General features: G+C 41.3%; 1 protein-coding gene across 1 annotated transcript; it reads left to right on the top strand.

Annotated features, from left to right (window-relative positions):
• Window positions 1-3884: 3884 nt before the first annotated feature.
• Window positions 3885-39834, top strand: kcnk3a (potassium channel, subfamily K, member 3a; the record flags this gene model as incomplete). Its single annotated transcript, XM_084560092.1, has 2 exons — window positions 3885-4167; window positions 38285-39834. 2 exons carry the CDS (start codon window positions 3885-3887, stop codon window positions 39202-39204), a joined length of 1203 nt encoding a protein of 400 aa, XP_084416218.1. The 3' UTR covers window positions 39205-39834.
• Window positions 39835-52865: the final 13031 nt, after the last annotated feature.

The raw sequence follows: 52865 nt of genomic DNA, 5'->3' as shown, positions 1-52865 counted from the left end.
AAATGATAAGTCACTTCTTGAGTTGACGTGTTGAAAGATCTGAGCACCTTAACAAGGGCCACGCTGTGAAGGCTACATGACTCGTTCAGGTCATCTCCAAAAATAGTTAGTTTTGTGGCCTACCAAAAGGAATAGCAGCAGGTGAGCTGGTGACTGTGTCATTGCAGACCAATCTCACTGATGCATGCCTCAGTGAAGAGCTTCTGCTGTCAATGATAGATTAGCATTGATAATCCCTGTCCACTGGCAAAACGTTCCTGCAATGGAAGGCTTGCGCATCAGAAGTGGATCACGGAGCAGGGTAAGAGGTGGCTGTTTTGTATAGTTGGGTAAAATATGGCAGCATGGGAAGAAGGCGAATGATATGGTATGATACTCTGGGTAATACTGTGCTGATAAACTCTGAACCTGTCCATGTATCACCTATGTATAAACCATAGACAGTATAAAGATGGACGACAGAGCAGCTCCTCAAAAGTGAAGTCAAAGCACATAGAGCTCCCCCTGGTGACTGGCTGAAGTATAGGTCATAAGCTTACCTCCTCCATGTTAGTGGATGGGGGTTGGGCCAAGCTAAAACACTGAAATACAGGTACAGTGTATAATCCAACATTTCTTTGTAACTGCTGGAGGTGGATTCTGGCTCCAAACTCGCTAGATGGCACCGCCTGTACCCCCTGGAAAATAGCATTGGTTTGGGTAATGCAAGAAAGTGAGGACGCATTGTCTATATTTATATACAGTCTATGGTATACACTGCTATTCCTTGCATCTTTCAGTAGGGCAATGCAACCTAGCACACTCCAGAAACTGTTTGGAAGAGTCTGAGGAACATGACTAAGAGTTAAAAATGTTGATTTGGTCTCACCTTCTTGTATAGTCCAAGCCTCGAAGGGTCACAATATTACCCAGCTGGTGTTAAAGGAAAAAAAAAAAAACGTTACCTTTCAAAGAGCATTTTTTGAAAGCCCAACGATTTGATCTGTGTCATTGATTAATTGACGTATTGATCGCCCGAGGCTTGCAGCTCGGGAAATTTGTGAAGGAGAGGATTTATGCAGGCTCAGTCACGGTTGACTTGACTGACCTGTTTATTGAAGCCAGAGCTATTTTTGTCCTGGGCTCACAGCGTGGAACTTAAGATTGGCCACGATCTATCGGTCAATGATAGAGCCAGCGAGGTGTGGCGCACATGTCACTGTCTGTCGCGGGTTAAGTTCTAGATATATTCTAGATAGCGAGGATTGTTTCAGAGGCTGATCTGTGTGTAATCTCTCAGTTATGCCTGATTAGGGAAGTGAGCAATGTTTTATCAGTCAAAATAAAAGCAAGCACATTTTATTCTCCATGAACAAAAACTGTATTTTTACTTAATTCATTGACTGGAATTGCCTTAACTGTTTCAGAGTATCCTACCCAAAAAAGTGTCTCCATGTCCCAATGACGTACAACATATCAGGGAACCACTTACTGGAAACCAGTGACTCTGAAGGTCATCAAAATTGGCCTCGGTTAGATTTTCACTTGACATTTTGTCTGTTTGCATCATCGTCATTCCTGCTTCAGCTTAAACACACATTAAATTAACTTCTGACACACCTCTTGCTAAATTGCCCATCATTGTAAACACACAATGTTTTAACAAGGCTGGAAACTTTCATATGAGGTTTATTTACCCTCAAGTTTGAAAAGAATCTTCTGGTGCCTTGCCGGACGGGGGGAGAGCTGAGGTCAAAGAGCAAACATTAGAGTTTCCCTTGGAGCCAAAGTACCAGCTGGGTAATGTAGAAGTTTCGTCGTGAGTCATGTTGAAAGCAAGATGGAGATGGATTCTTTTTAGATGCAGTAAAACCTTCTCACAGCTCGCAGCAGTGAATGAAATTTTTTTTTTTCTGCTTCCAAGCCGCTCTGATGAAGTAGGTCAGCGGTCACCAAAACAAAACTGCCGTAGTCCGTTTAATCTCACAGGAATTGACATGATTTCTTCCAAAAAATGAAATATTTTTATGGCATATTCCGTTAAAAAAAAAAGACTATGAGCATTTCTAAATATGTGCTCTTGTCTGTACTTCTTGTGGACAAGTATATCGTCATCAGTCGTTGCACAACTACTGCCCTAATTCAAAGTATGCATCTGACAACATGCGGCCCAAATGCCCAGATGTGTTCTTGGCCTGCCTTTTTTATCGAGGATGCATTGGGAGGTAGCTTGTGTGGACTTGGTACAGCCAGATATCCCAGATTGCATTTCACAGGCATCATCTAGTACTCCGCTATTCAGATTACAGAATGACCACACTGTGTCCTCCCATGTGTACTTCAGAGTTGAACTTGTCAATTCCAGTATTGATGAAAGTTTCAAGTCTTGTGAAGTAAAGTTAAAGTTTGAGCCGGAAGTTTCTTTGTAGGGCTTAAACTAATGATTATTTTCTATTATCAATTTATTTATTATGAGAAACTGGAATTGGAGAATGTCTGGGGTATTTTTTGATTAATACGACACACCCCATTTCTGCCTACTTTATGTTACATCTAACAAATTCTCTAATTCTAACTCCAGATTAAAATCCAAACTTGTGTATATGAGATAATGACATCCGATTAAAAAAAAACAACAACAACCCATAGATGGCTTGTGTATGCAGTTTGTTGCTATCCATATTAGTCATAGTGTGCTTGTGACAGCGCCCTCTAGTGGCCGTAGCCGTTAGAAAAAAGAGGAAGTGAGATCAGGGCTGATGGACGGGTTGACAATACATTAGACCTTAACACAGGAAACCACTGCTCAGTTTTGTCTTTCAGCTGAAAGTTAACGTTGCTTAGAACCACAACTGTCTAAGGTTTTTTTTTCCTTTTTATCAAAATCTGCTGCTTTTGTGACTAGGCTTTATAAAACAGAGTTTAAAAAAAAGATTGCGTGATATTGGTTGTGATATTTGTGGTTTAGACTAATAACACTGGTTAAGGTTAAGAAAAGGGTGGGTTAAATGTGAATTAATAAACACCACAGGCTCTGAAACAGTCTTCTTTTCAAATTATAATTCAGTGATAAATGATTTAAAAAAATAGTTTTCTATTATATGTATGCATGATATGTATTTTAAATGATTGACTATTCAAATTTGATAAATAAAAGTTATAACTGGTATTTTACAGTTTTACCAGGGTAAATAATAGTCCTCTACTTATTCCTTTACACCACAGGTGTCAAACATGTGGTGGGCCAAAAGCAGGCCTCCAGAAGGTCTAATCTGGCCTGCAATGTGAATTTGCAAGGTAATAAAATAAAGAAAATAGCTGCTATTCCTAATTTGTCCACTGTTTCTAGAAAGAGAAGTGGACAGAACACAACCCTGAGACCCAGGACTAAACAGCAGACATGTGCCCAGATTGTACTTATTTGTCTTAAGAAATTTCAAGCTAATCCTAATCTTGTCCTCCCTCTGTTTTTCCGCAGTAATCCTATAGAAAAACGTTTCAGATCTGTCAGCACATTCAGGTATATCAGGTAAATGTTCCCAGGGGAAGAACTGAGGGGAATAAATTATCTTTGTATAGTAGATCAGTAATAATCAAACATATATTTGATTAATTAAAGGCCTGTCATCCTGTATGCATGCAGGGGGAGAGCGAGAGAGAGAGAGAGGGAAATGGGGGATGGCTGTATCGAGGGGGAGGGTTCCCGTAGGGGGGAGGTGGGGGAGAGAGGGAGGGGTGGTGCTGAATGAACAGCTCCTCAGCTCATAAAGTAATCAGAGAGCCTCTCTGCTCCGTCAGAGCCGCACAGCCATGAGCCAGCCGAGTTCGCCCTCCTCCAGACCCGCGCTGACACTCCGCCTGTCCCCCTGACACACACACACCGCACCACACCACACCACACCACCATGAAGAGGCAAAACGTGCGGACCCTCGCCCTCATCATTTGCACCTTCACCTACCTGATCGTCGGCGCCGCGATCTTCGACGCGCTGGAATCCAAGGAGGAGACGAGCGAGAGGAAGAACCTGGACCAGAAGAAGACGGAGCTCCTCAACACCTTCAACTTGTCCAAGGAGGACTTTGACGAGCTGGAGAAGGTGGTGCTGCAGCTGAAGCCGCACAAAGCCGGGGTGCAGTGGAAATTCGCCGGCTCCTTTTACTTCGCCATCACTGTGATCACAACCATCGGTAAGAGAGCAGCGCTGAGGTCCTCTGTGGGAACTCAGGCTTTTATTTTCACACCGGCAGAAAAAGTTGATATGATGAGAATTTAAATACGTCTGAAATTAATTTTTAGTGAATTATTTTGTGAGCTCGGGCTATGGTACAGTTTGTGCGTAAAATGTGGACTTACGAGCGTAAAATGGACAAAAATCACGTTAGGAAGAGGCATTTAATAAAATAATAAAGCAAAGTAGGCCTGATATTTACACTTTAATGTAGCACTCGTATAAATGTTAAACGTGCATGTGCTTCTATGACTAATGATAGTAAATATAGATGAAAAACGCCATATAATGAGAGAGACTTAAAGTGCAACAGGTGAATCATAAATCCCCTGTAAGTCTTAAGAAAACGCACTTGTGGAAAAACTAATTTTAAAATTATGTTTTTTTTTTTTGTTTTTTTTTTAATAACCATTTATATCCATTAAGTCATATATAATTATATGAATTATATAATTGTTGTCTGTAAAGAGTGAGACTTTACTGTAAAGGTCATAAGCTTACATAAGGTCAGCCCTAAACACCACATCCTGTCCCTGGTTATTCATGTCAGCGTGACCCGTCGGTGGCGGCTCACGAAGGCAGAAACACAGAGATTGTCATTAGAGCCTCGGATGCTGAAGCGTTTTCACAGAAATTGCACCACTGAGAAAGGGTCGCAGCTTCAAAGTCACATGTGCAGCAGCATCTGAGCGAGGGACTCTTGCGGGCAAGCTTCTCTCCAAATACGAATTTCCGCTGCTCATAACTGAAGGTTGCTGGTGGAGATGATGCTCCAGGAAATATAAGTTATGAGACATTCTTTTGCCTCTTCTGTTGTGCTCTAAGTCATTACTCGTGCTCCAAAAAAGGGGGCCCTGACACGCAGCACAAGGCCGGCAGCTCTTTATTGCACAATCTTAAAAATGAGCCTGTTTGCTTTGGTGATTTGATTGCAGCTCGGCTTCACTCAGTTCTTTGCTGCAACACCCAGCTTTACATCTAACGTATCATCAGAAAGACATAATCTAAAATCTAAGGAATTCATTAAATATTGCCTCTTTCCTTTTTCAAAGAAAATTAATCAAATGTTCTTCTTATCTGGGGCCAGATAACATGCATCCCCTCTTTAAGCTGTACTTTCGAGATAAATCATAAAACGGCAAAAGGCTCAGCTTGTTGAGGGAGTTTCAGCTCACTGTTTACCCCCGCTTTTATCACTAATTCCCAAATTTAAAGCAAGACATAGCAGATTGACACAGTTAGCAACCAGCTGATGAGCATATCAGGTCATTTAGCAGCTGAAGAGCCAGACATTTCCCTCGGGGGTTGGAGGGAAAGGCTTCAGCTTGATGAGGGAGTTTCATCAGAAAGACAGAAAAAGAGAATGACTCTCAAAGTTACATGTGTCAGATGGTTAAATACATTTTACATCACATTGATAAAAAACATTTACGGTAAGAGCTGAATGGATCGTAAACTATTTTAAAAGATTAAATAGGTTCAGGTTTAAAGCCACACTATGAACGTTATGTAGCTAGAGTGATTTAGGAGTCCCTTAAATCCGCTGCTTCCCAGACATCACGTTTATCTTTAATGAGCCAAAAGCACAGAGTCAGAGTGATAGTCATAAAGTCAGCAAATGCCAGTTATGCAGCATTTAGCGAAAGTTTGCTCACATTAACAAACATCATTACAACCAAATGCACCATTTAAATGCCATTTAAAAACACAACATAACAGTTTCACTCGTTTAAATCCTCGTGTTTTTTTTTTTTAGTGTATTCATTTAAAGTCATTAACCAGGGCGCTGACATGGTTGTTAAGCATGAGAAAATAGGGGTTAAGTGCTATAAGTCAGCTGCTATAAGCTGAAGTGGCAAATTGGGGAAGAGAAAGAGATATTGTGTTGTTTCTTCTTACCAAAAAATGTCACACAGCTTCACAATATCATGCTCTTTTAATCTGTTTAGAAGCCGTCCTTATCTCCCTCTCCTATCTGAGTCTCCCTACCTGTATTTAGTGACCGGGGCAGTTGTCAGTAGTGACCTGTGACTTGTAACCCTATCAGATGCAGGCGGCTAATTGTACACTAACCCAACCCCGGGTGTCTGTAGCCGCATTCTGTAATTGTGAGCCTCGCGGCTGCTACAAACACAGTGATTGGCATTTCAGCCGGCCATTAAGTATTAATGACAACACCAGAGCCTCGCTGTTCCACTGTCCTCCTGGCACACGACAATAACACTGTACATACTGTACGGTAAACACAACACCGCGCGGCCATGACTTGGAGTAAAATCCAAACACAGGAGCACAATATGAGGGCGAAACATCCCATTTGTGACGTTTAAGCATAAAAATAGACACGGACGTCTTATTTCCTGACACATTCTTTGATATTATAATTAAAGTCCTTTTAGAAATGAGGCTTCATGACGTTCAGCTCCAACGCAGGACACCCCCAAGGACCAGAGAGCTCCAGCTCGTGTGGAAAAGAGGAAATGAGTCCATCTTAACGAGGCTATTTTGAAATTTGTATGAAAACAAATATATCCAGGAAAGCTATGAATACACGACAAGCTCAGGCCCTGACTTGCTCTACTAATAATTTAACATAAGTGAGGAAGTGAGGAGAAGCTGCAATCAGTAATCAGCCATCACTTTCCACAGAGGAAAGGGGAAGCAGAGGGCAGGGTGTCCATTTACTCAACAACTGTGGGGAAAAGATTGAGGCGACGTGAGACACATGGGGGAACACAAATGAGCTTTGAGCTCTTAAAACGGCAGGCCACTGTGGAGCTCCTGTTCAGGGTGGGGGTCTGATGAAAGTCCGGAGCCGTCCTGTCTCAATCCTCACCTGGAGGTTGCGGGGATGGACGCCTCAAAGTCATCCAGACCACGTAGAGGAAAACATGAAATCACTGCCCGAGACTTAAGACGTGTGTCATTTCCTTTGCGTGGGTCATCTGATAAGGACAGGAACATGTGATTTCAGGAGGTGAATCGCTCATGTTGTTCCTCATGAACAGATGGTGTTTGGTGTTTTTTTTTTTTATATAATACATGTTGACATAGAGTACAGTAGGCTTTGTGCATCACGCAGTGTCACATCATGTAATGTTTGCACAAGCTATATTAAAGGGTTGGTTCTCTCGAATTACACACTTACTCACATTTTCCATTCGGTAGAATCCACGCAGGAAGGTATAAATATGGAATACAGGTTTGATTAATGCTGCCCAAAAACATAAACACTTAATACTCTGTTGGTATTTCTAAAGGTCTGACACAAATCAAGTTCAGACAGGAGCCTCCAAGAAACAGCCACACTCTAAAGTCCCACATGACAGAAGTTCTCACCTTCTTTTCCCAAGACTTATCCTTTATATGAAACTGAACTGACAACGGCATGACCAGAGGCATTCACGAACAAAAAACCTTCACTGATACGAGCAAAATATGTAACGTAAACTACAGGCTGAGATACACTTGACATGACTCAACTGATGCCGACACAAGCGCTTGCACAAACTTGCTGCCCCAGACGCTTCCCGTACATAATGAATAGTCGGTAGACTGATGTGCCATGGCGCTTTAAGCAGGAAGTCGACTAGTCACCGATCACGTGACAATAAAACCCCGTGTTCAAGCTTCAATTACTTTGCAGAAAAGCCTCAGTAGCTTCTTTTGTGTGAGACGCTACAACATGTATTCAGGTCAAGAATATAGATTTTATTGTTGCAAACCATGACTTTCAATGTGTGACGTCATTGACCGTCATTTCACCACATATTAATCGACTTTAAACAATCCAAAGTTGTTCAATCCCTAGTTCAGAGCTCACCAGATATGTTCAGAGACAGACAGTAGCATCTGAGCCAGTTAGCTTGTTAGTCTGTCTGCAGACAGTGGTAAAGTTACACAGCTTTTAGCACCTGTTTAGTATCCGCCACGGAGGTGATAGGTTAAAATGACGTAAAAGTACACACGTTGAATCAAGATATATAAAACGAAAGGCCTTCTTGTTTTATAATTCTTCACTTTTATGTAACGTATTCATTTAAATGAAGCCACGGTCAAATCTGCTCCAGGTTAATCTCTCTGCGTTTATCTGACAGCAGAGTTTCAAATCATGGCGTCTGTGGTGACATTCCTGCACTGGCGGCGATTTAAGTTATCCAGCATTGATTGTTTGTCAGAGCTGAAGACGGAAGCCACCACAGAAACCGAGACGGAGTAGCCTACAGCGACTAGGAGGACGGCTGAGAGACAGAAGTTATGAATGTAACGAGGGATCTATGAACTCATCGTGTCTGGTCCTTTGTAAGTTTAAAACTGAACCTAGGTAGTGTCAAGAAAGAAAAATAAGAAGAGAAGTGAGTGAGGGACCGTAGACTGAAGGCATTATTTATCATTTGTGTCTTCCTTCTTCCAGAAGGGGGAGACAAAAGTTCCCAACTTTACCTTTGATGTTTCAGTACATTTCAAGGTTTGGATTCAGTTTAAACCAATGGGGAAAGCATTCATTGTGAGAATTTATTGTGAACTACTTTCTACAGAAGTCAAAACGCTTTTGTTCTGTAGTCAGATATCTCAAATAAAAACACAATCTTCATGAAAGGGATAAATGAGAAAATATGAATTTATCATAACTTGTTTTGGACCAAGCCTCTAATAACTTTATTTTGCCTTTTTCATGCCTTTGCCATATCTAGCTATTGAAAGCTGAAGACAATTAATCTTGCATTTTGTCCTCTGACCATTTGTCTAATATCTAATCTCTGAAGTTCGTAACCATCCCTTTAAAAACGCTGTGTTTGTTTTTTTAATAGGACCCTTTAAAGTCACCATATGGTTGTAGTTAGAAGCATTCCTTGATGATTTTTCCTGTGTTTTTATGATTGTGAATCACCTCTTGTTAAATAGTTTTTGCACAAAGATCATTTGGCAGTTTGCCTCTTGTTGATTCATTAAACGTGAGCTCATCTCGTAGATGGAGGAGCTCCTCGTCTGTCCCAGTCTGTGAATCTGTAATCTGTCGAGGCGAGAAACTGAACCCACATGCGCCCGGGACATCCAATCTGTACGAGTCACTATAATCCCAAGATAACATCCAGGCAGGGTTAAAGCCGTGGAGAGGCTGCAGAGGAGAAGCAACGCTCCTTCATCACATTAAAAGAGAGAGCTGAAGCCCTCCCAGCTCTGTCACCACCAGCGCTTCAGTTGTTGCTGCACTGTGCAGCTACCAAGCGTGCGAGTGCATTAGTGTATGAATGTGATGATGGCTGTTGCTGAAAAAGGGAGGAATGCTCAGCAAATCCTCTCTGGGTCAGTGACTCTAATGTTTCTATATGTGGACTGACGACGGATAAAATATCTGATTATTTTTCTATTTTCATATCTGGCACCGTCTCTGATCTGGCAGCAGGCGTAGATCCATTTTCAGCTGCTACGTACTGTATGAGGGCACGTCCTGAATTATTAACGGTAATTACTTACATTAGTATCGTCATCATTATTCAGTCAGCTTAAGAGGTTAGTGCAGTAAGTGGTTGAGTGCACAGAGAAGATAACTCTCGTCAGATAGTCCACGTGGGCATCTATCGTCACCAGACAGACGTAGACAGATGCTTCTCTCAGAGGAGAGAGTCGGCGCTGAACAGATACAAAAAAAAGGTGACAACACCAGTAGAAATACAACTTCAATAAACCTTGTGACAATAGGAAGTCTCCTAGCTCATGTAGTGATGTACCGACCTCAGCAGCGACGGGATTAAGAAGCTTTATTGACGTGTTCTGTTTGGTGAAAGTGCCTTTTTTGTTAAAAGATGTTTTTAGTCGTGTCTGTCAGATTATTTACAGGCAACACCTTCTACTATGCTAGTGTAGGTGTAATCTAGTTTGAGCTGCACTTTTCTGGTGACATTACCTCCAAACCTCCCTGTGTTAAAGGTTCATAATAGGATGTTTAAAAACCAACCGTTTGCCTTTGGAGGTGTCGTTGCAACAGTTTACTGTCTGCTTCATTATTGTATTCTACGAGAATAAAGCTTTACTGAGGGCTTATATTTGGTGAAAGTGTTTTTTCGGAAGATAAAAAGTAGTTTTTTAAATAATGTTTGCCAGGTTCATGTGTAGGCAAATGTACAGTACAGAGAAATCGCAGTTCCATTCATATTGTGTACATTTCAATAGAAGATCCAGAATATCAACACAAAAAAATATTAATGAATGCATTGCTTGCCCGATGCAGTTAGTTAATTAGTAATTTAGTTCCATGAGAAAATTCTTTATTGGGGGTTTCTGCTTCACAAAATGTTCTATAATATGAGGTAGTCATTTAAAGTTGACATTTTTTTACAATTTCTTGGGTAGATTTTGTGCTTAATATCCAGTAATTATAATCTAGTGCAAATTTGAACAGACTTTCCAAACCATCGGCAAGAGAAAATACAAATTTTCATATTCACTACTATGAAATTGCAAGTGACGCCAAAGATAACAAAGATGGCAGGCTATCCGCTCGCATGAGGGAAAATTGCTTGCCTGGTGCACAATTAATTTATTCATCTACAGTTTTTGTAAGGGGTTCTTCATGAGAAAGACACTTTATTGGGAATATCTGGAAAATTAGCAAAAGAAAATACTAATGAATGCCCATTATTAGCCACCACTGTTAATGCAAACATGAAAGGTTGAGCTCAGTTTGATAAACAACTTGTGGTGCTAATCATGTTGTCTGGTTCGACTGATGGTTGTATTAAACGGACCAGGATATCAAAGATGACATTTAAATGAGTGCTCGAGCCTAAACAATTCATTTCGTCATTTTTACGGGAAGATTATAAAGTTCATAATAAAAAGAGTGAATGCAGTTGTAGGTGTCCTGTGTTTCAGTTTTTAGTAACATTGCAAGTGACTTGTCTGTGGTAGAGTAGAAGAAGACACGGTGACATAATTAACAGAGCAACAGTTAAAGCTAAATCAAGCGAAGCTCAGACCTGAACTCAGCCGCTTAACGAGAATAGAATATGTCGCGCAGATATAATGACCACGTGCAAGAAGTGCGATATTTACATCATGCAGACACACCGCATGATGTAAGATATGGAAAACATGAATCGGCCTTTAAGTCAATGGAAATCCCATGCATCGCAATTTTTTTTTTTCGGTTTCAGCACTGTGCTGACAGTTTGTTTTTTATCAGTGCACCAGTTCTTCCACCTCAAATGTCAACCATTTGTCAGAGATTCATTTCAGATTTTTTTTTAATGCACAAACTCAAAGTATGTCACAAACATTGCATTTAACCTCAGTCTCTATGAAACACTAGAGACTGAGGTTTGTAGTCACGCTGCTGATGTTTGGGAAAATATCAGCTTTGAGAATATTTAACCGAGGCCACGATTTTCTCAAACTTTAAACACAGTGAGGCTAAACAACCAGGAAGACATTCGAAGCATGCATATTTGATGGAAGAAATGGCTCCTTTTTATCTGACTTTTTAATTTTTTTCTTCATATATCTCAAAACTGCTGAAAAATAGAGCTCATCCACTGTGAATCATCGGAGCAAGAATAATCAACAGGAGTAGTTTCAGTTTACAGTTTAATTGAATTGGGGGGTGAACTGATACCGGCCCTGCTGTGGAGCAACTGCTGCTGGGCTTTATGTGATCCGGGTATAAGGTGACTGTAAATCTTTGCATAGAGGGGCGCCCTCAAAACAGAGCAAATTACTTTACATAACCCAGTGATGTGCTCGGCGGAGAGGCTCTGCCCTCCCAACCCGTCATGGAGACACGCTCAGATGTAATGTGACAGCTAAAAAGAGAAAGCCGTGTATTTCACGTTTCCTTTTTTTCATCAAGGAAGAGACACAGTGCTTTTTGTTGCGACTGATACCGGCGTGTTTTTCTATAAATGACACACGTTTCAAGAAGACAGTGTCACAAGACTAACTGTGTGACATTTATGAGCATGTTAACCACATTTTAATTAGGAGAGAGCGTTGGTCTTGGGATCTTTGAGTCAGTGCCGCTACAAGGCTGAAAATGCCGAATGACGAAGCTCTTCTTGTATGACGAGCCCAGCTCTGTGTCACTAAGGTTACAAGAAGATCACAAACTGCAAGACAACCGTAAGCGCACAGCTGAATAAGGGCAAATGAAGAGGTCAAAAGTAGAGACATGCCTTCATATAAAAGCATTTCAGTGGGTAATTTAAAATTTGGCTTGTAAACATTTAAAGCACAGGTGTCAAACATACAGAGGTTCCAATCTGGGCCGTGGGATGAATTTGCAAAGTGCAAAAATTACATTGAAGACTCCAGTTTTTCCAATAAAAGTAACTGCTATTCCTACGATTCACGCAGTTTTGTTTGACACCCCTGGTTTAAAGTGATATTCTCGGGATAGTCCTCTCACAAGCTACAGAATGTGTTTGAGACATGAGCACAAGCAAGGCAAAAAGAGTTTTACTTCCTCGGATTGACTACATGTTTATTAAACTTATAAATCATCCTCAGACGTCTCGGCGCAGTCTGAACTCGGGTTGTGGCTCAGTTTGCATTTTACTCTCGCTGTTATGATTTTCGGTCCTTTGGTTACGTTGATTAATTAGATATAAAGTTGTATGAAAGAAGCTGAACTGCAGTGAGTCAAGACAAGACAATTGCACGTGTAAAGCAGATTTAAAATCCAATCAATGAGTTGTACAGACACGGAAAATACACGCAATAAGAGGAAGAAGATTAAAAACAGTAGTGTAAAACACACAATAAAAATGTATCCTTTAAACTGAATTACAGGATAAGACTTAAAAAGTTTAGGGAAGGATAATGTGCAGAATCTCCCTTGTTCTTTGGACAATCAGATTCAAGTGGTCATTGCTCATGAGTGACTCTAATGGAATATGTGGTTGTAGAAGATCAGATAGATGTTGTAGGAGCATTTAAACGGAAGCTGTTCAAGACTGGATGATCTTCATTACAGTGAAATACAGAAGAAAGAGGTTGTGACGCCAAATGCTGCACAATCCATTTATAGTGCCGAGCTCTGTCTTCACACTGTTAACAGTCTGTGATTACGTATAATTCTGTATATGGTGGACTATGTCGGTTACTATTCTCAGTCATCCAGGTCATTTCGAGGAATTTGATGTCTCATGACTCACCCGAGCTTCTTCACATCTATATTTTGTATTTGGAACATCCTGAGTATGTTTTTGTTTGAGCATGTGTGGGTGGTGTCATCATGAAATTAGCATGAGTCATTGGACGTTAATGGAACCACTAACTGTATGAGAGAAGACACCACCCAGGTTAAATGGTCTTGTTTTTATACAGCACTATTGGTACTCAAAGTGCTTTACAGTCACATCTACCCATTAACTCACTGCAACTGGGTCTTTGCTGAAGGACACTCTGGCATGTGGGATGCTGCAGGGATAGAACCGCTCACCCTCCGATTTGTGGATCATATTAAAAATTAAAAACCAACTCCCCACCAGTCATTTAAAACCGAAGCAGCCATTTGAATGAGTGGTGAAACATCTCAAGGTCTAGTTTTAGCTTTATTTTTAGATATGTGATACACTATATTGTCAGGTGTTAGCTCACTAAGCAGGCAACATTTACAAAGCAGAGAAATAAATGTGAGCTCCTCTCATTGTGTACTGGTAGAAGTGTCCCACTGGCCAAAATCCCAGACATGGGCCTTCTTTTTGTTTACATCTGGTGCCGCACATTATTAGAAAGCTTTTAAAAAGCTTTCAAATAATCACTCCGTTCCAGCTGGCATTCGAAGAACTCCTCACACCCACGGTTTGGTGTTTTTATTCAGTTTTCTCTTTCTTCCAGCATTTAAACCATTGCTTGAAATTCTAGTTGAAGCACCCTAGCTTTTCCAAGGCTTCGCTACGAATTCACCTCTTTACTAAATGGAGACGAACAATGAGGCGTGAGCGTGGCGAGAAGCTCTTATCTGTTGTTCCATAGACCACATGTATAAAGGGAATTCTTGGCTAACGTAGCTTTAGCGTGAAATACTGTGAAGATAATCTTGAGCTGCATCAAAGGAAACTTTTGTTTAAACGTTCCTGAAAGTTTGCCAAAGTTTCTGGATTGAATAAGCAACCTGCACGAACAACAAACTTTACACAGACAGCGGTGAAATAATTTGACAAAATCAAATAAATCTTTTTATATGGAGTTTCCATTTAGTCTCGGTAATACTCACATTTTGGCACCAGTGACCTACATCAAGACCTTTACACTGATCTGTAGGGACGGACTGAGTCTACAGAGAGAAATGTTCAAACATCCACAGCTATTATTGGCTGAGAAAGCTTGTTCGCTTGGTCTGGATCCGCACGAGTAAAGTCTGAGAAAGTTGATGGAAGCGACTCTCATTGCTGCGGCCGCTTCGTTCACATGACCAGCCAGTGTTTACCTATTGTGCGTTTGCTTTATGGTCCGCTGGCTCAATGGAAAGTTGAGTGCTTGCTCACTAAACAAAACATGACGCTGTATTTATTAGACTTCATAATCCAGCGGGGGCTGACTGGAGTTGAACCAAATAAAATAGTACACAGTAGTGAGATCTGAACTCGTTTTGCTTGAAGTTTCCTACTGATTCTGCTCCAGAGTGTAAATATACCCTACGCGACGTGCAAAGTCTCAGCTGCACTGTGGCAAACTGACTCCTGTGAAGTTTATTTGATCAGAAATGTGAACTCTTCTCTATTTTTCTCTGAATGAAAGAACGCCTGTAATATCTTGTCCTGCGATATTGAATTATGTGACTCTTTTCACAGCTCGGAGCTTTTAGTGGTGGTGGGGGGGGGGTGGACCACGTTCGCTCGATTAATGTCTTAATCCTTCCAGTGGAAATTTGAGATTAACTGAGAAGTGTACCCAGCACTTCGGGAACTGAATATGTGTTATAACTACATAAGCTACATTGTAAATGTCCACAGGAAATTAGCTATTTCAGTTTAAATGACAAAGAATCTGTAGATTTATTTGTTTTTTTTTCCACAACCCAGTGAAACACAAAGCACGAGTTAGTGCTGATGATGGAAGTCTTTAAAAACACAAATACAGAACATCGTTTCTGTTGGATATGTTCCTTGTTTTGCTTTTGTAGTTGTTTTGATTGCTTGTTCATGCTTTGAAAGTACAAGACAGCTTGGTCATATATGCAGCAATTAGGAGTTGTACTGACTAGACGACTTTACTGCTGTGCCATGACGCTTTAAGGAGGAAGTTGACTAGTCGCCGATCATGTGACAATAACAACACGGATGCCTCCGAGAAGACAGGTGAGGAGAACCAGTTGGTCATTGCAGCAAACTAGCAGCGGTTCATCAAGTGTGTGGACATTCTTCACTTAAGATGAAGCTCATACTATCATGACATGTCAGTCCTGAAATACAGCTGAAGTACTACTGCATTTCACGCTCATCTGAAAAAGATCTGCTAGCGCTAGCAGAGGAACGGTCCACATCATCTCAAGGACAGTCAGTTAACAATGTCACGAAAAAGTCCTGCAGTAACAGAGAGATGGAGGCTGCAAATCAACAGTTTGATGGTGAATTTCTTTGTCTAAAGTTAATAGACCTTTAGCTGCTCGGACAAGTGTTGGGAGATTTTTTAACCTGGCTACATTATCCGATCTTACAGCACGCTGTGAAGTACAATTAAATGCTACTGACGGTATATAGACTATACATATCTGCAGCGCACGGTATTGATAAGCTCATGTGTTCATGTTAATTTCTGTTGTGTTCTATTGGTTGACATTGTTGCTGTGGTTGTAGAGCGTGATTTTTGTCCATGATGTCAGTGAATGCACCATCTACCTTGCAGAAAAGCCTCCGTAGCTTCTTTTGTGTGGAACGCTTCAATATGTATTCAGGTGAAGAATATAGATTTCATTCTTGCAAAGGATTACTTTCTACTGTGTTTTTATGTGTGACACCATCGTCTGGTCGATGTCGACTTGATTTTCACCACATATTAGTCCACTTTAAAAAATCAGAGGTCATTCAACCCCGAGCAGCTATAGGACCAGCAGGTATCTGGAAGGTTTTTTTATGAAGACAGGGAGCAGCTGATGATGTTTTTGGGCCTTGTTTGTCTGCTTTTTTTTTTTTTTTTTTTTTTTTTTTTCATTCAGTTCACCTGAACAGTTAATTTATTTTCACGTGTGTTAAGCTTCGTCCCCCAGGTCCTTCACTGGGCCTTTGATTCATCTTATTTTTATTTAGTTTGAGAGACAAATCACCGCTATAGTTGCCTTTTGTTTTTCATATATATCAATTTATTAAAACAGTTGGGCGCTGTAGCTTTCAACAAACTCTACTGTTGGACACTTATCTCATGCAGCAAATGGTTTCTCTTTCTTGGTGGTCTAGTGAGTGTGTACAGCAGCGAGATTCAAAATAAACTACAGCGTGTGTTCAGGAAAATGTCAACCGGTGCAACACAGTTCACTGAGGAGAAATAGTTTCTAGACAGGCGCTCTGACACAGAGGAATAGTATATATCAGGCTGTGGGTACACAGTCCTTTTGTTGGTTATGGTCCTTTTGTGTGATTTGTTCACAATAAGAGAACTATAATGAATAATGTTGCATACTGGGAGGATGTTGAGAATTATTTTTTATGTGTATGTGAGAGAATATAAAAATCACAGTCTAAACTTTCATTAAAATATGTACTAATAATAGAAGCAAGGCTCATTAGCGTGAGCCGACTGAGGTACAAATGAAGACGAGCCCGCGTGCAGAGCAGACTGGCTTCCTGTTCAAGCTGTCTCTGGAATAAAGCAGTGTCACTGTGTTCCTCCTCTCGTGACCTGAAAAGGAAAGGTATTGGAGACTTGTGCAGGCAGTCGGGATATGACTCCAGGACACAATGCTGGCTGTGAATGTCGTGTCTCTTTGTTCTTCTGACTCAATTCGCAGCCAGAAGAGGCACTGAAGGGAAAGTCCAGGATTTATACAAGACTTCAACCAGCATCAACAATGACTTTTCCTCAGTCTGTTATTTTTGTATCTGTAATCCCTGGTGTCTGTGAAGATTCTCTGTCATCTAGGTCACATATATATATATATATATATATATATATATATATATATATATATATATTCTGGTAGAGAGTTCAGGAGGTGAATATTGGGTCATTAACAGACCTGACACCAGCCTCAGATGTTCCAAATAAAAACCTAAACTCTCCATCCATCAGCCATTTACTGAAGAAGCTACTGGGATGATGGTGAACTGTAGTATTTATTTATTTTTTTTACTTTAGATTTCATAGTTTCCCATTACCTCACCATAATTAGGCTTTCCTTTCATCTTTTGGACAGTTTTCTTCACTAAACCCCACACATTACATTTTAACAGAGCAACTATCCAACTATCCATCAATTCTCTTAACTGCTTATCCTATTCCTGCTGTCATTGGGCGAAAGGCATGGTACATCTAGACAGGTTGCCAGTCCATCATGAGGACAAAATACACCTATGACCTATTTCAAAACACAAATGAACGTAACCGGCTATCTTTGGTCTGCAGGACGAAGCTTTAGGACCTGGAATAGGCACTAAAATCACAGGTAGAACTTGCAAACTCCACACAAAAAGGCACACCAAGAAGTTCCTTTTTTTTTTTTACAAACAACTGTTACCTATTGTTCTTATTATTACCACAGGACAAATACATTAATGACCGCTACCTATGTTACATCAAAAACAAGCTATAACATCATGACCACCTTCCTAATATTGTGTAGGTCTCCTTGTGCCTCCAAAACAGTTGTGACTCATCAGAGAATGGACATGGGCCTTCTGAGGGTGTCCTGTGGTGTCTGGCAACAGAATGTTGTTAGTGGGGGCCTTTGGGTCCTATGGGTTGAGGGGAGGGGCCTCTGTCCCACAGATACTAGATAAGTTTGGAATCTAGTGAATTTGGAGGTCAGGTCAACATCTTGTGCTGTTCTTCATGTTTTTTTGAGTTGTTCCTGAACTGTTTTTGTGTGTGTACCTGTGTCAGACTGCATCCTGCTGGGGATGGCTGCTCCCATCAAGGAGTGTCATTGCTATGGGGTGGGGGTGCCTGGTCTGGTCTAGGTGGGTGCTACATGTCTAAGTAGCATCCACATGAATGCCAGGTCCAAAAGTTTCCCAGCAGAACATTGAATTGTCACAACATGGTCAATGTTATTTACTTCTCCTGTCAGTGGTTTTAATGTTGTGGCTGATTGGTGCAGGTGCATCATTTGAGTAAAATATGTAGTACTTGTATCATATATGGTCTGGTTTAAGCCTCTGATTGCCATTTTTCTTGCTCAATCAGTCAACACAGCTCAAAGGTCACTAATCAAACTCTTACAGCACTCAACAACAAAGATTTACTCTCTCAGAAATGATAATGCAATTGTTGCCCAGGCTGCTGCAGTTCATAGGCCACAAGAGCGTTAATCTAAGAAATAAATAAATAAAATCCATGCATGCTATTTTACATGAACTGCCTGAAAGCAAATTATGGAGAAATGTGGGAGATGGCACCAACAAAAAGCATCAAGACGCTTTTCCCTTAATGATGCTTAAGAGACACAACATCATCATAGCTGCAAATTGTCTGTGTTTATTTCTTAGAACAAAAAAAAAATATCTGAATGCTGATGGGAAATTTTCATCAAGAATCTCATTATGGGCTCTCTGGTACTGTATACGCGTACTGTGTTAGAGCTTGTAGTGAGATGCGTTAGTAAAAAGATACAGATGGAAGATGCTAAACAGCACGTTATCTTTATGGGTTGGGTTCTGCTGCCTGTCGGTACTGGATCAACTGCTCATTTGCGCATGTGTGACAGTAACTCTTCTCTCTTTCTTCTGTCTGTACCCGGCTGGCCTTAGGCAGATGGGTCCCTCCATATGAGCTGGGTTCTGCTCAAGGTTTCTTCCTGTTAAAAGGGAGTTTTTCCTTGCCACCGTCGCCTTCAGGCTTGCTCTGGGGGTTTCAGGCCGGGTTTTTGTAAAGCGTCTTGAGACAATTTGTATTGTTATTGATGCAATATAAATAAAATTGAATTGAATTGAATTGAACTCTACTTGGACAAACTGCCCGAAATGCGTTGCCAGAGACGTATGTGCTGCAGATGGGTTAATTGCGTTAAAATTTTTAATCAGATTAATCATGATGATGGATTAATCCGCGTTAATGGGTTAATTTTGACAGCCCTAGTTAGTACATAAAACACACACAAAAAACTAATTTCCCCAAAGGCAATTCAATCAAGATGAAAACAGAACATGAAAATTAAGATTCATCCATAAATATCTGAACAAATCTTTCTCCAAAACAAAAAACGGTAGCTGCCTCTATTGCTATGAAAAGCCCATGCATAGCTAGTCACACGACCACACCATAGTTATGTCATAAAACACACTCCTCTCACACATTTCTCTCGCAAAAAGAGGGGGTTTTATGTCAGCCAGCTGAGTGTTGATGATGTGCCCAAAGCATGAAGCTGTCTCCTCCAGCACACACAGAGAGCGTGGAGCCTCAGCAGCCTTGGCTTTTCTGCCTCAGTACATACATGTGCAGGAAAAAGAGAAACAAGAAAAAATCTTTCCACATCACGTGCTGTCGTCTCCTCAGCAGTGTGTCAAGAGTCTAAACACTGAGGTGAGAGGTGAGAATCTATTACTGTATATTTAGGGCTCGCAGAAAAAAAACCAAAGCCTTCTTCGCTGCCCTTATCATAACAACCTGAAGTGATTTTCTCACAACTCACTGGCTCGTGACGGCTCAAGCTTTCCTTGCATCCAGAGGAGGGGGAAGAGGGGACTGTGTTGAACGCTTTGGTAACTCGTATGTTGTGTTAGCTTTACGCTACTCCAAATGGCTCGGAGCGCTGGAATGATTCGGTCCGACAGTGCCAAGCGACTCTTGCTCGCCTGGCTTATATACCGTCTCCCAGGGGAATTTGGTTTCCAATTTTTTATTTTTTTCCCTTTCCAGCATCTGTTTAATCTCTCAACAAGCCAACATGGATGAAGTGGCCTGTCACGCACTGGGGTGTAATGATAATAACAATAACTGCGATAGGTGAGCCGTGTTTACCCCAGAGGGCAGCGATCGCAGCGCTAGATTATGAGAACGTATTTAATATCCACCCCCTTTAAATAAAACAAGCATCCTGTTGGAACCTGTGGCCAAAACAGCAGACGGCAAACCTATTTTCTCTGGAATTATCCTAATATCAGCTGTCAGGGCTAACCTATCTGTGCCCCATCCACATGATGATGAGTGTTGGTGGAGAGTGGTGCCAGAGTATCTACTGTTCTATCCGGTGTAGGGTAATGAAGCAGTCTGATTGGTGAAAGTTCCTGCTGTGCTGTTAACACCTCAAACCTCAAAATGATGCCAGCATTGGACTGGACTTTAGCAAGCAGCTAAATCCAAATAGCTGCAGTCTGTGCAGTTCATACACATGAATACTAAACAAAATGCCTTTGAGACGTGCCATTCTATGGGCAAATGTATGTAACATTAAATAAAGTATCAGCAAATAAATCTAATTTATAGTCAACTGTAAAAATGTTTCAGTCTAACTTTGCTAGCTAGCGTTAATAAAGTTAAGCTAGTTAACGTCACGCCTGGAGTTGTTTCCTTTGGTCTTGACCAACTCTCTTTAAATAGTTTTACATCTCTATGGTCTAAAAATCAAGAGCACAAACATCAGGTTTTAAAAAAAGTGATGGTAACGTAAATTTTTATTAGTGAACAACCAAATAGCTTCTCACGCTATGTGAGTTGTCCGAGCCGTTTTCTCCGTCAGGTTAAATTACAGATCAGGTGAGCGACCGGTGTGTGTGGAGGGGCTGGGAGGAGACGGCTTTGGGGAGGAGAGGGAGGAGGAGTTGCTTTTGGGAGCAATAGCGAAAAACAATGCAAGCACAATATTTCCGACTTATAAATTAGTAAATTAGACCCTAGCGGGCCGCCGTAGTGTTGACATTGTATGAGAAACTCTGATGTGACAATGGTTATGGTTTAGTTTAAGGCATGGTTAGGGTTTATGGAGAGATCACCCTACGGGTGTGCACTGTAGTTACAATACTAAACATGAGGTTGCAGTAACGAAACAAATATAGTTGAGTTTTCTCAAGCCATCCATCTACCCTGACCTCCTCTTTATGCAGACATTTTTATGTTGCAGCTAGGACTGGGTATTGCCACCGATATCCTTGATCAATTTGATTCCATTCTGTATAATATCAATTAGTTTAGATTTTTTTCTCTTTTGAAACAGTTTTGTTTAAAACTAGAATCTTTAGTGCCAGAGATTTGAGGTACAGTATTTTCACATTATTTTACCTCCAGTTGAAACATTCAGCACGTGTCAGAGTATGACGACTGAAAAGACCTGTGGTGCTGTGGATTTTCCCTCTCAGTAACTCATCTCATGAGAATGCAGCATGGTTTCTAACGAGAGGATGAAGAAAATGACGTGTGTTTAAAACATTGGTGCAGGGATTTTCTGAATCGATATTGGATCTTTCAATATAAGATCGAATTGATTTAGAAAATAGTTTTTTTTTTTTTTTTTTTTTAAAACCCAGACACAGTAGCAACCACACAGTTATCAGTTTGCTCCAGTTCTAATATAGAGTTACAGAAGGGCATTGTCAGAGTGACTATGTTTACATTGACTATATTCTGGTTAGAGATTCCAACTTAACCGTTTACATGGAGGCTAAACAAAAGGATCTGATAAGATATACGATATGTGTGTACATGCACCAAAAAAAATCAATCAGTACAGGAGTTTTCAGACATTCACAAAGTCAACTTTGCGGGAAATATCGCACAAAAAGACTTCCTTTGTCAACTTTTATGACAACCGTTTAAAACAAAAAGATGACCGAGACGCACCCATATTTTACATGATTCTTTTCAACACCAATTCCACCTTCATTCAACTTTTCTCGTCACCTGATGTGCACAGAAATGATAGATTTAGTCAGAGACCGGAGAGAAAGGAGCACAGCGAGCATTCCCATGATTACTGGCTGCTAATAATTACCTTTTGAACGGATTATCAAAAGGTTTACACCACCCCTCTGTTCCCCAGAGCCAGTGTGCTCCAACAGATGTGGTAACATGAGGCATCTTTATTCTGCTTACTACTGCTATTACTCCTGGTGTCTATGTAAACAAACCTAACTAGAGGTCAAAATAATCTGCTTAAACATATTACCCAAGGTTTATTCGCGCGGGAGACATCCTTTTTTTATGATTGCTGTGGGCTCTGCATGATGAGTTTCATCTTCTGCTTTGTTTAATTAATATTAGACTGTATCATCTGCTTGTATATCACTGGGACAGCCTGAGTCTAATGAATATGTGGAACAAAAGCTCCACTGAAGGGATAATGAATAACAGGAAGATAAGACATCCTGTAAATCAAAAGTACACACACACATTTGCCTATTTTTTTTTTTTTTTTTTTTGCCATGTGTGATAATGGAAAGATAGAATATGTTAAATTTATGTTCATACTAAACCTCCTCAGTCCATTTTTCCAAGTAGGTTAGCAAAAGATACAGTGTGAGCCAGGTCTCGTAAGGTGAACCTGCAGATTGAGTGGAGGTGGAGCTCCCTGTCTGTCTGCCGCAGCCATATGGGCCGCCCGAGGCAGTGGTTACCTCACCAAGGTGACAAGGAGACCCGACAGTGAAAGCTGGACGGCCGTTGTGTAATAGTTTTCGCAAAGTTATCTCACGCCGCACGATTTGGTTTTGGAATTTGTCCACATGTACCTGCTCACGTGTGCACATCACAGTAACGGCTACGGTCTAGATAATATATAAATACATCTCTTAAAATCATAACACATCTTGTAAAATGTTGAAGTTTAAAGAAATGCTGCAGAATCACAGAAAGCTGCACTTGTTGCTATTGAGGACTTTTGTCGTCGTCGTGTTTTTTTATTACGCAGCTTTTCTTGCCATTTCAATCAAGGCATTGAATTCATGCGGGGAATGACAGCTCCACTTTATGAAAAGCCATTAAGCCAAATAGTTTTTTTTTTTTGTCATGTTGTTCTGATCCATCTGTCAGTTTTGCACGAGAAAAATAACACAGTCAGAAGATAAACAACAAAACAGCAGAGGAGGATCCGGAGCATCAGGTAATGCAGTTTGAGGTTCATATGACACCTTAATAAGATCCATTACCTGATTTGATTGCCACTGGTCATTAAGCCAGGTGCCAGCATTAGTCTCATGCATCACATGACATGACATATGATAGCTTTATAATGCCACAGTGAGCCACACAATTCAGCCAGGATGTTGATGGGCACTTGTGTCTCCGGTGGAAAGCCATTGTCAGCACGACACGCACTCCTGTCTTTGTGAGAGTGCCGGTCCATTTAAAAAAAAAACTAAAAAAAAAACGAGAGGACAACACAATGACACGCACACAAATCGTTCGACAGCTTAGTTTTAAATGTTTTAAATGGGCCTCCTTTTCTCTAACATGTTATACAACACTGCTAGATTCAGATCAGCTTACTGCTCTCAAATTAAATCCAGAGCTTGCATGTTTGGAGAGATAAAAACCTTCTTTTAAATATTCCATAGTTACATCTTCTTAAGTTTGAGAGATGTATCTAAAACAAAGCTAGCTAGCTTAGCTTGTTAGCCGTTCTGATATAAGCTAGGTCTCCATCTGCAAAATAAAACCTGGATTAATGCATGTTTCCATCCACGAAAGCACATAACTGATATTTCGAGTTGTAAACTTGGTGAAGCAACAGAATACAGGCTAACTATTTTTAACAGAAGCCACGCCCGACATGTGACTAGCTAACTGCTTTAGCAACAATTCAACAGCGACTCATCAACAATGAAGATGATCACAATTGCCCATTTTGTGACTTTTTATCTCGAGTGGACTGAACGCAGCTGTTAGTTGCCAGAATATTACTGCAGAAGAAGGTGCAACAATGGAGGCTAATTAAAGGGCACCGGCCCAACTACAGCACACTGTGTGGCATTGATGGAAGTGTGGGATACGTGTTCATGTTTCAGACCCCCTCATTGATCTCAGGTCTGATGCTTTTTTTCGTGCCTCTATTTTCAGTCTCTTCAGCGCAGCAGATGTTTCATGTACGTCATTATTCCATTATTCATGCTCCTTAGTGATAAAAACAACTTTTTCAGCAGCCACAAATCAATGTTACTACATGTTTTTCTTAAATTTAGGCTTTCAATTCTTTTATTATGCACATGAAAACAGTTTTCTTGAAGCTACATAAACAAACACAGACTGCTGATATTAGGTGTCGCACTCTCACTCTCCCGCAGTCATTACTAAAGCTGGCATTTGTTCACACTGACAAATGGATGATGATGTGTGTGTGTGAATGAGAAAATCATTGAAACGCTGCTGTTTTGGGGAAAGGGGAATCAGGAAGTACTTGCTAGCTTATGATTTAAATGCTTAAAAAAAATGTGACATGCAGTATCATTTCTCAGTAAGAAATATGCACTGTGTCAGCCTGCCCTCAGCGCCTGTGTGGGCAGCCTTCTCAGTCTTCGGCCGCTCTTATCAGCATGCTGATTCATAAACAACTGATGGTTATTTAATGGAGATTTATGAAGAGGAAACTTGTGGTTTTTTTTGTCCAAAGTTTGACGAGCTGATGATGATAGGAAAGCCAATGAAGGGAACTCACCATCTTGTCCGTAACAAGATCTAATCTAGACATTATGATTAAGCATGAATTTGCATAAAATGACATAAACATCTTGTGTTTATTATTCCATCTGTGATTGCTATATGTATTGGAGACATTGTTTCTAAATGAAGCTTACCCAACAACCAGTTTTAGTCCTTAAGCCTCTCTCAAACATGTATTTATTTGCCAGTAATACAGCTGCAGCTGGATGATTTGCCAGAAGTAATTTGGAAAAAGACAACAACAGGAGGATGAGAAGGATGTGCACCCAACTGCTTTGTACACAGGTCATATATTACAATAGAAATGCTTCATGTAACCAAGCACGGATGCTTATCATCGTGCCTCTGCGTGTTCCTCTGTCCTCTCATTTAATCCGGGTTTTTTTTTCCGTATTGTTTTTCTTTTTGCTGTGTAAACTGATCTTTGTGTGTCGTGTGCCAGACTACGGCGCCCTCCCCTCCTTCAGCAGCACATGTCAGTTTAGGACAGCATCTGCTCCCCGAGAGCAGCTGAACGAGTTGACCGCAAGCCAGAGCGTGCACGCACATATATAAACAGTATATATGTGTGTGAAATCAGGTGACAGAGGCAGGTGAGGCTGCAAAGAAAGAGCGCATACAACTCACAAATACAACTCTTTGAATTATTGTCTGAAGGATCGGAAAAACTAGAGAGTCAGAGACAGAACTGCGAGGAAATGTGAGAATAAGGGGAAAGAAAGTGAAGAAAAACAAGACGAGCAGCAGCTATTTTTAAAAACAGCATTGCTGCAGACCAAATCACCAGAAATCAACGAAGTGAGATAACCTTGTGAAATCATTGCAGACTTGTCACATGTGTTTTTCATGCTGTTTCACATGCTGGATCGGAGAGACTCACTTTGTTGTCTTCTACTGTACAGCTGCCACTTCGCCATCGCGTGAGACAAAAAAAACACAAAACACAGTCTGGAGTTCAAACTTAAAATTAATAGTATGTAGATTTTAGCAATCATCTCCTGATTCACTCTTGGCCCAGCTCCTAGCCGAGATGTAGATGTAGATGTAAGAGTCTCTCTGCTCTTTATGTTATTCCGCAGAAAATGATGATCTTCCCCATCATCACCATCATCAACAGATGCAGCAGAAGTGGCACCTGTGACTCATTATAATTATGTGTGCTGTATAGGCATCTGCTTCCAGCATTTTGTCTGATAACATTCAAGCTTGCATTTGTATTTTGTTTTTTAGTTTTTTTTTTAAAAAAAGGAGCAGAACGTGGATGTTTTTTACCCTTAATTTTAAGCTTTCTATCTCAACTGTTCATTTATTACTTTTAACTGTTACATCACCTCATGTTTTATTTTGACTATAGTAAATGTTTATTAATAACTTTAAGGTAGCTGACAATTATTATCCATCCTTTTTAGCTAGCTATTAGCTTTTTACCTTTACTATTTACACGCCCACTCATTAGTCGACTATTTTGACTTTTAAGTGATCGTTTTACCTTTTGAACAATGTTAAGGTTGGCTAGCTTAATTTTTTTTTTTTTTTTTTTTGGGTATCTCAATAAATATTTACCTAAACATAAAGCTAACTTTGCAGATAACAATGTTGACATAGGCTAACTGTTTCAGCCATGGATGTGTTCTGTTTTTAGCTACTACCCCCTACCTGTTCATTGTTTTTGTATGATTTACACTGTTTTAGCCAATTTAACCATTTTGTACTAAATGTGTCTCACTAACTATTCAAATTTTAACCATCTGACTAGAAGCTGATTTAAGCTAAATGCTAATCTATACCTAAGGTAGCTAAACCATTTTTAGCTAACTAATTCAACAGGTTAGCTAACTAGCTCATTTGCCTTCTGACCATTAATTGTAACAATAATGTAAATGGTAAATGATTACTGTTGCCTAGCTTTTTTTTTATTTACTGATTAAGCTATTTTAGTTTTGTGTCTATTTAACTGTCTCAGCTGTTTACTAATTTTAATAAGCTGGCTATCCCAGGTTTTAGCTAGGCTAGTTGTTTGAACTGCTAACTGACTGAACTGTGGATTTCCATCTACTACAAATTTAAAGAGTCATCTGTATGATATGTAAGAGGATTGTGCAGGGCTGTGTTGGTTAGGTGCCTATCAGCACATTGCCACTGCTGTAGTTTGAAGTTTATCAGCCCTCAGGCCACGAAAAGTTTCCTACCTTGCCTGTTGACAAGCTAAATCTGATGAATGGCAAAGGAAACAGATTAGAAGAGCCATGACTGAGGATAAATCTGAGCCATGATCATCATAATGTCCATATTTGTTCAAAAGTGTTCTGCGTACGTTATGTCAACAGCTCAGAAAGCTGTGTATCATGTTTTTCCCCAGACATTCTGATTTGTTGCTGAAACAAGTGTAGAAATAAGAATCATTATTCCAGTAATTCTGACATTACTCACAGTAATTTCAACTCTTTATGCACTGCATTTATCTAGAGACCATATCTTAATTACTATCGCTGTACAAATTGTAGCTATTTCAGCTGTGTGTACTATTTATACTATTTCTATGTCAACAGTGCATCTGTTTGGGCAGGCTACTTCAACCTTATCTATTATTTATTTGCAGTAAGTGATTTATCCATTAACGTTTTAACCACTTGTCCATCATATATTAACTTATCTGCTCTGCTGCAAATGAAATCTTGCAGGTGAAGCTATGAACTGGCAGATATTAGGCTAAATTCTATTTTAATAGATGATCTGAGCTCCTCCACATTTTTTCCATGTACAGTCTTCGGGTAAAATGTCCTGACTGGGAGTCACAAACACGGCGGTGAGATAACTGGACCCGCTGCTTGAGCTGTCGTGTCATTATTCCATATATCTCTGCTTGTTTTGACGTAGCGTGTTATCATTCTCGGCATTGACGTGCAGGTATACTTTACTCTCCTGACACCTGTTTATCCATTTATTCCCTAAAGAGACCATTTCAAATATCTCCATCATACTATATGTCACATTCTGTTTCCGTTCACTCCTTTCTCCCTTCCTACCCACACAGGAACGCTTTTAGAGGAGATAGCCCAAACAGATCAGCTGAAACAGATACGTCTGTTATTTGAGTTGACCTCCTAAAAGCCTGGAAAGAAATCCCAACTCAGGGTTCCTACATTAGCAATGACTACAAATTAAAGACTTCCTACCATCTAAATTAGGTTTCAAAGTTTTGACTGTAACTCTCAAGAGATATGTACTCATAATCTGTTACCCTCCAGTTGAATTTCTTAACCTTTGATCTTCCTGCTTTATTTCTCTTTGACTTTCATCCTTCTTCTGTCTTTCCTCCTCCCCCAGTGCTGTGTACAGTATCTGCGCATGTGAACCTCTTTATTAGCCCAGCTGTGTTGTGACTTTTAAAACAAGTCCATATCAACTGTGTATCAGGTACATAAATCACGTGATTTATTTAATTAACTAAACCCTCCCAGAGATCTCACACTCCTCTTGGAATGCCTTGCTGACTGACCTCATGGAAAAATATGGCCTGCCAAGGTTTCCTCTCATATCCCCTAAAAAGGAACGTAAGGAGTACGTTTGGAAAGCTGATAGCCGTTTTGTTTTGTTTTTTTTCTTTCACAGTGAAATCAAAACATGAGTCTAAGATGGTCGAACACACACAGATTGGTGCTTTTGATTATGGATGAAGGGCTCCGGCAGATAGCGTGTGAATGTCGTGAGTGAGCTGTCCAACGATGAAAGGGTTTTACTACGAGACAGCTAAATTCAGGGCACTGGCAGCCGAGTCGCAGCTCTCAGATCTAACGCCTGGTTGCTTTGGTCCAGAGGCTTGTGATGCTTCAGTGTTTTGGGTCTCAGCTGTGTGCTGGATGAGAGCACATGCTCCCAGGCCCGATTTGGAGCCCACACAGGGGTAACCGAGTTAAAGTGAACCCAGACAGACGCTTTTGCCAATGTGCTGTCTCCTCTGGCGTTACATCAGATTGCTGGTGATGAATACATCCTGCATCATCCATTTTCTCTCTCTCTCGCGCTCTTTCTCATACTAACTGGACGGCCTCGTTGTTCACTGGCGGTGCATTTAATGAAAGTTTGGCGTGGAGAGATTATCGTTACTTATTCACAGTCTGCTGACAGCAACTGCAGAATAAAGTAGAAGCTGATACAAAATAGATCCTTTTAAATAATCTAGTTCAAATTCAAAAGAAAATATGCTATATGATGCACTGATGTCCATGAAAGATCTCTGAAAGTGGTGCACGGAGACATTTATATCACATTTATATAACCCACTGATGGAACTACTTATACGCTAGTAGCCAGACATTGAACTTAAGATTTGACTGCAACACACTGTGAATTGTTTTTGTTGTTTTCTGTGCCATTAAATCTGCTTCCTTTAAAGGGTTACACAAACAAGTCGTGCCATTTAATTACAAAACTATCTAGAACTGCTCTGGCATCCCTGTTATCAGGACAATGTGATTTATCAGAGCCTTACAGCATAGTTTTAAATCTGCTTTTAAAAGAAGAAAAAAAAAAAAACTAAAACCATTCGTTGACCTGCAAAAGCTAACGTTAAGAAAAATGTTTCAGCCCTCCCACCTCAACTTACACACACGCACACAGGCTATGTTTTCATGGAAGCTAGTTTTCCACTAATAATCTGAACCAAAATGCCTCATACAACCACCTCAGTCACAACAAACTGGTCTGACTGGAATAGATTGGACAGAGGTGTTTTTAACGGAACAAAATGTAGACATACATAAAATGCATCACAACACGCTATCACAAACAATCCCACTGACAAACAGACAATATGACCATAATATATATTCATAATATTGCACAGAATTGTAATGTTAAGGCGGCTTCTAGTCACTGAGTGCGTTTATTGAGGGACTGGATGGCGGTGTGGTGGTGTAAACCATTAATAATCAGTTCAGTCTGAAGATCTTGGCACCTAATTACCATGTGAACACTTGATCCACTTGTTTTTTGCTGTCTTTCTGCACATGTTTGCCCTCGTGGGGAAGGCGTGAAGAGTCTTCAGAATGGACCGAGACGTTTGTCCATGTTTATTTTATTCTTCTATTGAATAAATTCAGTGTCATTTTCAAGGCGTCTTCTTCTGCTGTTATATTTCTGGCAGATTTGACGCTCCACAGAGGGGTGGACAGCTTTAGTGTCAATGTAAAAAATAAATAAATAAATAAATAAAAATTGATTGGAATCTCTGATTATAATCCAGTTTAAAAACTAATCTTTGTCAGCACATATGACAAACATATTGAATAGCTAGCTTTAGGTTTGACCTCAAATTGAAAGAGAAAGATGATAGTTTGAGTGTTTAACACTCCTTGATTTGCCTTGATTTGATTCACGAGAATCTTAAAATTCATTTTTTTATATCAGAAAAACAACAGCCCCCGTTCATTTGTTCGTATATGCAGCGTTTCCCTTACCGTGATATTAGGGAGGATGCACCTTAAAGTAAGTTAAAGCTACCTTTCCTATAGAACAGGTCTATACCTTGTTCTTTTATTAAACTAAACTAAAGAGCCTCATGTTATTTATCTCACTTACACGACGGCATGTCATTTCTGTCTACAACACTGTGCGTTGTTAGGATACAGCAAACATTTCTGAAAGAGAATAAATAGCACAACATCTGACTCCTGACTTGACACAATAATATCCACATTTATGTCAGTCCATACACTTAGGAAGGACAAAGGGGATCCCAGAAACTGCAATTATAATCATATTCTGAAAAAAACGATAGTTATAACCATCTAAGAAGGAAAGAGACGCACCAAACAAGTGAAATCTGTCACATGGTGGATGGAAGGGGGCCGCTATGGGACATTGTGCAGTATTGTCGATACACTGTAGGGGCCCAACAATTACTTGGTTTGCATATCTTGATGATGCATCTGCCAGTGCGTAGCTTAAAGCCGTGTTTCAGTGTTCAAGAACTCCGCATTTTCAGGGAAATTACTTAATGCCAAGTCGTTAAAAAGAGACAAAGCATCTGTGCCTCCTTCGATTTCCAGATTCCCTGACATTAAATATTGATATTTGTCCAAATGAAACGTGTTCCTAGAACTCTTTCCCCTTCACACATGGACATTACACAGCAGCTGCCAGCGAGCCCTTGCGGGTCAAAAGCCGGACGCAGTAATGGAGGGAGGTGGGAGGACCAGGGCTGTGTTTGAGTGCCTGAATAAACAACCGCGAGGTCGTCTGGAGTTTGAGGTGTCTGTGAATGAGAATTGATGAGGGTCTGCAGAGGCACGTTTCAGATAGTGACGGGCGCTCGATTCGTGGGAAATGCGAATATCGGCGTCATCTTTTAATGTAACGTCTTTGGATGGACATGAGTTACAGCGTGTGGGGTCACGTAATGATATCTTTGGCCAGACACAGCTGGAGATGAAAGCGGGCTGTGGGGGAAGGCGTGCTGGGAAGCGGAGTGGGCTCAAAGACGGCCTGTACCGAGCAGATGACATGATCGCTGTTTATTTACACGGCCGTACAGAACATTCCCGCAACGCGCAGCTTTTTGAGGATGGCGTAAACGCAGATAAGAGTGACGTCACACTGGGATGACTCCTCAGGCCACCTGTATGTGTTGGACCTCGGCTTGCCATATACGGCTGAATGTAGTAACACCTCTCTTCAGCTTGGCAGAAAGGAATTTGCTTACAAACCACTACGGCGCCAAACACGTGCGTATCCTCTCAGCGGAGCTTCAAATTGTTACAAATATTTTGGTTTCTCTCATTAAGCAGGTGTATATCATGAGCACCTTTTTGTATATATTCCTGAATGTGTCTGTTTGTATTTGCAGTTCTGAAATTGTTTAAATTTTTTCAGCGTATCGGAAGGCATTTTTCTGATTGTATCGCAAGAAGCAACATTCAGTTTCTCTTAGATAAGGAGAACATCCCAGGATTCGTTCTGATAAGGGCAGGAAGAGGTGACAATTCAGCATGTTTAGCAGCAGAACGAGTGGGTGAGAGAGATCACTATGATTTCCTGATTGGTTTGGTGAACCATTGCACAAGAAGGGAATCCAAAGTGACAAAAGTAAACAAAACGACAAAGGAAACGAAAGGCTCCTCTCGTTCATCCAATCTGAACATTCAAACAGACAAATGCTTTCACAACAACATGATCAGCTAGAACGAATAAACTGTAGAACCACTTATCAGCATGATTCAGGAGAGGACAGATCTGTACCACAGTGCGTAGCTCTTCCTAGCCTTCCAGCTGAGCTAATAGTAGCTCATTTGGTTTCCCATTTTGAATGATGAATACAGACTACTGTCACCTGCTGGTATGGAGAGTAATTTCCTTTGAGCGGTTATCAGGCATAACATTATAACCACCTTCCTAATATTGTGTAGGTCTCCCTTGTGCCTCCAAAACAGTTGTGACTCATCAGAGAATGGACATGGGCCTTCTGAGGGTGTCCTGTGGTGTCTGGTGACAGAATGATGTTAGTGGGGGCCTTTGGGTCCTATGAATTCAGGGGATCATCTCACAGATACTTGATCGGTTTGGGATCTAGTGAATTTGGAGGCCAGGTCAACACCTTGTGCTGTTCTTCATGGTTTTTTGAGTTGTTCTGAAACCGTTTTTCTGTGTTTGCTTGTGTCAGGCTGCATACTGCTGGGGATGACTGCTGCCATCAAGGAGTGTCATTGCTATGGGGTGGGGGTGCCTGGTCTGGTCTAGGTGGGTGCTACATGTCTAAGTAACATCCACATGAATGAATGCCAGGTCCAAAAGTTTCCCAGCAGAACACTGAATTGTCACAAGATGATCAGTGTTATTCACGTCTCCTGTCAGTGGTTTTAATGTTGTGGCTGATCGTTGTATATATAAGAGAATGAATAAAAGGTATTGAAATGTTCTTTCCTAAAGTAATAAACCAAATAAGAGATTCTTGCTTATGCAACACTGCAAAGGTCCGATAAATTACATTTTACAATTTTCCCTTCAGTCTTGAGTAAAACCTTTCAGCACACACACACACCCACACACACACACATACACACTCATGAGCGTATTATACTGTAGTAGTGCGTGGCACGGCCTGGTCTCCAGGGTGCAGACACGTCTGAGGGCATTATCATTCAACTCCAGAGAAGGCAGCGCTGCCACCAGCATTTCTATTACAGTCCGTGTCCTGGAGATGTGGAGACCTTCCATCTATTTTTATTTTCATGTTCATGACTTGTAATTTATTTATATTTTCTTGGGGTATCTGAAAACACATTTTCTCTCCACTGCCTTTTATTTTTCACATTGTTTGTCACAGCCTCTCTTTTTTTATTTTATTTGATAAACTACTGTTAAATTAGCCCCTGATAAATGCACGGCCTCTTTGAGAATCCTCCTCCTTCTGGCGAGCTGGTGCGCTTCATGAACAGGTTGTGATCCTCGGCTCGTTGGCGAGAACAAATTGTGGCTGGTAATCAATGAAAATTTAATTGAGTGACAGGGAAACTGGAGTCCTAAGAGCTACATTATACCATTCTTTGATGTATTTTCAAAGCCTGCTTTTTTATCCCTGCCTAATTAATCAGTGTAATGACGACTTGAGATGCAGCGGGTTGAGTTTTAGAGGCAGATAGCTCAGGGTGGGGTGGGGGGAGTCAGGGAGGGGGGCTGTATACAGTGAGCTGTCATCTTTGGAGACAAAACCAGCAATCACGGCGCTAAGAGGTGAAATAACAACCAGCCCCTAGTTTTACAGCTGCTTTGCCACAGACAATGCGTTGGAAGATATCAAACATTTAATTTAGAGAATCTGATTGAGGGTTAATGCGGCGCGGTGCTGAATAAAGCACCCATCTGCTAAAATGACTACGGGGGGATTAAAAATTGTGGAATAAATTAGAGGGTGAAAATATGTTACAGGCCACGATTGAAGTCTTGAAATGAAATCTCCAAATTGCCAAACGTTGCCAGCGTTTCGGAGCCATCACACGGGGAATGTTTTCGCCTGAAATGACTTGTTTTGAAGCATTTAAATTAGCATTAGCCCGTCGCTGGAAGCATTAGCTCAAACGACTGGCTGTAAATTCTGCAATGAGAGGCAGCGACGAGGAGGGAGAGAGAGAGTTTAGAGTACGGTGCACCTGCCTGCTGAGGACGTTTATAAGCCTCCCCTCTTGATAGTTTTGCCTAATAAGTCTTTTAGAAGCTCTTCTGGTGTGACAGTTTTCATATTTTCGTTTGCATGATAATTGCAGAAATGATGTTATGAGACAATCAGGCTCAGGTTGCAGCTAAAGTCTTTGATGCCGGTTTTCTATCGTGCAAGGATCCTTGGACAAATTGAAAATCTGAGCTAATTTTAGAGGGAATTACTGTTTGCTTATGAAAAAAATGACAGCTTGTAATTTCCCAGATGTCTCCTCTGTGTTTTCCCCCATCTATCTATGTAATATGTGCTAATACCTGAGGCCATTCCTTCATAATGACACTGCCATTTTGAAAAGTCTTCGTTGTTACTGCTTCAGACGACAGTTACAAGAGTCTCGGGTTCTTCAGACGTCAATCAAACCTCTTTAGTCCATTGTTTTTTTTTTTTGCGCCTTTCAGAGGGAGGGATGAGGCTGCACAATGACTGTAATCCATATAAACAAAGCAAACGGCCCCGGTGGCTGCCCCTGCGTGCCAGGACAAGCCGCGGAGACATCCTGTCTCATGAGAACTTTGTCAGTGTTGGTGGAGCGGGGATATGCTCTGGGAGGACGAGCTTGTCATGTGGGCCTCTTCACTCTCTCTCACACACGGCGCTTGGACTGCTGGCCTTGTCGCCTCCAGCTCCTGCGTCGGCTGTTGACGAGCGGCGCTGTCACTCCGGTCGTCCCCCACGTCTCGATAAGCTGCTGACAGCTCCTGACAGGGCTGCAGTTCAGCCTCTGAGCTCACCTGAACATGTTGACCCGCTAGCTCCTAGGTGAATGGTTAATAAATCCATCTCCTTTTTATTTTATTTTATATTTTCTTACTTCCAGGTGCGGACATATGTCAAAAAAAAGGATGTCGCTGTTTGAATAAAAAATAACCCAATGTCCCTAAGGTTATGTCTTTGCGAACACAGTTTAGTATAGTAATGATTGGTGATGCAGTCAAATGTTGCAGCATGAGTAATAAGCAATTTAAACTATTGAAATTGCGCCTTCTCCAATAGAAGCAATAATGGAAATTTCCTTCAGAAGGTTAGGATTTTAATATATATTCATAAAAAAGGAAGACTTTAATATTCACAGCGGACCTGAGCTGAAATGTGGGGGAACAGACTGACCACACACACTTATGCATCTGTGGTTGACACTGTGTGCAGGAGAAAAAGTAAACCAGACGTGATAATGAAGGCCAAAAGTGCATGACTGGTGCATGCTGTAAAAATTTAAACACACTGCACAACAGGAGGAGGAGGAGGAGGTGGTGCTTCTGGTGTAGGAGCAAGGAGTACTTGACAAGGTTGTGGAGTAACTCAACCATTCATTAATACAGTGGATAAACAGGATATTGTATATCCTGTTTATCCACCAATCAGCTGCAACATTATGACCACTGACAGGAGAAGAAAATAACATTGATCATCTTGTGACAATTAAATGTTCTCCTGGGAAACTTTTGGACCTGGCATTCATGTGGATGTTACTTAGACATGTACCACCCACCTAGACCAGACCAGGCACCCCCACCCCATAGCAATGACACTCCTTGATGGCAGCAGCCATCCCCAGCAGGATGCAGCCTGACACAGACACACACACACACAAAACAGTTTAGGAACAACTAAAAAGAAAAATGAAGATAGCACAAGGTGTTGACCTGGCCTCCAGATTCACAAGATCCTAAACTGATCAAGTATCTTTGGGATGATCCACAGAGGCCCCTCCCCTCAAACCATAGGACCCAAAGGACCCCACTAACACCATTCTGTTACCAGACACCACAGGACACCCTCAGAAGGCCCATGTCCATTCTCTGATGAGTCACAACTGTTCTGGAGGCACAAGGGAGACCTACACAATATTAGGAAGGTGGTCATAATGTTATGTCAGACTGGTGTGCCGTACCGTAGTTAATACAGCAGTTAAATCAATAAAATCAAGAAATACAACGTATGCAACACCACTGAAATCCAGTCTACCCCACTCACCCCACATAAACCAGCAGGTCTTAACTTCCACTATAATAACAAATGGAAAATAAAGATGTCTGTATCTTTGAGTTGTGTCAGTTCTGCAGTAACTGCAACATGTTGTGTGGCAGTGTTGTACCAATACACAGGCAGCCAGTAAATATTTTAGGTATTGGAGTAATAAAACTGAATAGATTTACCAGCTGTTTAAAAGGTGCAGGTGCAGGGGGAAGTCAGTAAAACAAAGATGGAGGCAATAAAAGAAAGAAATCGGTGTCTAAGACAATAAAATACACTGGGAATACTGTAACCATTACGGTCTGCCTTGACATATGTTGGCAAAGTTTCTTGGACTATATCAATGTGCAGTACGTTATTGCAATAATATTGTATTGGATAAAATATCGCATCAAAGGGGCCTCATCTGATTCCTACTGCCTGTTAAATCAGCTATAACATCTGAATGGTGAGATGTGACGTAGCTGAAAAGTCAAGGATTAATTATTAAAATACAGACTGCTCAAAGTAATGGATAATAATCAGTATAGAAAGGAAAAGTAAGAGATAAATAGTTAAAATGGAAAAGTAAATTACTGTTTAAATACTTACTTGAAAGTAACTGAACCACTTAGCTCAATTAGCTATGCAATGGCTAAATGTTAGCTAGCTAAAGATTGCAAACAAAAGTCTCAGTAGGTAACGTTAAAAGCAAAAAGTACACAATTGACAGTTAAATATTGATAAACAGGTCTTTAAAGGTGTTCAATACGCCGATGAAATGCTGAAAGTAAAGAATAAATGGCTGAAACTGTTTATATAGAAAGCTAACAGTTACGGCTAAACAGCTGAAATAGCTAAAAGTAAAGAATGACAGCCAGAACTGATGTGGGCTTAATGAATAAACAGTTGAGGCAGTAAATTATTGTAGCCATCCCAAGTGTTTATCCTTTAAACTATTGGGACAGGAAGGTTCAGTAATGGGATCAGTGTTGTAACGTCTGAGTCGAGTTTGAAATCACTTCAGACGATTAAACAGGATGGTGTTGGTGATGGATACTTTATCTGACAGGCTTGTGGGAAACACAAATGGGAAACAGTTTTCAGACACTAAGGTCACAATAACTCTCGTCCGTCATCTTTCTGTCTTTCGAGAATAGGACAAATATCTAGCAGTCAAAGCCTCTGAAATGTCTCTGCGCTCGGCGAACGGGTCAGAATTTTCCCTCCGCGATGAGATACATCAGTTGTAATGGCTCTCGTTTTGGCAGCTCGACTGGGAAAGCCTTAAACGGATTTGGCACCGGACAGACAGATGGCTCAACCGCACGGACCGGCGCGACAATAAAAACCAGAGCCTGGAAGAATTAAATCAACCCCGGAGTAATTACATTCAAACTATTGGTCAATCTGTTCCATTTGGTATCGGGGGACATCATCTCTCAGCTCCTGTGTACAACAGGTCCACATGTGGGAAATATATCTCAAGCGGTAATGATGCTTCAGGCGAGGGCCTCGTATCCCGACTGAGATGACGACGTTATGAGGCGAAAGGTTGACACTGAACCTGAAAATTCATCTTAAAGCGTCTCCCTGTGAGTCAGGCTATGTCCAACATCTCCTGTCCTATGTCCTAGATGTGATTATTTGTTTGTGGGGAACTGTGGGGAATGCTGCTCCCAAAACAAAAGTTTTACTTTCTGGGTTCAAAAGGATTCAGAGACAAAGAGGGATCTCATACATGAAATAAAAATAAGGGCCCCTATTTACAACCTCTCCTTTGGTGTGTTGTTTATTTGATCTGGAAAAATGTCGAGACCTAATTAGGTGCAAATGTCCTCATTAGGTGAAGCCACTCTGCTGAGACCAATTGTCGATGAATTATTCAAGCTCTCTCTCTCCGATACACGACATCAATACTTGGCCATTCCCGCCACACCGCCGTGCATTCTCATCTCCAATTGCATTCTGGTGCTTTGAAATGAAGAGTCTTTTGAATTTAGCTGAAGAGCCGCCGCGAGAATACAAATCATTTATATCTGTCTGGTCCAGGTTTGACTATCTTTCCAGCCTCCAGCCTCATCTCCTCAGACCCCTGTCCTCTGCACTGTAGATTTAATTAGTTCTGCCCCAGTAACCGTGCTTCTTTCTCCCGCTTTCCCCTCAGGTTATGGCCATGCAGCCCCCAGCACAGATGGAGGGAAGGTGTTCTGCATGCTCTACGCCCTCCTGGGCATCCCTCTCACTCTGGTCATGTTCCAGAGCGTCGGCGAGCGGATCAACACCTTCGTCAGGTACCTGCTCCACCGCCTGAAGAAGTGCCTTGGAATGAGGCGCACCGAGGTCTCCATGGTCAACATGGTGATCATCGGTTTCATATCCTGCATGAGCACTCTGTGTGTAGGGGCGCTTGCCTTCTCCCACTTTGAGGGATGGAGCTTCTTTCACGCCTACTACTACTGCTTCATAACGCTCACCACCATCGGCTTTGGGGACTACGTGGCGCTGCAGAACCAGCAGGCTCTGCAGACCAAGCCGGAGTACGTTGCCTTCAGCTTCATCTACATCCTGACGGGCCTGGCCGTGATCGGGGCCTTCCTCAACTTGGCCGTGCTGCGCTTCATGACCATGAACGCCGAGGACGAGAAGAGGGATGCAGAGCAGAGGGCTCTTCTCGCTCACAACGGTCAGGCAGGCGGACACATCAACTGCTCTGTGGACCCGGCGTCCTCTTCCTCCACGCCGTCTGGGTGCGGGGGAGGGAGCGCAGTCGGAGGTAGCGGAGGCGGAGCGGCGAGCCGGGGTCTGCGTAACGTTTACGCCGAGGTGCTCCACTTCCAGTCCATGTGCTCCTGTCTTTGGTATAAGAGTAGAGAGAAGCTGCAATACTCCATACCCATGATCATCCCACGTGACCTCTCCACCTCAGACACCTACATGGAGCAGGGAGAGGCTTTCTCCAACCCCCTCCACTCTAACGGCTGTGTGTGCAGTATGCAGCACCACTCAGGCATCAGCTCAGTGTCCACTGGTTTGCACAGCATCAACACCTACAGGAGACTCAATAAACGCAGAAGCTCCATCTAGAAACCAGGAGGAACTTTTGAAATCCCACTTGTACATCCTACATGAAGCGAGGGGAAGGCCCTCCTACTGTGGTGCAAGATTAGCTGCACACATCAAGGGACTTCAAGTGAAGACATGCAGTGCTCCTGACGTTTGCTTCTCTCTGGCACTGGGCAGCCTGGTGCTGCAGACTCCAGCCATGTATTTAACGTCCATTTGCTAAGCACAAACCATTAAGCACCAACATCATTGCTGATGTCACTGACACATAATGCTAATGGTTGTTTAAGAAGCATCCGTCACACGAACTGTTGCTGTTAGAAGACAGCGGGGGGAAAAAAACAACAACATGTGCATCTCTCTGCACCTCTGAATATTGAATATCTTTCATGTTGTAATATGAAAAGGGACAAAAAACACTGTGAGACATGTTTTTAAGAGGGAACAGGGGGAACTAACTGTATATAGTACCCTGCTAAAAATATTTTATTGAATAAACTCCAGTTTTTCCACATAAAAAAGGAATCTTTGGTTGTAAGTATTACACTCACTTCAGTGAAATTAAAATGTGTATATATTTAGACACCTCACTACTAGGTGTTATTGAGGGAGAGCCTATTTTTTCAGTCAAAGTTTTCAAAAATAATAATAATGTGTCTTCTCCTGTGTGTCTGTAACAACAGTTCAGGTTCAATTCAAACCTTCATGGTCTGCTTTGAGTTTCCTTTTTTATTTTTCTTGGAGAGAAATCTCTTTACAGGCGCGTAAATGAAAGTCTTGACAAAGAATGATTGAGAAGGTTTTTGATTGATTGTCTTGATGAAGAACAGGACCTTTTGGACACAGTCACAGGGATCAAACCCCGTAACTGTGTCTTTAACCACTAGGCCTCCCTGCCACCCTTTTTTTCAGACCTCACTATGAAATCTCATAGTTTCATCCTGTGCATCGAATTATTTTATGTACATGTCGCTCGTCGTATGTTTTCATATAGCACAACTATATTCTGATAGTTTTGAATTAGAGCGTGTATGCTCACTTATGTATAATAGGGAGTCATATCGTATTCACTGCTGCACCTTAGAGGACAGTTGTACATGCTTTGAGACACTGGAGCTCAGTGCACAGTTTTATTTTTTTATTGGACTCACATTATTTTTTTTTGTTACGTTAATGTCATGCCCAAATTAATTCTCTCTTGTATTAGTAGTCAGAGGTGTTTGATCCGATACTCTGTTGTTGTTGTTGATAACTGAGAATATCAGCAGTGCACCTCACTAATAAATGGCCTCAGAGTTTGCACCTCATGCACTTAGGGGGTCTTTGCTCCAGCTCCATTTAAACACACTTGACTCAGCCAACTGAGGTCTTTATGCAGTGTTTATTTTTTGTTTTTTGTTTTAGTCCTCGTATGATTTTTTTTCTTACACAGTCTTATTTTATTTTTGTAGTTTTACTTTACATTGTCTCATTTCTGTCACATTTTCTGTTTTGTTTTGTTTTTCTACTGGAATGTTCTTAACTGCAATACGCCAGTTAACACGGTTCATTATCTCTCATTAATCAATGAGTGGTGAACAGTTGACTATACATGTGTGACATTTACAAAACTGTTTCATTGTTTAACCATAATAAAATATTATTTAATTTAAAACAATAGTTTTTATTTATCTGAGTCTTGTTGTTTTTGGTGAATAGTTATTTTACTTGTTATTTTTATGTGCCGAATGTAGTAATGCTGTTAGCGGCGACCTCAGACAGTGCAGTTCCTCACATGGCCACTACAGGCTGGCTCCAATACTGTGTACAATCTCCACTGACCTTCATGTTAAAATGTCCAACATCAAAGATAATAGATGTGTTTACTCTATAGCTAATTACTCTAATCATAACAACTGTATAGGAGGTGAATATTTATATAACTCAATCATTTATATGATATCAAGTCTAATAGGCAGTTTAGGCTTCTTCGTCATGGCAACAGCGCAGAGCATATGCAGACCCTAGCGCCATAGCTGACGTGTACCTCCCCAGAAATGTAAATATGCGCCGCGGCGACGCAGAGCACAAAAGCTGTGATTGGTCTACTTGGTAGTAGTGTGTTTCCACTTTAATATTTCCGGCTGCTTCTCCATCTCCGCAATTTTCGAATTGATTGTTCTGGATCAATAAAGATGGAACACATCAAGGAAAGGTTAACTGAGGAAGTTCGGAGATACAAACATTTATATGGCTGGCCTTTGACGAAATTTCGTCGAAGGTTTCAATAGCCACTGCTGAAAGTGAAGCAGGAAGTAGAAACAAAAATTAACCCGACTGCCAAAAAAGACACAGCGCCGACAGAGTGAGCCAGACTGACGAGCGCACAAGTATAAATGGCTCACACTGGCGTTGGTTATGTACACTACGTAGGTTACGGCGTCTATTTCCCTCAGTTCCCTGAAAGAGCCTTAAATAATTAAGGGTGTGGTTGTTTTGACTGACAGGTGGGTAAAAACAGGTTGCAGGATTATAAATCAAGCTACAGTCATGAATTATGAGGATTCGGGCACTGGCATGATGGCGACAGCTAGAGACGCCACACTGAGCTTCATAACCTCTCTGCAGGAATCCTGTGGGTGGCGTCACATTGTCCATCTCGTCCATATTTATATGCGGTCAGTGGTACAGCACAACCAGTTGAAAGACTGAATGATTATGTGTAAGCCTGTTCAATCTTTTTATGTAGAAAAAGAAATATGGTGGCACGTTCATTTTGGCCTTTTTTTGGTTTTAATGGTCTAGCGACATGTTCAAATATATCTGATGGAAAAGCTGGTTTATGTGAATTCAGAGCTAGAGGCCACTCCATACACTGTGCGTGCTACAGTAGGCTACTGTTTATACTGTATGCTTGTTATTCTGCACATATTTAGCATTCAGCGTGGTATAATTTGCAGGGTAAGTGGTCAATCTTCATCCTTTGTACCTTCCATGAATAAATAATAAATGAGATGCTCTCCACAATCACAGTACTGATATTCAATCAGCTGAAAATTGTTGCTCTACTAAATTCCTAACGGCATAACAACGTAATCCTTTTTCACAGCACCAACAAAAGAATGTTTTCATTTCACTTCTGCATATTGAAGCTGCTGGTTCAGAATTGCTTCATCAGAATATGCATTTTAACGAGCCCAACAAGCCGAGGTTTGATCTTGAACTGTTCCTGTGACTATTTCCCTCTAACGGACCTTTATTTTTCTGCTTTTGTTTCATCTCCCTGTATTCACAGTTTTTAAAATCACGCATTTCGCTAAATGGAGCATGCACACCTACCATGTCGCTGATCCAGAATTTGCATTCGGCTGTGTCACCGCTGCTTTCATCAACTTTTCAGCCAGGCCTCGGTGACACGTTACGTAACCGAAGTTGGGATGAGGTGACTCCGAGTTTATTCACCCCTGTTATGATATTTATTATGTAACTGTCACAGTCGCACCTTTGTGGCTGCCAACTATACACTCTTCTGCTCCACTTCCAAGGAGAAAGTGCCCACATGATCAGCTGAGACAGTGAAGTCGATCATTACCTCGTTTGTGACCTATAAGGACACTCAGCAGTTCGACGGCTATGGTGTTCTTCTATACTTCATCTTTATCTTTACAGCACCTGTCATTCATAGAGGGAGCAGCTCTGAATTTGATATTATCATAAACAATCAAGAGTCAGTCATGCGAGCGTTTTATCGGTTTTCATCGATTTTGTTTATGTGTTTTTAGACTTTATGTTTTTTAGACTTTTAATTTTGATTAAGGAGTTCCTCAGGGAAGTGTTCTTGGTCCTTTCTCCATCTTGTCAACAGCATCATTAATTAAAATTTCAAATTCTCAGATCTCTGATCACATCTCATGATGATAAGAAGCTGCCAGACTTTTATTCTGTTCCATGCACAAGCTGGAAAGTGTTGCCTTTCATCGCTATTTTGTTAACAAAAGATTAAAAGGTGTAATTTAAGTTAATGTAAGATCTTAAAAATTGCAAAATAATATGATAAAGCTTAAATTACATGCCATATAATGTCCCGACATTATTGGAACTGAGGAAATGTTCTTGTTAAGGGATTTAATTACCACTAAGTTCACCCTTATGAAACTTCCAAAACTGCCTCATCCCTCTCCCACAATGCTACTCAGTTGACTGTGTCATTGTTAGGGACTGGGGTTACTATGTGCAAGCAATGTTACCTTTCATGTGTTCATATTTCCTTCCCCGTCCTCCTTTGCCCTTCCTTCCCTGTTTAAGTCAAATTCCCTGAAACCACACTGAGGACATTGCGTTCTCAGTGGTAGATAGCACCAGCAATGTTTGTCTCTGTTTATTTAATCACTGATGCATGCTGCGTTTTAGTCCTCTACTGTTTAGTGGAGTGGAGCGATGCCATTTGCACTCATAAAAAACCCACTGATGAGCCCTTCTGCAGGACGGTGAACATCATCCGAAAATAAACTGCACAAAGTGACAGGAAGAATCTATTGATCGATGAGTTCAAGGACACAAATGACATCTGACAGGCCGCAGTTCTTCATGCATGGATGGACGAGCATTACAAAATGAGGAATTCAGTCTGAAGCTTTGCATTACAGTTTTACATTAATCTGCTTCTGCTGTGTTTTTAGCTTAGACACCAGACAAGGTCTCTTTCAGATATAAGGGTTATTCTCACCTCAAATAAAAAGAAAATTGCTCAAAGTGACTGGTTTGTTAAAAGATAATATGCCACGTCAGGCCAAACCATTGCAGACTAAATGTTTTCTGCTGTGAATTGTTGCAGAATACGAGGCCCACTTTGCATGATTATTGTACATTTGACTCAAAAAGCCATTTCCAGAAATCAGCTGGTACAGGTAATCTTTACATCACCTTGTCAGTGAAGAAAATCTCGAGTAAACTGCTCTCCATCATGGACAATCCATCTCATCCACTACACCAGACAATAGAGAGGCAGCGGAGCTCATTCTCCAACAGACTGATCCAGCTCTGCTCCCACAGTGAACACTACAGGACGTCTTTCATACCATTCTCAGTCCAGCTGTACAACAACTCACCTTTGTGTAACAGATAACTCCGTGTTATTCATGTTAATGGACACTATTGCACCTTATTATCATCCCTATGTATATAATAGATATTCTTCTGTTTCTATGTCTTGTGAATTTTGTTCATATGCTAATTTTGTTTTATTTAATCTTTCTTTTACTTGTGGTTCTTACGAGTGTTTATTTATGTGCAACTAAGCTACTGTGACCAAGCAATTTCCCTTGTGGATCAATAAAGTTTATCTAAGTCTAAGTAATCAGCATGCTGTCAAATCAGAGCACTAAATTTAAGAGACACATAGCCTAAGTGTCTCTGGGCTAACGAGGCTGGAGACAGTCTTGTACAACATTTTGCAAACATGCAGTCCCACATTTTCACCTCCTCCTCCTCCCCTTTCCTCAGGCTTTATCTTTCACTCTATTGTCTCCTGAGATTGGCAACTTGCAGAATAAATTGTCATTATTCTTCAGAATAATCTGCGGATGAGTCTTTTTCAGGGGTAGCAGAGCAAATTCACAGGAATAAATTAAAGCGAACTGGGTGACGGTGGCTGTTTTGTGGATTTCTAATCTTCCCACAGCCTCCACCTCTGACTGCCCGGTATTCAGTTCCTCTCACGTCTCAGTCTCGTTGCATAAAGACAACTGATTTTTCACAGGAGACTGAAAATATGCCTGTCAGCCTAGACCTTTATATCACCAGGAGAAAACTCCATTAATGGCCTGCTCCACTCTCCTGCTCTTAATCACATAAAGAGGAAACGTCTCTTTATGTGCTGAGAACCATCTCTTCTGAGGAAGATGTTGTGTATTATGTTGTGTCAGAATTACAAACTGAAATCCCCAGACACCGTGTGGTATCTGATCTTTAAAACACAGACACTTAATTTTCTTTTTTTGAGGCAAACAAAGACTTAAATGTCACACTAATTGCTGCCACTCACAAAAAAAAAAAAAAAGCAAGAGAGAAAAAATAAAAAAAATCCTGGACTCTCAGTTTATGTCTTTGAAATGTGAATTTCTCTGTATTTCTTTTTTCTCGCAGGCTTAGTTGAAAAATGTGTCATTCCCTTTATTATTTGTTGTCCTTGTCCGTCTCACATGAACGTTGCAGCGCTAATAAAAGCTAAGCCATCAAAGCAGCCAAGATCGGCGGAGCATTAAAATGCAGCCGCGGGAACTCAAAGCTTCACCCACTTCCTCAATTTGAACATATATCATGCACAACAAACTTCCTGTTCCATGATAACGTTCAGTTCAAAACCATCTGCCTACGAGTCATTTTTAGTCACAAACTGTACTCTAAAGACGCTGGTATGCAGACAAATGCTGCCTTCAAGTTGAACCTATTGGCTCGTAAAATGCTTGACATTCAAGCTGTAAGTCGGGATCACCATCGCTGCAAGGCAACTTGTTGCTCTCTAAAGCTTGTTACATACTCCGCGAGAAGCAAGAAATTTCTCACTTATAAGACTGCGAGAACAAGAACAAAGTTAGGTTTGGCCATGTATTTTATACTTCACAAGAAACTCAAGTGCCGAACTCTGGGGAAGTCCTCATAGGCCCCTCCCACTGCAGCATACAGCACACGTGCTAAGCATTGCAGGAGATGTGGGAGGCGGATGACTTATTATTCTCGGATGTCTGCCGACCGTGTGCTCATTCATTCAGCATGCACCAACACACAGCATGCCGATCTCTACCCAGGAGAGATTAGCGGTCACACTGCGAATATTAGCATCTGGGAGCTCACAGAGTGGCTGCTAGCGTTTCCGCTTTTCCGCGTTAACCACACCCACTTCCAATTTCTGACCGATTACAGAACATTTGCTGGACCTAACAGCCTGAAGAAGCCACTGAGGCTAATCGGCCACTTACGTGGGCTTTCCTCCTGAACATGACCCCAATTCAATGCAGCATTCGTTATCTTTTTACAAAACCAGACTGGCCATTTCCTTCTTGCTCCCAGTCCTTATGCTAAGCTAAGCTAAAGGGATGTTGCTGCTCTAACTTCGCATTTAACTGATTCTTGAAAAGAAAGAGGATAAGTCCATTTCTTAAAATGTCAAACTATTTCTTTAACCAAGACTCTGTAACCAAGTAAAAATAAAAACAGCAGCTGTCAATATTGTAATTATTGTTGTGAATGCCGCTAAATTAATCTGTCTGCTATTGTGGCTCGTGATGATCTGTTCAGTTTCCAAGCTTCTTGAATGTGTGTGGGTTTTTTTTAACAGTACAGTAACAGTACTTGTAGGTGTTGAGGTCACAATGAGGATTTACTTTCCATTAGACAGACGTAGCCCAACGCTCAACTAAAATTATAAATTCTCGAAGGGACAGTGTTTTTATTCTCAGCGGGGATCTTTTCTCTCCTCATCTTGAGACATTTGAAGATTTCTCGACGATTTACTGCGCTTTCATTTTCCACCAACACTAACACCTGGAGCTTTTCTATCTCTGTCGGCAGATGACACAATGCCGGGCTCGTCATACCGACGCTCCTCGCTCCTGCTCCCTCTCTCCCATTCAACTCTGATTTCCTGTTGGTTCTTTGTGTTACCGGCGAGAATGTTTGTGCCTCTAAATCAATCACGAATAATCACAGTACAACTGACGGATTGAATGTTAGCGGCACAAAAGAGAAACAATAAAAACTCCTCCACTGAAGGCAGGACACGTCAGCCCAGTTCCATCTTCATTTTACACCTGAATTAACGGCACACGCTGGTTTCAAGCGGCCGGCTTTTAACGTTTCAGATCGGCCGTAACGCGATTACTTTAACTGATGTAAAAAGAAAATGGCAACGTGGATGCTGGGTCTCATCTTCTGTGAAGGTCTGACATTAGCGGTGTTACATAACCGTGACCCCCGGGCTCTGCGGCCGCTGTCTGTGGTACAGTCGACACACAACCCTCCCGTCTTAATCATTCTGCTTGCATGGCTTCAGACATGAGCCCAGCTTTATGACCAAACAAGCTGTTGGCACTTGCTAGCTATAGAGATGTTCTTCTGATCGGCTGATGCTGTCAGCTGTGGTGAGAACAAGCGGGAATGCGAGCCAGAGCGTGCAGAATGAGGCAGAGAGGCCGAGAGCTACCGATTTCACAACAACCACTGATGGAAATAAGAAGCTGGGTGACCTATGACCTCCAGAGTGTGATCAGCATAGAGCCGCAAGGTATTGATGTATGGTTCAGAAGATTCTGGCTGTTTCATTTCACATTTTGTTGTATTATGTTCAGTCTATAGATTTAATTTTTCCCTTTCAAGACAAAAAAAACAAGATTAGTCTTGGAGTCAAATGCAAACATCTATTTACATACTCACAGTGTCAAAATGCTGGATGAAGGGGAAAGGTTTGTATCACATCCACTATCCAAGTTTAGCATTTTTGAATGCTAATTAGCAATAAAGTTATCTAAGCCTGAAGGCGGTACTGTTAGTTTTGGAGATATTTCATCATTAACCAAAATATTCTGACCTGCTGATGGTACAAGATGTGATTTATGTCTGTAGATTCTCAGTCATCCAGGTCATGGCTGTTTGAGTTTTCCCAAAGCTGTTTCACCATTTATCCAAGTGGCTTCTATTTCTAAATGATTGAATCAAAGGCTGTTATTCAGATAAACTTCATTATTCTTGGCTAATGGTTCCCTAACAGCTCATTAGCAGGCAACAACTCTTTAGACACAAAGTGTCAATCGGGGAGAAACTTTTTTGGGTAGGCCCACCTCACCAGAGTACGTGGTAAAACAGGTCTAGTTGCCTTTGTTTTAAATCGATGAAATTTATCTTGATTCAGTCTCTGGAAACCATGAATGTGAAACCAATTATAAGGCAACCCGTCCAATATTTGGACAGTTCACTGAATAAATGAAAAGTCTTATCTACTGCAGGCACTGAGTGGAGAAGTCAGGGGGTTGCCAAAGTATTTAGAGTTCATCCTCACTCCATCCAAAAGTTATCAAGATGTTTCAGGGAAAAAAAAAAAAAAAAAGTTGGACTGCATCAACTTGCTGACACAGGAAAAGTGGCTCGCAAAGTCAGCTGCTCGTTCTCTGGGGACGATGAGTCACCATGCAAAGCCATCTCATAGTTGTTTAGATATTCTGGACCGTCCCTCTTGCGACTCCTCTCCAGCTAAAGTCATATCTTCTTAATGTTTATGACTTGTATTGGTTTGCTGAGTTTGTGAGGAATGGATGATCCCCTGTACGTCCCGAGCCACAGTTGCCCCCTCCTTAATCCTACATACACAAAATAAATGCATCCCTGAACCAATCACTTTTTCCAATCTGTGAACCGTGAAGATTTTTCATACTTTCTTGTAACCTGTATTATTGAATAATTTGGTTTGCAGACACATGGGACCAGTTATCAGGGGTGGAAGGAAGACACTGTCACTTTAAAGACTCCAAAAGACCCAAAAGAGTGAGAACCACCTCTCATATATCACAGCATGATAAAATACTGGGTGTTACTCTATATTTAGATCATTTGATGTGTATTTTAAGTATTAGAAGATGAAGAATCCCTCATTAATTTGTATACGTGCAGCTTTTGCATGCCTGAGCAACCATGAAAGATAATAATAATAAATATGTAAAGCTGCATAAAGTTTGATGATATAGCTCTTACTATACAGTACGTGCCTGAGAGCTAATTTATGTTTAGTTTAAACAAACAATAAGTAGAAAAGCAATAGCATACTATAGTACAGTTTCTCTGATTGCTTCGAGTGATGTATTAAATAAAGTGGCCGGTGTAAACGACTAGCAACACAAAACAACGTGTTTATGAACTTGTTCTTTTCTTCAGATTCAGCAACTGGAGCAGTAACATGTAAATATATTGTCCTGTAACTGATTATTGGTTTGTAGTGTCAGTGAAACTGGCCGTGAAAGTCCTGAAGAAACCCAAGATCTTGGAACGTACGAAAGTGTCTTGTCCTTGTACTGACCAGGGAACAGTTAAACTGATGTGCTCCCGTTCTGCTTTCTCTTTCCCTCTCAGTAATCTTTTATTTATAATAAACCGTGTTGTTTCTCTTTCCACAAATGTGCCGCCGCCGCCTCGGCCAAGTGAGACACCCCCTTTTCTTGTCTCAGCAGGACAAACATGGTGAAAAGAAAAGCCGAATCAGAACGTAGCCGCACACGTGCAGGTCCCATGTGAGACCGTCGCTGATTAAAGTATCTGATGTTGGACCGTCGGTGGGTTCTGTGTGAAGTCAGAGGTAATACGGGACTAATGAGGAGGTTTGCCAGGTTGATTTGATAGAGCAGCCCTCCGGAGGGACGATCAAAAGAGCCATTAAACATCAAAAAACAACAACGACTGCATGAACACAGGCCTCATTTTTAACCAAACTAGATCCTAAACCTGAAGCCAGTCGTTAATTATCTCAATTCACGGTCAAGGCTGCAGTGAGAATTCAAGTGGCTCTCGCCAGGCTTTTACAGAACCAAATATATTTGTCTGTTTTGCTTTGAAGGGATAGTTTGGTGTGTTTGAAGTGGGGTTGTATGAGGTAGGCTTCTTATTGATCTAGTGTTACCGCCGTAAAGGTTGTTGGCGAGCTCCCAGTTTGGAGAGAGGTAGCAGCACTGAGGCCAGGAAATGAACTGCTGTGGACGGGGTCACACAGCCTTTACAGAAAGGGAACGAAAACTGTTACCTGGGTTTCTTTAAAGGGGAACTACTGTTTTTTACAACCTGGACCTTATTTCTGGCATAAAATACAATCGTTTACTCACCCATATAACTTTGTTGTCATTTGGAGTCATTCGGATGATATTTTGATCCGTGTATATCCATATAGTGGATGTGACTGGGGCACCGCAACGCAGCCTCTAAATAACGCATTATCTGCCACGAAACTTGTCCATTTCATTTTGGCATGGCAGAAGGTAGTCACCATAATGTCACATCCTGTTTCTATATTGTCAAAAAACTAATTAAAACAAAACTTATCCAAATTAACATACAATGACGTGTATTTTAGTGTTTTAGTCTGGCCCAATTCCCACCCACTAACATGGAGGAGGTGGAGCTTATGACCTATACTGCAGCCAGCCACCAGGGGGAGCTCTACTTGACCACTTTTGAGGAGCAGTACGCCGTCCATCTTTATACTGCCTATGTTTGAACTGGAAGTTTGGGGCAGATAATGCTGGGCACCTAATTTTACTACAACGAGGGCAATGAACTTTCACCTTCAATTTACATGCAGTAATAATATATTTAACGTTCTGCTTACCTATTTCTTTGCGTTCTTTTTCCAGTGTCACGATGCATTCAGGTCAAAACAGAAAAAAGCAACACCCGCTCACAACAGTAGACAGAGCTGCAGGCAGTCTCTGTCATATGTCAACCTTGAAACCTCAACTCTGCTTTGACAGCCAAAAAAATAGTTCATCGCACGTTTGTGTGTGTGCGCGCGTGTGTGGATGTTTAAAGGGAAGGGAAAGATTCTTCTGGTGAGGCATGACAATGTGCAGGTTAGAGACGCACGGTAAAATATGCACGCACACTCCACAAGGGCAACAAAACCTGACATTCAGTGCCAAGCAGAGCAACGCATGCCAGAGCGACATGGAGAAACCTGCACGCAAACAAGCCACCTTGAGGTCTCTGGCAGATTTCAAAGCTATTCGGATGCATAAAGCCCCTCTTTTTACTTCTTAGTGCCTATGTTGTGTGTGTCTGTGTGTGTGTAAATGACTGAGTACAGGTGTCACGTCACAGCCATCGTGGCACAAAGTCAGCCGCGCCTTTTTATCTAGGAAGAAGCGCTGAGAGCCTTGAAAATGTTTCTGACTTCAGTATGGATTACCATCAAATTTGCAGAGCTGCTCCCGTGTCACTTGTGATTAGGTGTCCTCTAAGAAGATCTGCAGGAAAATTTGCCAGGCCCTCCGTACACTGCATGCTCTGGACATGTCGCGAAGCTCCTCCACGGTTAGATAATCAACCCAGATATGAGCTGAGGGGGACTGTGAAATCCATACACGCCGCGTGTGAGATCAGGAACACGACAACGTAATGTAATAATCATTATCTTGTTGTACATAATCAGACTCTTAAAAAAAAAAGAAAAATGCTATAATGAAATGAAGTCTCAATTAAAGAGCACCCTGAGTCTCTCTGATACAAACAACCATTCACACGTACAGTCACGTTGGAGTCACCGGTTAACCTTAGATGCATGTATGCAGGAGGAGAAAACCAACACAAGGCACAGGGAGAACGCGCAGAATGGCCCACGGCAAATTCAGGCCTAGAGGCGACAGTGCAAACCACTGCACCGCAGCGCCGTCCCTAAAAATCAAACTCATTCTTCCAAAAAAGACAAAAATGCAACCTGCAACTGGAAAGATGTGGGAGCCAGTACTGCACCAAGTTAAGGTCGACGATGCTGCCGACTCGAGAGGAGGCATGTTGTTTTCTTTTGATGGTGCAACTCTGGTGCAGGATGTTTTTGGGTTGTTTTGCGCTCTTGTGTAATAGTTTGTGGGCAACAGACAGTGCTGAGAATCAGCAAATACCTGCATCGCAATTAATGACAAATGTATTGAAAGCAAGTGTCAATGCAGTTCCCATACTGCACCCCATCCCTGGCTTTAAGCAGTTCAAATAAGTTAATTTGGAATATTCATTAAAAACAGGCTTTAAAATGCATTAAATTACTACAAAGAACAGCAGCAAAAACAAACAAGAGTGCAAGAAAAAGATTTGTGCACATGAGCATGCACAAACAACTTCTTTTTTTTTTTGGACTTTCCTACTGACATACAGCTTCATTAACGCTGTGTGCCTTTGGATGCATCACTGGTCTGCACATTAAAAGTGAAATTAGCAGACTACCAAATATTTCCGACACTTGTAAAGACTCTACAAGATATTGCGTTATGGATGTGAAAATGTGGTTTACTTATAATATGTTTATTTTCATAAAGTAGTTCATCAGAAGAAAACTGCAGGATTAGATGCTGAAAGACTTCCTTTGCACAAGCATTTTCGCAGCACCATCTTAACATCTGTGAGTCATTACTGCTGTATATGAGCTGATATTAAATGTGTTTTAGACAAACCCAGAGGACCCCTATCCCAGCTGTCATTGGGCGAGAGGTGGGGTACACCCTGGACAGGTCTCCAGTCTATTGCAGGACTAACACAGAGAGACAGACAACCATTCACACTCACACCTACGACCAATTCAGAATCACCAATTAACCTAACAAACATGTCGTTGGATGGTGGGAGGAAGCCGGAGTACCCGGAGAGAACCCACGCAGACACAGGGAGAACATGCAAACTCCACACAGAAAGTACACTGCGTACATTCATTATAAAAAGTAGAGACACATTTGAATAAAAACTAAAATAAAACTTCCACCAATATCACACTATGCAGTTTGTTCTTTCTTTAAAGGTGAAAATGAATGAACTTAGAAAGCAGAGCAGCGTTTCCAGCCCTATTGTCCGTGTCCAAGTTTAGTGTATGAGCCGCCAGCGGGGGTCGAGACACCGCCACCGGTCGGCTTGTTAGCTTAGCGAGGAGGCTGAAAGAATATGAACAAGCTACAAGTTAAAGTAAT

This window comes from Chelon labrosus (genome assembly GCF_963514085.1).
Source record: "Chelon labrosus genome assembly, chromosome: 14".
NCBI classification, from domain to species: Eukaryota; Metazoa; Chordata; class Actinopteri; order Mugiliformes; family Mugilidae; genus Chelon; species Chelon labrosus.
The sequence above is the reverse complement of the archived record's forward strand: the minus strand, read 5'-3'. Positions and strand labels throughout refer to the sequence as shown.